Source organism: Gorilla gorilla, chromosome 17 (genome assembly GCF_029281585.2).
Source record: "Gorilla gorilla gorilla isolate KB3781 chromosome 17, NHGRI_mGorGor1-v2.1_pri, whole genome shotgun sequence".
NCBI lineage: Eukaryota > Metazoa > Chordata > Mammalia > Primates > Hominidae > Gorilla > Gorilla gorilla.
Window position 1 is genome coordinate 86,634,655 of NC_073241.2, and position 61,217 is coordinate 86,695,871.

General features: G+C 42.1%; 1 protein-coding gene across 1 annotated transcript; it reads left to right on the top strand.

Annotated features, from left to right (window-relative positions):
* Positions 1–43,471: 43,471 nt before the first annotated feature.
* On the top strand, positions 43,472–51,995 carry ST8SIA3 (ST8 alpha-N-acetyl-neuraminide alpha-2,8-sialyltransferase 3). Its single transcript, XM_004059463.5, has 4 exons — positions 43,472–44,081; positions 45,452–45,574; positions 47,981–48,538; positions 51,061–51,995. Exons 1-4 carry the CDS (start codon positions 43,903–43,905, stop codon positions 51,341–51,343), a joined length of 1,143 nt encoding a protein of 380 aa, XP_004059511.1. The 5' UTR covers positions 43,472–43,902; the 3' UTR covers positions 51,344–51,995.
* The last annotated feature ends 9,222 nt before the right edge of the window (positions 51,996–61,217 follow it).

Genomic DNA, 61,217 nt, shown 5'->3' on the forward strand with positions numbered 1-61,217 from the left:
CTAAAAAAAGTTGAACTCATAGAAGCAAACAGTAGAATGGTGGTTACTAGGGCTGGTGGGGGGAATTGGGGAGATGTTTTTCAAAGGATACAAAATTTCAGTTAGACAGGATGAATAAGTTCAAGACATTTATTGCACAACGTTGACTAGCTAAAACAATGTATTGTATACTTGAAAATTGCTAAGAGTTTAATTGTTCTCACAACAAATAAATAAGTATGTGAGGTAATGTATATATTCATTAGCTTTATTTCACTATTCTACAATATATACATATTTCAAAATATGCTGTACACACTAAATAAATATAATTTTTATTTTTCAATTAAAAAACAAATAATAAACAGAAAAAATAATTTCTACTACTTATTAAGCATTAATATGTGACAGTCATATTATATTACTGAATCTACCAGCAAGTCAATGATGAAAGAACCTCCATTTTGGAGATTCTGTATTCATTTGGCAGATGATTGTTGAACAACTACTATGTCCCAGGCATTGTCCCAGGTGCTAGAAATAAGCAGTGAGCAAAACTATATTTAAACTTCTCCCCTCATTAAGCTTACATGCTATTTGGGGAGAGAGACAATAAGAAAAATATATAGAATATCAAATAACAATAGGCCCAATGGAAAAAATTAAGCAAGTTAGCAATCATAGCTAGGGTGGTAAGGAAAGTTCTCGCTGAGAGGAAGGTGGGGGCAAGCCATACAGATATCTGGGGGAAGAGCATTTCAGACATAGGAAATAGTGAGGGCAAAGGTCCTGAGGCGAGAATGTTCTCTTCATGTTTGGGGAAGAGCAAGGAACTCTGTGGCTAGAGAGAAATGAACAAGTGGATATGTGAAAAGAGATAAGGTCAGAGGCATAACAGGAAGTAAAAATGCAAATCACATAGGGCCTTGAATGTAAGACTTTGGCTTTTACTCTAAGATGGAAATCTATTTGAAGATTTTGAGCAGAGAACTAACAGAATCTGAAGTGCATTTTGAAAGGACCATCTGACTGCCATGCAAAATAGGGAGGGTAGTAAGAGGGAAGCACAAAGTCCAGGAAATGGTTGAGTCCTGGATATACTGCTATGGAGAGCCAACAGGATCTGCTGATCAATTGGACATGAAGTGTGAAAGAAAGAAAGAACTGACTCAAAAGTTTTGGCCTGGGCACCTGGAAGGATGCAACTGGGATCCAGAAGCTGAGATGGGGGAGTTTGGAGGTGAAGATCAGAAGTTGAGTTTCAATGATGGTGAGTAGAGCCATTAAGTTGACTGTTGGATCTGACTCTGGAGTTTGGGATGAGAACCAGTGTAGAAATAGAAACTGGTGAGTCATCAGCATATTGAAAGCTAGGAACTTAGCTAAGATGATCAAGGGAGTAAGGGAAGAGAGAAAAGATAGGAGGTCCAAGGACTGAGCCTGTGGCTCATGCCAACATTTGGAAGTTGGCGAGATGGGGCAGATAGCAGGATTCTAAGGCATGAAGTGGGACAGAAGCCAGAAGGGTGTAGTGTCCAAGACATCAAGTGAAGAAAGTATGTCAAAGAGAAAAGAAGGAGAAACTGAATAAACTGCAGGTGTTGTGGTAAATAAAATGAGGACTGAGGGTGGATTGTTGGTGTTAGTAACATGGAAGTCATCAGTGACCTTGACAAGAGCAAGACCTTTGGATTGTTGGAGGGTAAAAGCCTTATTATCCTGGATTCAAGAGAGAATGGAGGAAAGTGATTAGATAGCAAGTGCAGTCACTTTTTGGTGTCCATGAGATATTGTTCTAGGGCCCCCTACAGATACCAAAATCCACAAATGCTCAAGTACCTTGTATAAAATGACATAATATTTGCATGTAACTATGCACATCCTCCAAAAAGTCATCTCTAGAATACTTATAATGCCTAATATGAGGCCTACATATCACGTCACTCATATGGATTCAGCACAGTACTCAGCACAGGGGAAATTGAAGTTTTGCTTTTTGGAAATTTGTGAATTTTTTTTCTGAATATTTTTGATCCATAGTTGGTTGAATCCATGGATGTGGAACCCATGGATACAGAGGGCCAACTTGTATAGACAACATTTCAGATGTTTTGCTGGAAAGGAGAGCAAAAACATGAGGCAATGGCTAGAGGTGGGCAAGTGAGTTTTGTGTTTTATTAAGGATATAAGAAATTACATGTTGACATGATGATAGGACTAGCCCAGCAGGGAGGGAAAAAATTGATAATGCAGGAAAGAGAAAGACAATCTCCAGAACCATGTTCTTGAAAAAGGATGAAATCCAACGCACAAATTGAGTTTTTGGACCACAAAGGAAAAGAGATTGCTCATCCCAGGTAAGATGAGGGAAGGCAGTACTTTCTCGGCACTGATGCGTAGGTGATTGAATTTGGTGATGGAAATGTGTGCAAGTTTCTCTTCTGCTGGCTTCTACCTTCTCAGTGAAATAGCAAGCCCAGGTCATCAACTGAGAGAGGAGATGGGGAAATTTGAGAAGAGAGAGTAGAAAATAGTGAAATATGAAATGGTCGGAATGAGTGAACCCTGAAGATGTAGAAAGACTGCTTCCTGGAAGTTACTGGTCATGAATTCAAGCTGAAACTAGTCAGTGTGGTTGCATGTATTTCTCCTATCCTGTTCAGCTGTGTAGTTGTGAAGCAAGGAGACAGCTGGATTTCATCAGGATTGGGCTTTTGAGAGAGAGTAGCTAACAAGATGAGGATGTCTGTAAGGATGTAAATAGAATGATGGGTCATGAAAATTTAAGGTGGGTGAGGAAGGGAATGAGGACATGGTGGGGGAGGTGAAGGACAGTAAGAAAGTGGTAGGCTCAGCCTGTTGTAGTGTTAAATCAAGTTTAGCCTAAAGCTGCCTCCTTGCATATTTTAAGTCCAGCCTAAAGGTTTCTCTATACATCACGAACTATAACCTAAATAGAATTGTAAACAGACTATAGCCTATTCTTGTGCCAATCACTGAGTTTTGGTCAATCAGTGGTGGCCAACTGTTCAAACTGTGTTCAAATAAGGCAAATGCCATCTGTAACCAATCCGGCTGTTGCTGTACCTCACTTCCATTTTCTTTCCATAAATCTTCTTCCATCACATGGCTGCGCTGGAGTCTCTGAGCCTACTTTGGCTCCCGAGGCCGTCTGATTCATGAATCATTCTTTACTCAATTAAACGCCTTTAAATTTAATTTGGCTAAGGTTTTTCTTTTCATAGTAGGTACTGGGCAAGGAAGCATTATCAAATTTGGGGAACAGAGAGAATGAACTGACAGATGTGATATGGTGGTCACAGAGTGAGATGACTAGAACTGAAAGACTGATGATAATGACAGCCAGAGGTATGACTTGGGAGGACTGTAGGCAGGAGAGTGAGATGAATCAGATGTAGGGAGATTAAGGATCAGGTAGGCTAAGGTAAGAGAGGATCGTCTAGTAGGAATTATGGCAGGAATATTATTGGAGAGAGTAACAGCAAGCTGGGAGGTAAAGCCTTCAAGGAACAAAGGGGATGACTGTGGGGTTCGTGAGTGGCTGCAACATTGAAAGGAAGTGGATGGTAGTGTAGGGTGACATGAGATTGGAACCAGGATTTTAGAGAGGCAACAAGCGTAAGATTGAAGAGCACAGACTGGAGCCAGTCTGCCTGAGTTGGCATGCCAGGTCTGGCATTGATTAGCTCTATAATCTCTCTGAGTTTCACTTTCCTAGTCTGTAAACTGAGGACAATAACAGGACCAAACCATAGAACGTTGTGAGGACTGAGTGAGTGCAGGACACTCTCAGTACATGGTGAATGTCATCCAATGTTTGTTGCTTTTGTTACTAAGGAAGAAGACAGAGGATGTGGAAACTGAGGTGCCCAGCAATACTTTAATAAGCTATACAAGGTCTCTCATCTGGTAGGTTGTTCTGAGACCTCAAACTCATTTCCATTCAGCTCTGAAGTCCATTCTGAACCTCTGGGCTCCACAACTCCGATTGGTAATGAAAGATAGTTGCAGTCACAGCACGGCCAACATATGTGACCCCTGGCCCCCAGACTGAACAAACTGTGTGGTATATGGGAGAGTCCTTTGCTCCCTCTCCCCTCTCCCTCTTTAGTGGCCTGCTGCCCCTCCACTCTGCCCACCTTCCCCTCCAGGCCCTGGTGGTCTCCCTCCTAAAGCCCTCCTCTCAGGAACACATCTGATGTTTATTCATGCCGAGATATAAAGACTTGAAATAAGATGGCTCATTCCCCCACACCTTAGCTTTGAAACAAAAGGAATCAAGTACAAATAATGGATTTCCTTGATGAGAAGGAGGCCTCTCAGAATGCAGCTGGGCCTTCTGGGATCCCCTAAAAACCCTGCCCTACTTTTCCTCAGTGTGTTCCCCTCATGACTGACAACATTGACCTGCTGAGCAGCTGCTGACAGACAGATGGGAGTGTGGCACCGTGACCTCTGGAGTGGACCCTGGAGGGCCAAGAAGTGGGGGTCAGCCATGAGAATTGAAGTTAAGTGCCCTCACAGGAAATCACCTGGGCTCAGAGACACACAGCCATTTGCTGGGATCACACAGCTGCTTACTGGAACCAGAGTCATCTGATGTCCAGCCCTGAACTCTATACCCTGTCCCACACAGAGGGACAGACTCAGGAACTGACAGCCAGACAAAAGATAAGGGTTTTGTTATCCACACTTAAAACACCTTTTTCATGAACAGAAATGAAGCTGAGCCTTCCCCCTCCCTTTGCTACACAGAGTTTTGTCAGTGCACCATATGCTGTGAGGACCAAGTATAGTTTTTTTGTGAGAAAAATAACATGGTCATTAGAAACTGTGAAGGAAACAATCAAAAAGCTGAGTTAGAGGCAGAGCAGAGGAACTAAATTGTCCTTCTCCTCTCTGCAGCATTTCTGGGCCACCTACCCAAGCTGGGAGGAGCAGCAGTGCTGCGGTGCTCCTTTGCCTGTGCCCTGCTCCCAGGTACAGCTGGCCTGGGGTGGGGAGAGGTCTAGGTAGATCATGCAGATAGAAGAATGTTATGGGGAAGGAAGGAGGAAAGGGGGGAGAAAGAAGGGGAGGGGGAAGGGGGAAGGAGAAGGTAGGGGAGTGGAGGGGAGAAGGAGGAGAAGGAGAAGAAAGGAGAGCAGGAGAAGGAAGGGGAGGAGAACAGAAGGAAGAGAGGAGGAAGGGGAGGAGGAAATGAGGAGGAGAAGGAAGGGGTAGAAGACAGGAGGAGGAAGAGGAGGAAGGGGAGGAGGAGAGGAGGAAGAAGAGAGGAGGAAGAGAAGGCAGGGAGGAGGAGGAGGGGGAAGACATGATGATAATAAGTGCTTATATTACCATGCAGAGTGCCAGGCACTCTCCACTCTCCACAGCACTTTGAGGCAGCTGTTATTATTGTCCCCACTTTACAGATACAGAAATTGAAGCAAAGGGATGTTAACAAAATGGGAAATAAATCTTTCCTGGCCTGGGAAGAATGTGGAAGCTTTGTCATTCACTTCCATTTCCCAGTCCCTCCTTGCTGGTGCTTGACTTTAGCACAGAAACATTACTGGGTATATACCCAAAGGATTATAAATCATGCTACTATGAAGACACAAGCACATATATGTTTATTGCAGCACTATTCACAATAGCAAAGACTTGGAACCAACCCAAATGTCCATCAATGATAGACTGGATAAAGAAAATGTGGCACATATACACCATGGAATACTATGCAGCCATAAAAAAGGATGAGTTCATGCCCTTTGCAGGGACATGAATGAAGCTGGAAACTAACATTCTCAGCAAACTAACACAGGAACAGAAAACCAAACACCACATGTTCCCACTCATAAGTGGGAGTTGAACAATGAGAACACATGGACACAGGGAGGGGAACATCACACACCTGGGTCTGTTGTGGGGTTGGGGGCTAGTGGAGGGATAGCATTAGGAGAAATACCTAATGTAAATGATGGGTTGATGGGTGCAGCAAACCACCATGGCACGCATAATACCTATGAAACAAACCTGCACATTCTGCACATGTATCCCACAACTTAAAGTATAATTAAAAAGAGAGAGAGAGAGACACAGAGAGAGAGAGAGAGAAACGTAAACTCGCTATCTTTGCTTTCTCAACTCGAGGCAGCTTCCATCCCTCCCAATGCACCCTTAAAATGACTTCAAGTGAACTAGTACTAGTGGACCCAGGGTTCCCTCCTCACCCCTCTTGCTCTCTGTCACCCTTGCTGTTTTTCTTTTTCGTTTTCTTTCTTTTTTTTTCTTTTTTTTTTTTTTTGAGACAGAATTTAGCCCTTGTAACCCAGGCTGGAACGTAATGGTGCCATCTTGGCTCACTGCAACCTCCATCTCCCGGGTTCAAGCAATTCTCATGCCTCAGCTTCCCAAGTAGCTGGGATTACAGGTGCCCATCACCACTCCTGGCTAATTTTTGTATTTTTAGTAGAGACAGGGTTTTTTCATGTTGGCCAGACTGGTCTTGAACTCCTGATCTCAGGTGATCCGCCCACCTCGGCCTGCCAAAGTGCTGGGATTACAGGTGACACTCGCTCTTTTGTTCTCTCCTTGAGACACCCCTGAACAGCCCCTCCTGTACCACCACTTGGGATGTCCTCTTCCTTCATTATCAGTAATTCCAAGGTTTCCTACCTCCTTGAAACTCTGCCTCGGCCACTTTCACTAGTTCCTCTTCCTATGCCTACCTCAAAAGTTAGCCCTTCCCAAAAGTTTTGAGAAGGTTTTAAGGGCACAAAGATTTTGGTGTCAATAGATTCTGTTGAAGTCCCAGCTCTGTCTTTAGTTAGTTGTGTGATCTTGGTTAACCTACTACTACAAGGGTTAGCCTGCTACCACAAGTTGCACTCCCTGTAGGAGTTCCTTATATATTTCGGATATTAACTCTGTGTCAGATATATGGTGTGCAACTATTTTCTTCCATTCTGAAGGTTGCCTTTTCATTTTTTGATAATTTTCATTGCTGTTCAGAATCTTTTTTTTGTTTGATGTCATCCCGCTGGTCTATCTTTTGCTTTTGTTGCCTGTGTTTTTGGTGTCACATCCAAGGGATCATTGTCAAGACCGACATCAAGAAGTTTTTTTCTATGATTTCTTCCAGGAATTTTGCAGTTTCAGATCTGAGGTTTAAGTATTTAACCCAATTTGCTACACAGATACCATTTATTGCAGATTCTATCCCCATCGTTTATCCTTGGTACCCTTGTTGAATATCATCAGTTGACCATATATGCATGGATTTATTTATGGGCTCTCTATTCTGCTTCATTGGTTTATATGTCTATTTTTATGCCAGTAGAATATTGTTTTGATTATTGGAGACTTGCAATATAATTTTTCATATTTTTAACCTTTTTTATTTAAAGATCTTTTTTTCATTTCTCTATCAGGCCACTGTTCTTGATGATTATTATGTATTCTTTTCTCATTTTTTAACTTATTTTTTAATCAATACATTGTAATTGTATATATTTATGGGCAACAATTTGTTTCAATGTGATATCATTTAAAATCAGAAAGTGTGATGCCTTCAGTTTTGTTCTTGATCAAAATTACTTTGGCTATTTGCGGTGTTTTGTGGTTCCATATGAATATTTAAATTATTTTTTCTATTTTTATAAAAACTGCCATTGAGATTTTTTTGGGGATTGCATTGACTCTATAGATTACTTTGAGTAGTGTGGATGTTTTAATGTTATAGATACTTCCAATTCTTCAACACATGATGGCTTTACATTCATTCGTGTCTGCTTTACTTTTCTCACCAATGTTTTACAGTTTTCAGTTTACAAGTCTTTCACCTCTTTGGTTTAATTTATTCCTAAGTATTCTATTCTTATTGATGATGTTATAAATGGAATGATTTTCTTAATTTCCTTTTTAGAGAATTTGTTGTTAGTGTATAGAAATGCAGCTGATTTTTGTACATTGATTTTTGTGTCCTACAATTTTGCTGAATTCATTTATTAGTTCTAACAGTTTTTTGGTGGAGTCTTCAGGGTTTTCTGCATATAAGATCATGTCCTCTGCAAACAAATAATTTTACTTCTTTTTCTCTTATCTGGTTGCCATTTATTTCTTTCTCTTGTCTCATTGCTCTAGCTAGGACTTGCATTACTTTTGGGAATAGAACTAGTGAGAGTGGGCATCCTTGCCTTGTTCCAGGTCTCAGAGGAAAAGTTCTTAGTTTTTCACCACTGAGTATGATGTCAGCTGTGGGTTTTTAAATATATGGCCTTTATTGCATTGAGGTAAGTTCCTTTATATCTAATTTGTTGAGAGTTTTTATCATAAAAGGGTGTTGAATACTACAAAATGCTTTTTCTGCAAAACTCTGTTGAGATGACCATGTGATTTTTATCGTTCATACTGTTAATGTGGTATATCACATTGATGGATTTGCATATGTTGAACCATCCTTGCATCCCAGGGATAAATCCCATTTGGTCATGTTGTATGATCCTTTTAATGTGCTGTGTAATTTGGTTTGCTAATATTTTATTGAGGATTTTTACATCCATGTTATCAGAAATATTGACCTGTAGTTTTCTTTTGATATCTTTATCTGACTTTGGTATCAGGGTGATGCTGGCCTCAGAAAAAGTTTGAAAGTCTTCCCATTTCTAATTTTTGGAAGAGTTTAAGAATGATTCTATTAATTCTCCTTTAAATGTTAGGTAGAATTCACCTGTGAAGTGTCTTATCCTGGGTTTTTCTTTATTGGAAGGTTTTTGATTACTGATTCAGTCTGTTCATTTGTTATTGGTCTGTTCAGGCTTTCTGTTTCTTCTTGATTCAGTCTTGGTAGGTTGCATGCTTCTAAGAATTTAGCCATTTCTTCTAGGTTGTCCAGTTTGTTGGGGTATAATTGTTAGTAATAGTTTCTTAGGATCTTTTTATTTCTGTGGCTTCAGTTATAATATCTCCTATTCCATTTCTGATTTTATTTGTTTGAGTTTTCTCTTTTTTTCTTAGTCTTGCTAAGGTTTTGTCAATTTTGTTTATATTTTCAAGGAACTGACTCTTAGTTTTGTTGACTTTTTTCTATTGTTTTTTCATGCTTAACTTCATTATTTATACTCTAATCTTTATTAATTTTTTCCTTCTGCTAATTCCGGGGTGAGTTTAATCTTTTTTTCTAGTTTCTTAAGGTGTAATGTTAGGGTATTTATTTGATATCTTTCTTCTTTTTTAGTGTAGGTATTAATCACTATAAACTTCTCTCTTAATACTGCTTCTTTTATATCCCATAGGTTTGTTATGTTATTTTTTCATTTTTGTTAGTCTCAAGATATTTTCTAATTTCCTTTTTAATATCTCCTTTGACCCAATGGCTGTTCTAATTTCCACATATTTGTGATTTTGTTCATTTTCCTTTTGTTATTGATTGTTAGTTTCATTTCATTGTGGTCACAAAAGACACTTTGAATGATTTTAATCTTAAATTTGTTAAGACTTGTTTTGTGACCTAACATGTTATCTGTCTTGGAGAATGTTTGGTGTATGCTTGAGAAGAATGTGTGTTTGGCTGCTGTTAGGTGGAATGTTCTGCACATGTCTGTTAAGTCCATTTGGTCTGTAGTATTATTTAAATCTGCTGTTTCCTTATTGATTTTTTTTTTGTCTGGATGATCTGCTCATTATTGTACTTGGGGTATTGAAGTATCCTATTATTGTATTGTTATCTATTTCTCCCTTCAGATCTGTTGATGTTTGTTTTGTATATTTAAGTGCTCTGATGTTGAGTGCATGTATATTTATAATTATTATGTCTTCCTATCGGATTGACCCTCTTATCATTATGCAATGACCTTCTTTGTCTCTTGTGACAATTTTTGACCTAAAGTCTATTTTGTCTGATATAAATATAGCCGCCTCTGCTCTCTTTTTATTACCATTTGCATGGGATATCTTTTCTCATCCATTCATTTTCTCCCTATGTGTGTTCTTAAGTTCAAAGTGAGTCTCTTGTAGCTAAGAGATAATTGAATCTTGTTGTTTTTATCCATTCAATGACTATGTCTTTTGATTGGTGAGTTTAATCCATCTTATATTTAATGTAATTATTAATAAGTAAGAGCTTACTATTGCCATTTTGTTCATCGTTTTCCGTCTGTTTTGTAAATCTTTTGTTTCTTTCTTTCTCTCTTGTTTTCTTTTGTGATTTGATGGAGTTTTTGGTAGTGATATACTTTGATTATTTTCTCCTTATCTTTTTTGTATCTGCTATGGGTTTTTTGGGGGTTGCCATGAGGTTTGCACAAAACTTCTCATTGTTGTAACAGTCTATTTTGAGATGATAACAATTTAATTTCAATTGCATACAGTAATTCTACACGTTCACTCTTTTGCCTTCACATTTTGTTATTAATGTCAGAATTTACTTTTTTATGTTGCTTATTCTGTAACCAATTTTTGTGGCTACAGATATTCTTAATACTTTTGTCTTTTCACTTTTATACTAGAGTTTAAAGTGATTTCAGGCCTCAAGGTCTTTATAGGTATCACTGAGGACTCCAAGTAAAGATATTGATAAATTATTTGGCACACTGCAGCTGGTCAACATATGGAAGCCAATTATCAACTACTCTTTCTGTATTGTCTCATTTCTTCCCACAGCATTGGCTTCTGATTTCCCACTGTTGACTCCCCACTGTTCTTTCCATCCCTCCACATCCTTCTGGCCTCCAGACCTACATTTCCAATCATCTACTACTAGTCTTCTCCACCTAAATATCCTGCAAGTTTACCAAAGTCGATTAGATTAATTACACCTCCCAGCACACTTCAACACTGCACTCACCAGGCTTCAAACCAGACCTTCCTCCTATACTCCTACCTTGGTTAATATTGTCAGCATACACCCAGCCACCCAAGTAGGAAACCATCCTCTAATCAGCTCTCCACATCCAAGTGGCCATTAGGCCATCGTGGGTCTCCATTAAAAATGTATCTTGGATTTAGCCCCTCTTTCTGTTTCATCCTTTATATATGAGGAGACTCAAAAGGCTCAAAATCATACTTCCCTATATACTGACAGTTATCTGAAATGCCTCCAGTAGGACTTTGTTCCTTTAAGCATCGAATGCAAATACCCATAAAAGATAGTGAGAATACTAGGTCCCTGGAGTAGACAAAATACCTTATTGAAGAAAAAGGCCACAAACACTAGCTTATTCATGATACTATCTCCAGATGACCTTAAAGAGATCCAATAACTCCAAAACCATGAACTTTAGAGGCTCTGATGCAACTATCTCCATATTTTCAAATCAAAGAACAAGAAGAAATCTATCCATCCTCTATCTATCAATCTTTTTTCATTCATTCATGCATCCCTCCATACATTATAACAGGTGACGAACAATGGGCACAAGCCACCATCTCTGGAATCATAAAAAACTATTCCGAATTACAGAAATAGAGAGAGATGCAGAGATCATTACATTTCTTTATATTTTACATGTATAGGCTGCTTTTCACTTATTGGGAGTCCTCTGTGTATTGAGTGCTATCGTAAGCATTGAGGATACAATGATGACTATACCCAGCCATGGTCTTTGCTGCTGTGGAGCTACTCAGAGGGATGGGGCAGAATATCAGGACATGGCTGAAACTGCCCTTAATTCACACTTTCCATTCCTGTCTTCTGATACCAGTTTTCTCAGTTATGAGGTAAGGTAGGGGTGTGAAGGAAAGAACATGTCATTGGAATATATAACTAGAGGCTCAATTAGGCTAAAATGGAGATTTATCACTAGCACAGGTGGAACAGTTCACTCCTGTCTCAACACACTTTTCAATCCACCTCTACTCAGTGCTAGGAGCCCCAAAACAGAACGAGAGTGGAAGGCTCCTGGGGCAAGTGGTATTAGGACAGGGAGGAAAGGAGACTTGACTCAACAGCTCTGTTTTCCCCGACAGGGCTATGTTGAGATGCAACTGGGAACCACAGACAAGTTCAACAAGAATCAGGAGAGAAGACCCCTCTGCATCAGAGCAATTAGAAGAAGCGGCTGGCCCCTTGCAGCACCTAATGGGATTCTAGTGTACTCCCACCCATGCTTTTGACAAGGGAATTTTATCTTTCTCCTAAAAAGAGATGTTTACCAAGGGATTCACACATATTGGCCATTACATGCCCTATTGTGCTTGGACTTTGCTCTCCAACCTTGTCCCAGGGGAAGCCTGGACCCTGTAGGGCAACACCACGCAGCTCCTGGGAAAGTGAGAAATCCAACTGTCTCCATGGACCACATAACTCAAACAGCTATTTTACAGGATCACTGGACTAAGCAGTGTGGGAGATAAATCCAAATAGCAGCCTAGTGGCTCAGCCCCAGTGTGACGGCCTCAAGGCAAAGCATAAAGCTTTTTCCTCTAGCCAAATATAGTCATGTGTCACTTAATAACTGGAGTATGCTCTAAGAAATGCATAATTAAGTGATTTCATCATTGTGTGGACATCGTAGAGTGTACTACACAAAGATGATACAGCCTTTTACATGCCTAAGCTACACAGTATTACGTATTGCTTTTAGGCTACAAACCTGTACAGTATGTGACTGTACTGAATGCTATAGCCAATTGTAACACAATGGTAAGTATTGGTATATCCAAATATATCTAAACATAGAAAAAGTACAATAAAAATACAGCATAAAAGATAATAAATGGTATACCTGTATAGAGCACTTGCCATGGATGGCGTTTGCAGGACTGGAAGTTGCTCTGGGTGAGTCCATGAGTGACTGGTGAGTGAACATGAGGCCTTGAACATTACTGTTCACTACTGTAGACTTTATAAACACCATACACTCAGACTACATTAAACTTATTTAAAAATATTTATCTTTCTTCAATTCCAAATTACTCTTAGCATACCTTAGCTTTTTTACTCTATACATTTTTGAAATTTTTAACTTTTCTATTCTTTTGTGGTAACACTTGGTTTAAAACACAATATATTGTAGAGCTGTACAAAAATACTTTCTTTACTTCTTTATTGTATAAGCATTTTTTCTATTTTTAAATCTTTTTTTTAACTTTTTAAACTTTTTTGTTAAAAACTAAGACACAAACACACACATCAGCCTAGGTCTACACAGAGTCAGGATCATCGAGATGGCACAGGTGATAGGAATTTTTCAGCTTCGTTTTAGTCTTATGGGACCACTATATAGGCAGTCCATTGTTGACTAAAATGTCATTATATAGTGCATAACAGTACTTGACTCCTAGTGGACCTTCAACTCTGTAGATTACTCAACAGACTGACTCTTAATTGAAGCTTTATTGTTTTTAATTTAGTTTGGCTTTAGACACATGGTTCAACTTGGCCTAGTTAGGTCTGCGTTTTACTGGTGCCTCTCATTCATTTCATCATGTTGATTACCACTGGCTTTTTCCAAATTCTGTTCTTCATAGTAATATGTGGCTCTACTTTGGTTCTCCCATTTCCTTTGATGACGTGTTAATATTGAAGGGCAAATGGAAGCCCTAGTTCTGAATGTTATGATCCATGATTGCCCCTCTGTCATATCCAGTGCTGGTAGGCTGTGAAGATGGGCCGGGGGAGATGTTGTCAGCAATCAGGGGTAGGCATGGCAAGGACTGTGGAAACAGACCTGGCTGAGGGTCTGTCTCCAGGATATAAGTGAGCCAACCAATGGCCAGGAGCCAAGAGGCATGGCCAAGTGGTCTCCTTGCAGGTCTGAGAAGTCTCAATCTGGTTGGTGGAGGCTGTTTACAGAGCTGAATCCACAAGGAGATTGGATGAGATTGAGTGCAAGGTTATAGGCTCAATATGGAACAGGAGGTTCAGGTGGGGAAACTGAGGCAGAGTCCAGTGGTATGGGCTAGGTTAATATGGGAAAGAAGGGGGCAAAACTGTTTATGTGAGATCTGTTCCATCCTTGGCAGCTAACCTAATTCTGCCCTTCTAGGCTGATGTGCCAGGTTTGCCTCAGTCAGGATGGTCTGTTGTCTGGATCAGGGCTGAGCACGTGGATAGCCATGGCTCTTGCTCAGAAGTGCAATGGAAGAAGTGGCTAATAGGAGCAATTTGGGGAGCCCATTATGTGAGCATCAGACCTTCCCCAGATACCCCCACCTCACTGGTGGTGAGGAGCTCCCCATATGTTGCCAGAGGAGTCTGGCGGGGACTCTAACAGTGATGGTCCTTTATTACCTGCAGTTTGGCAGGGAAGGAACAGGCAGGAATAGACGAAGGTTCCTATAAAGATACAAATACATCACCTCAAATACTGACCCATTAAACGATTGTAACTTCTAACATCTTAGTCTAATCCAGCTTCACACATTAACAGCTTACTCTCATCAAGTCCCCAAAAAGAATGGAAGCCAGGACAGATGAGTTTGATAAAGATGGCAATGGTTCTCAGCCCTGGTGAGACATTAGAATCATGCGCCCCAGTCCCAAAGTTCTGAATTAATTCATCTTGTGGGGGACCCGGTGTATATTTTTAAAGTCTCCTGGGCAATTCTAATGTGTAGTTGGAGTAGCAATCCTCTGATTTAGGGCACTGTGCACTTCCAGGGGGAGGGAGGGAGTATGGAACAAAGGAGCCCAGAGTGAAAGGAGGTCATGGGAGGCTAGGAAAGCCTCCTCCCACCCAAAGAGTTTGCCCAGTGTCTGTCCTGCTTTTGGGTCTTTAGGCCACTTCTAAATCTTTTCACTTCTAATTATTCCCCAGCAAATCCCACCTCCTTCCCCAGGTCAAAGCAGACTGCTATAAAGGAAAAAGGAGTGGAGTGGACCAATGTCTCTTTGTTAAGAAAGTTCCACAAGCTTTGTTTTACTGCTTTATTTGGAGTCTGATTTTTTAATAAGACCGGGCAAAAATGGGCATTAGTATTTGTATTAGTCCATTTTTATGCTGCTGATAAAGACATACTCAAGATGGAGCAATTTACAAAAGAAAGGTTTAGTGGACTCACAGTGCCACATGGATGGGGAGGCCTGCCAATCATTGTGGAAGGTGAAAGGTACATCTCACATGGCAGGAGACAAGAGAAGAGAACTTGTGCAGGGAAATTCCCCTTTATAAAACCATCAGATCTTGTGAGACTTAGTCACTATCATGAGCATAGCATGGAAAAGACCCACCCCCATTATTCAATTACCCTCCACTGGGTCCCTCCCACAACACATGAGAATCATGGGAGCTACAATTCAAGGTAAGATTTGGGTGGGGACACAGCCAACCCATATCAGTATTCCACACATCCACAGAGGTACCACTGGTATTCAAGGAAAAACAGCACAAAGCAACAGACCACTCACATTAGGATTATATTGGATGCTTTTTTTCACCCCTAACAGTGTTTTTGTAATTGAAATCATTAAATGGGAGCATTAAAAGGGCCCTTCAAGGCCATCTGGTTCAACCCATGCACCCCATGAGGAATCAGCAGGGTTGCATTCAGGAGCACTCAGGAATTTACCTTTACCCCAACCTGAGTTTCAATCCCAGCTTGGCCACTTGCTATCTGAGCCACCTTGGGCATGTAACTTATGTTAAGGTTCCTCAGTTTACTTGTCCATAAAATGGGACTCATGATACCTACCTCCACAATACCACAGAGTGGTTGTGAAGAAAAAATGAGTCAATGACAAATATTAATCCACTTCCCTTATTAGAATTTTGAATACCGAATGTGATATTTGATCCTCCCACCATCACCACACACAGCAGCATTTTAGCACCATCAATTTCTGTCATTAGCATTTGGGATGTTCTGTGGTGTCAACCTCATTTGATGAAGTTAACTAATGGGCTACCTAGGTAGAAGCAGAAAATATCTTCTCCTAGCAGTTTGCCACAGTGACAGGAAATTCATCATTATTGCTATGCCTTAACTAGAAAGCAGTACTGTTTAAAAAAAAAAATGGAAGGGGGCCCACATTCAGAGTCAAAAGAATTAGGCTCTGATCCCAGTTCCACGAATGTGTAGCTGTGTGATCTTGGGCAAACAACTTAAACTTTCTAAGCCTCAGTTTTCTCATATGATAAAACTTGCTCTGCCCACCTAGATATGATAAGGGCCAAATGAAATTGTATATGGCAGCAGTTCCCAGTCAGTAGCAATTCTGCCTCCACCCGACCCGAGGTACATTTGACAATATCTGGAGACACTTTTGATTGTCACAACTAGTGAGTAGAAGGAAGGGATGCTGCTAAACAAACATCCTACATTGCAGAGGACAGCCTCCCACAAAGAGTTATCCTGTCCAAAATGTCAATAGTCCTGTGGTTGAGAAAGGGCTTTGTAACTTTGAGAGGCTCAGGTGTCATTCTTAAACAACAAGTACCTATGAGGAGGTTCACAGTGGCTTTCAGAGTCATTGCCACCTTCATTCAGCTAATTTCTCAGACCCCTTTCCAACAGGACACAGAACTATGCAGAGGGCACACCCCTCTAAGAAGCCTTGCTCAGGGCAAAAGTGCAGGGCTTAGCAGGCTGGCCCCTGTGGAGGGCAGGTCTCCTGCCAGCCAGGGACACTTAGAAGAACAACCCAAGACAACAAGGGTTGTGAGCATGGGGAGGTTTAACCCAGCATCTTCATGTAGGTTTTTCAAAGATGCCTCAAACCCAACATGACTCATATCAAATTCATGTTCATCCCACATTCACTCCTTCTCCATGGTTCTCTGCATCAGCAAATGCTACCACCCTTTATCCATGAGTTTGCTCAGGCCAGAAATCCAAATATCTATGGATTCCATCCACTTCTCTACATCACCTATTCTCTCTCTCTCTCTCTCTGTGTCACACACACACACACACACACACACACACACACACACACACACACACACACACTGCTTAAAAGCCATTCAAAAGCTTTTCCGATAAAGACCAAAATTTTTAACACAGCCTGGCCCCTGGCCTGACTCTCCAAATTTATTTATTACCATTCTCCTCACCCCTGATGCTAGCCAATCAGTTGTGGCTTATTTTAGCTCTTTGAAACCACCATGCCACAGGGCCTTTGCACATTCTTACCTTATTCTTAGACACTCTCCCATTTTCTTGCCCTAATTAACTCCTATGCTTCCTGCAGATTTCAGCTTCCAGCTTCAGCTTCCAGTCATTACATTTTCAGGGAACTGTTTTCTGACCTCCTTGACAAGCCAGTTCCCTCTGTTATCCCTCTTGTGACCACCACCTCTCCTCCATAACCCCTACCCTGCTGGTAGTTTACATTTGTAAAAGTCTTGGATCAAAGTGTATCTCCCTCACTAAAGAAAACATTCCACCAGATTTGCTAACTATCATATTCACCACATAGCACACAGTGCCTGCCACATAGCAAGAAATGTATAAATATTTGTTGAATATGTGAATATGGATACCAAAGGCAAATTTGAGGCCAACTATAAAACAAACAAACAAAAGGCAGAAAAAACACTCTTAGGTTCATTTTAATTTTTGAACCCCTTTTGTGCCAAGACTAGCTTTTGGCCTAATGGAATATTTTTATGCTAAAATGTCTGAAATGCTGTCTGATGCCTCTGAGCACACTTAGGCAAACATTTCTGGTACAAAGAGAGATTATCAGGCAATCTGCCTTCCCTAGCACCAAATACTGTTTTCCTTGGGCACATCCCAGCAGCTGCTGATAAATCTGCAGACAGTCCTTCTCAATGATCTTTTTCTCCCAGCTTTATCAAGGCAGCTTCTAGGAACAATGCTCCTATTCAGCTATCAGGCTGGTCCTACATAGGGGTCCATTTTGGAGACTCTCCTTAAAGTTATCTGACTGAACTGCGCTTTCCTCATCTGTGAAATCCATAACTAGCAACAAGGCAGGAACCAGGCTCTGCCCACCAAGGCCCACAGGGGTGGCTCTGCAGGTGAGGGGATGATTCTTCCATCTCCTGTGTGGTGGAGCCCCCAAAGGGAGCCCAGGCCTTCTCTCTGCGTTCTACTCCAAAGGGCAGTTTTCAGATATAGCAACTGTAAGTGATATATTTTTATTTTCCCGGAAAAACACTGAGCTGCTGTTCAAATGAGATTTAAGCCAACATGAAAGATGGAATGTGCTATTTTTTTTCTTTCCTAAGGTCCTCGATGTCACATCCAGCAAAAGCAGGTTGCCCATATCGTGGTAATTATTGTGTAAGCTCTTATTTTGAACAAAAGGAAAGTGCGTGTGTGTGTGTGTGTGTGAGAGAGAGAGAGAGAGAGAGAGAGAGAGAAAGAGAGCAAGAGAGAGAGAGAGATTGACCTGGGGAAGGAGAGGCAAGGAGGGAGAAAGGAAGGAAATAGGAAGAAGAGAGAGACAGCAGAGACAGAAAGAAGAGGAATGATGAAGGGAAAGAAAAGGGAGTTCATTCCAGGGAATTTTTTTTTATTAAATTCCAACACGAGGAAGCTCTGTGTACATGGGCTCCCCGTTTTCTCCTTCTGAAGCCTGAAGGCAAACCAGGATGCTGTGTCAATTACAGAAAAAAATCAATGAAGATACTGTTCAGGAGTCCTTTTCACCATTCAGTGCGGATGGTATCCTTCACTTTCTAGCACTGATTCATTTACTTTCAGCCTCTCTGGGGGCTGCTGACATATTGCTATCTCTGAAGAATCTGAAGCAAAATCACCTTTGTTTCCTACTGCAACTTGTTCCTCCGTGCAGTTCGTTAGAGGGGCCACCACATGACCTCCCTCGGCTCGTAGGACTGAAGGGCAAGACCTTGCTGGGCTCGCCATGGGCTTTGGTGCCTCCCTCCATCAACCTGCCATCTCCCCCTGAGGCACCCAGGGCCCAGTCAGGCCTCCTGACTGCAGGCTGAGAGCCTCATGAATTTTCAAACACTGTTTCCTCTACTGTGTCTATTCTGACTCTAAAACAAATTCCTGCTCCAGTACTAGTACCCTCCTAGCTCAATAGCGTTGTAGAAGACATCTTCTAAAGAAATAAAACCTATTCCAAAGCAATGGCATTGATGAAGGAAGCCCAGGCATTAAGACACAGAACATCCCTGGAGCAGGCACTGGAAGTGAGGTATGGAGCCATCTGCACAACTGGATTTCCACTATGACAGTGCCATTCATTTGAGTTAAGTAATGCCCTTCTCTTTTGGACCGATTTTAGATTTTGAACATTTCTAGAGAGGTTAAGCCTTCAGTCCTTGTACTAGTTTCTTATTGCTGCTGTCACAAATTATCACAGTCTTACAGCTTAAAACAACAAAAACTTATTCTCTCTCACAGTTCTAGAGTTCAGAAGTCCAAAATGGGTCAGCAGGACTTCATTCTTTCTGGAGGCTCTAGGAAAGGATTCATTTCCTTGCTTTTTCTAGCTTCTAGAGGCCACCTGCATTCCTTGACTCATGGTCTTCTCTCTCCATTTTGAAGGCCAGCACATAGCATCTTCCAACATAGTGCTCTCTCTCTTGCTCTCTCTCTCTCTCTCTCTCTGTCATCACATCACCTTTTCTGGCTGTTTCCTTTGTCACATCTCCTTCTCTACCTTTACCTTCTTATGAGGATCATGTGATTACATCAGGCCCACCCAGATAATCCAGGATAATTTTCCCAACTCAAAATCCTTCAATAAATCATACCTGCGAAGTCCCTTCTGCCTATAAGGTAGTGTGTTCACAAGTTCTAGGAATTAAGACATGGACATTCGGGAAAGGTATTATTCTGTCTGCTGCACTCCCTGACTTTTTAGTATAAGCAAATAAGGCCACCCAATTTCTTCCCAGTTGGTGACAGAGATCAGTGGAGAGACACAGGAGTCAGGTAAGAGGGGAATGGTGTGCACTAAAAAGGGGGCAAAGAGTACAGAGTTGAGAGGTAGAGGTGGTATAGCATTGATTTCATTGATTTTTTTTTCCTGACTTTATGAGTCATGTAGAAGGATTGTCAGCTAAAATGGTGCTGTAAATTTATGGTGTGCATTCTCTCCACCCCACCTCTATTCAAACACAACGATGACAGAAAAAGTGAAATCTAATTTAAAAAATTTAAAAGACACAAAACATCCCCACGGACCAGGAACAGAAAAAAACAGAAACATGGTTAAAGCACCAGGCTTGCTGGGCCTTGAGTTCGAAAGGATGTACTCGTTACCAAGCAACCAATGAGCTGACAGCTGCCTGACGTGAAGCCAATACCATGGCATCAGTTTTTGAGCAAAGAAAAGCTTTATTGCAAGTCAACTGGCAGTGGACAGAAGGAAATGCTCAAATCTGTCTCCCTGAGCTGGGAGCTGGGACTGGTATTACAAGCATAGCATAATGAGATGTGATCTGATTGGATCTTATAATGAGATGATACCAGGGCTCCATCTGATTGGATCCTGAATCCTGTCATTCAGTGTCTCCTTCTTAATTCAGTTCTTGCACCTCCATCTTAACACTTAGGTTCTGCCCATGGTTTCATACTTAGTTCATCTGGGCATGTTCCAGTTACATGAGCTTCAACGTGGAGGTCTGTGGCAACTGCAAAACAATTCACAGCTTTGTCACATAAAAGTTTAACTAGATTGGTCTGGTATGGCTACATATTCAGTCAACTAAGAGGGTGGTCCCTGTGGAGATAAAGGGGCCCAAAGTTCCACGAGGTGAGGCTGACCCTGAAACCAGAGATGGGTTGGGGGTTCCCTGCTTGTGAAAGGGATACAAAAAAGCTTTCTAGCTACCCCGGCCAGGGGCTGATGCTGAGTTGAAGCTGTGCACACCTAGGGAGGCAGAGAGAAGCAGGCACAGCTTCACAACCAAGACCTGGGCCAAGCCACCCACTGGCTCGATGAACACTTTTGAGATATTGGCAATATTATTGTGGGCTGGGATTCTCAAGCCAACAATTATTTAGTTCTGATAGGGTGTTCCAAAGGTCCAAACTGCTAGACAGAACGATCATTCTGGTTATTACTGTTGCATAGCAAATCACCCAACAATTCTGTAGGGTAAAACAAGTCATTTTACTTTGCTAATTTATTCTGTAGCTTAGGAATGCAGACAGGGCATAGCAAGAATGTCTAGAGCCTCTGTTGGAGGTGACTCAATGGCTGGAGTCATCACCTGGAGGCACGTTTGCTCACATATCTGGAGGTTCATGCTAATTCAGGACGTTAGCTGAGCTGTTGGTTGCCCTCTACATGTGTTCTCTCCATGAGGGCTACTTTGGCCTTCCTGATAGCATGGTGGCTGTGTGCCAAAAGTGAGAGTGAGCAACCCAAGAGAGCAACGTGGAAGTGTATGGCATTTCTTTTCTTTTTTCTTTCTTTTTTTTTTTTTTTTTTTGAGGTGGAGTCTCGCTCTGTCGCCCAGGCTGGAGTGCAGTGGCACAATCTCGGCTCATTGCAACTTCTGCCTCCTGGGTTTCAGGTGATTCTCCTGCCTCAGCCTCCTGAGTAGCTTGCATTACAGGCACCTGCCACCACGCCCGGCTAATTTTTGTATTTTTAGTAGAGACGGGGTTTCACCATGTTGGTCAGGCTGGTCTTGAACCCCTGACCTCAAGTGATCCATCAGCCTCCGCCTCCCAAAGTGCTGGGATTATAGGCGTGAGCCACCGTGCCCAGCCAGTGCATGGCATTTCTATGGTCTTGACTCAGAAGTCACAGTGTCACCTCATCATAATCTATTGATTGAGGCAGTCACAAAGGTTGGTTTAGGATCAACGCGAGTGGACATAGACCCCATCGCTTGTGAGGACCATTAGTCAGATTCCAACACAAGCATGTAAGATGGGAAGTATTTTTTGCCTAATAACTTGCTGAGAAGTTTTGAGATATCAGAAATATTATTGTGGGTTGGAATCCCCAAGCCAACACTCCAACACTTAGTTCTGATTGAGATACCCCAGGAGGCAAGTAGAGATACCTACTAAAGTATTAGATAGAGTTAGCCATAGAGGATGGGAGGGAAAACTTCCGCCTCACTCAAAATGAGTCTGCAAACTAATAGTCCAAAATCCGAAATGTAAATAATCTAAGAAAGCTAACCAGAAAAATCAACAACTGAGAGATGAAATCACTTCACAAAAAACTAAAATAATTGAGCAATAAGAAAATGGTTTTTTATTAAATATTTCTGTGATAATATCCTGAAACAATGAAAGAAATAGTATCTTTAAAAGTAATAAGAGATTATCAAATTAGAAAGCAGAATTAATCAAAACAGGTGATTATAAAAGGTAACTGTAGAAATCTTGAAAAATAAACCACAATGGATGAGATAGCTCTAAACTTGATATGGTGAAAAAGATAATTAGAAAATTTAAATATAGGACAAAATAATTTGCTCATAATATACAACAGAGAAAGAAAAGGATGAAGACATTTAAAAATGGTTAAGGGGACAGTTTCAGTTGTGGTAATAGTATTGTAGCTTGTTTCAGACTAACTCTCTCACACATAACAATTATAAACTCTGTAAAAAATATTAAAACAAACACTTGAAGACACTGAAGAACAACCAAAAGCGGCAAAATCTGAAAGAGATATGTCCCTTGAAAGGCGGAAGCCATGTTGGATGACATATAGCCATTTTCAGTTGAGAGCAGACTCCAGTCCATACAGTGAAGAGTCACTAGATCTCAAGCAGAAAGCTGCGGTCTTAATGACTTCAGGTGTCAGAGGATAGAGTTCCAGGGCAGCTGGAAATTAGAGAAGGAAATCCTGGAAAGGAGGGAGCCATGGCATGAGGTGCCAAAAATCTGCATACAAACTCCCCTTAAATTATTGGCTCACCCCTAAAATGCATATTCACAATAAGGATTCTAAAAAGACAAGCAAAAATCAAGTTGAAATGGTAAAATAACTAAGCAGAGATATCGGATGCCCACCCCAAGAGAGTGAGACCTATCAAGTTGGGAAGTCTTGCTAAACACCTTGAGCTTTATACAGACACTCCCTCTTACTAAAGGCAAAACCATGCCTCCACATGTTCAAAGTGATCAGTCAGTGATTTAACTCCATGTTAGAATTCTTCAGAGGAGGGTCACAGAATTCAGAGTCACCACAACATATCATCGCAGTGTCCAACATGCTATCAAAAATCATTAAGCATGTGAAGACACAGGAAATGTGACTAATAGTCAAAAAAAAAAAAAAGTCAATAGAACAGACTCTCCCTCCAACCCCCAGCCCCCACGATTCAGGAAATTTGATTAAACAAATTTTGATATTTTTCTACAATAAAGTTCTACTCAGGAAAAGGAAAAAAATGGACTACTAATACATGCAACAACATGGTTGAATCTCAAAAACACTTCAAATGAAATAGACCAAACACAAAGATATATGCTTCATGATTCCATTTATACAAAGTTTTTTTTTAAATTTTATTATTATTATACTTTAAGTTTTAGGGTACATGTGCACAACGTGCAGGTTTGTTACATATGTATACCTGTGCCATGTTGGTGTGCTGCACCCCATTTATACAAAGTTTGAGAAGAGGAAAAAACTACCCTATGATGAAAAAAATCAGAACAGTTGTCTATGAGAAATGAGAATTGACTAAAAGGAAGCATAAGAAAATGTTATTGAAGATGGAAATGTTCTTAATTTTGATTGGGATTGTGGTTTCACAGGTACGAATTTTACCTCACAGTACGAATTTTCACAGTGTATGAATTTTACCTCAATTTCACAGTGTACGAATTTTACCTCAATTTAAAAGGTAAAAGAATAGTTGGGAAACAGAGGATAGATTGAAAAATTTGAAAACACATGTAATCAGAATTCTAGAAGAACTGAAGAACTGATGGCAAGACAACATTCAAAGAGGAAATGGCTAAGAATTGTTGAGAGATGTTGACTCCTCAGACTGAAAGTGTACACCAAGTGCCAAGCACAATAAACAAAGATAAACCCCACTTAGACATAGCATCGTGAAACTGCAGAACATTAAAGATAACATCATAAAAGCTATGAGAAACAGGGAGAAAGAAAAGATTTTCCACAAAGACATGCTCATTAAACTGACCTCAATCTTTTCATCAGCAGCATGGATGCCAGAATACAAGTGAACAATATCTTCAAAGTGTTGTAGGAAAATGTAATAAAAGCCATATACCTTGCTAAGTACCATATACCTTCTAGAGTCAGGGCAAAATAAAGACTTGTTAAATATAAAAAACTAATAGTTTTTTTAACCACTCACATGCTTCCTGAATAAACTACTAAAGGACATTTTCCAACAAAAAGAAAAGCCAAATTAGAGGCAAGGTGTGGGGCTAACCAGAAAACTCAGAAATAGCAGAACATATTGGCAACCACCACTAACTAGTAACTACAGTCAGTCAAAGACAATTTTAGTATTTTAAGAGGTAATTAATGTAAAAGTAATATAATGAATGTTCATTGTAGAAAATTTAAAAAGTACAGAAAATTATTATAAAGAAAGTATAAAAACCACCCAAAGTCCAGCACTCAGAGATCACATTGCTGTTTCCACTAGCCATGTACCCATAACTGAGAACCTGTACCAGTGCATGTTCTTTTCAAGAAGATATTTAATGATATACATTATTACATTAGATGATTGTTCCACAATGGATATAAACAATCTGCCTTTCGATTTGTCCCTGTATTTACTATTTTCCATAATGTTGCTATAAAAATCTTTGTGCATACATTTTTGTATGAGTTACTTTCCTAGATCCCTAGCAAAGGCAGTTCTGTAAATTCTGTCCATTGAAGAAAGACCTGGCCTTATTGGAGCAGATGGAGCGTTCAGTTCCTCTCAAATGAAAGGCATCTGGGGAGTATAAACAACCCTGTACTGAGAAGCCAAGATGGGATTTTGAATCTATCCTTTCGCTGACCAGGCCAATCAATTGCTTCTCTGGGCTCCAGGATCCTCATATGTAACAACGAAGTTGGGTAGAGCGTTTGGCAGGTCCCTTCCTGCTGTAACCTTCTACACCACACAGGCAGATATCCTGCTCAAACTGCCAATAATAAGGCCTGATCATGTCCAAAAGAGCCCCCCTTTCCCCAGAAAAAGGTCTGGCTCTACAACAATGGAAAACTTCTCCCTAGTCCCAGCTCCCAGGGCAAGTGACACCATGAGGCAAGAGCTGCTTGCAGAGAGAGGGGAAGCTGAAACCGCACCCCTGGGTGGGATCAGATTTCCCCAGTAAAGACTGACCTCGACACCCAGAATGTGCTCCTGGCCCAGGGTGCTGTGCTGGAGGCCAAGTCGGCTTCTCTGACATGCTTGCCGGGGCTAGAGTTGGCCTGTCTCCTCGGCCTGTGGCCCTTCAGGCTGAACAGACCCACAAGCAATGTTCTGGTGCAGCGCTTCCCACAAGCAGAAGATAGAAGACAAATCCCTGAGGTCTGAAAATCATGCATAAAAAGACCTACAGCAAAAGAGAAAAATCTGTTTTTCACTTTAAAATGCATGTGCTTTTTCTACCTTATTCCATAAAGTTTCTGTATTTATTTTAGTGTAGAAAACATTTCCCCCACTCTTCAAGTAAAATTGATATCCCCCAGAAGATGAACCACATTCACTGTGTGGCTTAAAATAACCCCAGCACACACAACATCCCCGACCAGTGGAAAGCGCAAGTAGCTGGGTTAGAGAAGCAGGACTCTCCTCTGCCCCCCACCCTCTGTGCTTGCTGTCAGTAGCCTGGCTGTCCTCAACCTCAGCACTGTTTCCAGTCCTCAGCCTGGGGGCTACTCAATTTGTCTCTCCTGTTTTTTTCAGTGGTCACATTTTGAAGATGCTAGATGTATTATTCTGAAAACCAGCTGTCCCTAAATGAGCTATGCCTCAAAGTAACTCCATAGTTGGTGATAGGATGTTTCATGGTATAGGAGTATTCCACATAAGTGAAAAAAAATAGATTATCATCATCTTGCAACCCTCTAATGAATTAAAAGATCTGGGTCATGATCATTAATGGCAGCTCACACCAAAAGGGAGACAACAAGACACCTTGGGACTTCTGACACAGCACCGCCTATAAAGTACGCCAGGCAAACAACAAAAAACAAGCCTGAATCTGAAGAAGTTTTGCAATCCAACTACCAGTTTGCAGGAAATACAGAGGAATATGTTAAATGACATCAGTGCAGTCAGTGAGATCCACAGCAAAACATCCAATTTCCTCAATAGTAAATTGTAAAGGGGGGGAAAAGAGAAAAAGGGAAATCTATGAACTAAAAAGAGATATCAAGCACATGCAATCTATGAGTCTTACATGTTCTGATACAAACAAACTCACTATTTAAAAATCACTGGCTGGGTGCGGTGGCTCATGCCTACAGTCCCAACACTTTGGGAGGCCGAGGCAGGTGGATCACCTGAAGTCAGGAGTTCGAGACCAACCTGGCCAACATGGCAAAACCTCATTTCTACTAAAAATACAAAAATTAGCCGGGCGTGGTGGCGGGCATCCCTAGTCCCAGCTACTCAGGAGGCTGAAGCAAGAGAATCGCTTGAACTTGAGAGGCGGAGATTGCAATGAGCTGAGATCGTGCCACTGCACTCCAGCCTGGGTGACAGACTCTGTCTCCAAGAAAAAAAAAAATGATGCGTTCAGTGGGTACAGAGTTTCAGTTTGGGATAATGAAAAAAAGCTCTGGAGATAGATGGTGGTGATGGTTGCACAACAATGCAAATGTAGTCAATGGTATTGATCTGTACACTTAAAAATGGGTAAAACGGTATATTTCATGTTTTGTATAATTTACTACAGAAAAAAATTGTTTTTCATTTTTTAAATGATTTATTTTTCTAACTACATGCTACTATGTAAAAAAAAGTTTATGAAACTACTAGGAAAATTTGAACACTGACTAGATATTTGATGATAGTAATGAATTACTAGGGCTGTATTTTATGTGTCTTTATCTTTAAGAGATACATATAAAGGTATTTATGGATTAAATGATATGATGGCTGTGATCTGCTGCAGATTAATCCAATGCTGGTGGAGGGGGTGGTATAAGTTATATGAGAGTGGCCAGGAATTGGTGACTGTTGTAGCTGATGATGGATACAGGGGTTTATTGTATATTTGAAATGTTCCCTAGTACAAAGTTTTTAAAAGAAGACTCTGGCCTTGTATAGTTTACATTTGTCTGTGAGAAAATAAATAAAATATTTAGAATATCAGCTAGTGATAAGTGTTAAGAAGAAAATGTAAGTCAGGAATATATGAGGAGGTGCAGGCTGGAAATATAAGTTTGGAAATTTTCAGCATGTATAAATGCTTAAAGTCCTGAGCTTTGAATGAGCCATGGTTACATTCATCTAGGGAATGAGTATAAATAGAAAATAGACTGAATTCTGAACTCTGGGGTCCTCAGACCTCTGGCTGAGAGGTTGGAGAAATGAGGACAATTCAAAAAATAATTCTGAAAAGTCAGTGAGGGAGCAGGAAAGCCCATAGTAGCAGGAAATCCCTAAATCCAGAGACAAACTCATTTCAAAGAGGGAGTGATCACAAATGTCCATTTATGCTCACAGCCCAGTAAATTCAGTACTGAAGATGGGCCATTAGATTTAGCATCTAAATATCTGACCTCATGCTACTCCCGGCTTCTGATCTCCAGCTGGAGTCTTGCATGATTGAATCCAGTCTAGAGCCAGAGGGCAAGGAAGCCCACAGAGGCAGTCCAGAATGGAGAGGGCCTATGGGAGAGCACCCAGGAGACAGCTGTCACAGGAATCTCGCCTCCTTCAATCCCCATCCTTTTGGAGCATAGAGTTCAGAATTGTAGGGACTGTGTTTCATTAGAGCCAGAGTAAAGCTATCATCACCATCTTCATCTTCTTCATTTTCATCATCATTCTTGTTTACCCAAAAGGAATCTTAATCATTCAAGGTGCCTTGTTTCATTGTGGCAGAGCCAGGATAACATCCCAAGCCTTTGGACTCCTGGTTCAGTAAATTGCACCATCTTCCCCGACATCTCCCCAGTCACCCTGCTCCTGTGACCACATGGATGATTTACCTTTATTCATCAGCTAACCCATTCTCATGGCTGGAAGTTTACAATAAGGACCCTTGCACAGAAATCCCCCAAGTCTGCACACTCTGTAGCTGTTTGTTCTTTCTTTTTTTTTCTTTTTTTCTTTTTTCTTTCTTTCTTTCTTTGTGTGTGTGTTTTTTTTTTTTTTTTTTTTTGACAGAGTCTCACTCTGTCGCCCAGGCTGGAGTGCAGTGGGGCAATCTCGGCTCACTGCAAGCTCCCTCCCAGGTTCACACCATTCTCCCGCCTCAGCCTCCTGAGTAGCTGGGATTACAGGCACCCGCCACCACGCCCGGCTAATTTTGTTTTTGTATTTTTAGTAGAGACGGAGTTTCACCATGTTAGCCAGGATGGTCTCAATCTCCTGACCTCGTGATCTGCCTGCCTTGGCCTCCCAAAGTGCTGGGATTACAGGCATGAGCCACCAGGCCGGGCCCGTTCTTTCTTATTTGTACCACATGTGGCATCATCCTAAAGTCACTGGAAACTAGGAGCACAAGGGCCACACTAGGTCCTGAAGAAATCCCGAGGTGAGTGGGAACTGTCATTACCAATAAAGAGCTACCTCATTTAAGTGGTCTCTCCTTTCAGCAGAGCACAGTGTGCTGCTGCCATGGCTGCTGCCAGCAAAGGCTGACTTCCAGATCGGCTCCTTTCTGGACATGTGCAAGGAAATGTCCTGGGCAGGCAAAGTTTCCATTGGTTTTCAGATGAAGGGGCTGTTTTCCAGGGGTTGATCCCAGGAAACATAAAAGTGGAGACCATCTGGGGCTTCAGTCCACCCTGTGATGTTATTCTTGAAGATTAAAATAATTTAGGAAGAGTAATAAAAAATATGAGCTAATATTTGTTGTGTGTTTGTTATGTCAGGCACTGTTCTAAGCACTTTGTATGTGTATTCTGGCTGAATCATTGGAACAGCTTTTGGAGGGACATGCAGGTATTACCCTGACAGTCCAGTCACTCCACTGCCCCACTCATCTGGATGACTGTGTCACTCCTCCTCTCTCCCAAAGCTGCAGGGGTACCACCTTCCTTATTCTTGCTCTCATCTGATGACTCCACTGAGAAAGTACAAGCAACCAGAACAGAACTTCCTCAGCTGCACGTCTTCTACCACCAGAGAGTCTGTGTCAACATGACTCCCCTCCTGCTGCCATGGAAGATGGCCAGCCCTTGTGCATGCGCAATGGACCCTATCTGCTCTTGCCTACTCTAGGGCATCGCATCAGTGGTTCTCCTCTCCCCCATCATCATGTTGTTACTCTCTGCTAGTTCACTCCCTACAGCCTACCAACATGCTTTAATTTTTCCCATGTTAAAAAAATTCCACTCTTGACTCCGTATACTCCTCCAGTTACCACCTTGGTTTTCAGCCCCCATTTACAGCAAAAATCCTTGAAAGAGTTATTTATTCTTGATCTCTCCAATTCTCCCCCAAATCTATCCTACTGGGGCTTTTGCCTACACCCTTCCATAGAACCCAGTCCTGCCAAGATTACCAGTGACTTACCTAAGGGGCCTTGTACCCTGGGATGCTGTGGGGAGCTTCTGTCCTTTGCTAAGATTGAGTGGGGGAGGGAACTGCCTAGAGCTGCCTCACTCTCTCATCTTCTTCCCCTATTCCCTCCACCTTCCCTTCTCTCTCCCCAGCGGTCTCTACCTCCTACTCTCCCCACCCCCTCTCTATTTCCCTTTCCCCTTCTTCTTCCCTCCTCTCCCTACCTGCTCTCATCCCACCCCATTTCCACCCCATCCATAAGAGGTGGGCTGTGTGGAGCATGGGTCTCAGAGCCAGAGACACAGGCTTGCACCCTGGTTCTGCCACTCAGCAGCTGAGAGACATGGGTGAGTTGCTTGGCTCTCAGGGTTCAGTTCACTGCTCGGTGAGAGGAGAAACTAATGCCTCGTGGTATTCTCCAGAGGGATCGGGAGACCATGTTGGTGTCAGGTCAAATGCAACTCTTACTGTGTCATTTGCTCGTAGTTTTCCTCTCTGTGGCACTGTCTAAAGCTTCCAGAACAAATCACCACAAATTGGAGGACTTAAAAGGCAGAAATTTATTCTCTCACAGCTCTGGAAGCTAAAAGTCCAAAATCAAGGTGTTGGCAGCATTGGTTCCTTCTGGAGGCTCTGAGGGAGAATCTGTTCTGTGCCTCTCCCCTGGCTTCTGATGGTGGCTCACAGTTCTTGGGGTTCCTTGGCTTGTGACCACATTGCTCCAACCTCTGCCTCCATCATCACACGGCCTTCTTCTCTCCGTGCCTCTGTGTCCAAATTCCCCTCTTCCTATAAGGACACAGTCACTGGACGGGAGCCCACCCTAATCCAGTATGACCTCATCTTAACTTGACTACATCTGACCTTATTTCCAAATTAGGCCACATTCGCAGGTACTGGGGGTTAGAACATCATATATTTTGGGCAGGGACACAATTCAACCTACAACATTGTCCTGAAAGTTTGTGCCCATTGAACTGCAGGCAACACCTGGGAGGTGCTCACAGATTAAGCAGAGTGGAGCGCCATAGGGGTAGTCAAAGAAAAGGCTGTGCTGGGAAGGAGGCCTGAGCCTTAAGCCCTGCAGGAAACACATGAGTACAAGTGAGAACCTGGGCTTCAGGAGGAAGATGGAAGTGGGTTGAAGCCCAGCTCCCCCATTTGCTGCGGTGAGCCTTAAGCTTTTCAGGGAATCACAGATGCTCCCCCCTCAGAAAAGTACTCACATACACACACACACACACACACACACACACACACACACACACACACAACTGAGCTTATGATTTCAGGGGTTCATGGATCTCAAACACCTGAATCTCAGAAGAACTCCTGACTTCCACACTTTGTGACAGTAGACAAGTTATTTAGTCTCTCCGACCTTCAGTTTCTGCACTGATGACATGGGGATGTGGTCATTACCTGTAGGCTGTTAGGAAGATGTGTGAGAATTCAGTGTGGTGACACCTGCACATGGTGCAGGTCTGATCTCCAGGGGCCCCAGGGAATGGCAGTCATTGCTCCTGGTTCTCTTGCCACCCTTCTTTCCTCCCCACTGCCTGCTGCTCCTGCTCCCTGGGCGTGGACTCTCATTTCCCTCTCCCTCTCCCTCTCCCTTTCCCAGTTGGGCTGGAGATCTTCAGCCTATTGGGTTTGCAGAAGGTAGAAGCCGGGGCAGAGAAGAAGTGTAGGGTGATGAGGCGATGCCCTACTGCTCTCATCCATTACCATTAGAAATGTCTTTCTGCAAGATGTCCCAGCTGACATGGACTGGGAACCATATTTTTAAAAAATAAACATCAGACCTTAAACAACATATCATGGGCACTGTGTCAGAATGTCTCTGGCCAAATTAAACCCCAGCTCATCTGGTTTAAACAATATGGAATATTTGATTTTCCTTCACATAGCTAGAGGTTGTGGTGAATGGAAGCTGCAGGATCAGTTAGTTCCATGGCTCACGACATCCTCAAGGGCCCAGCTCCTTCTGCATTTTCACTGTATCATCCTCGGTGTTAGCTTTGTCCTCAGCTGTCTCCCCTCATGGTCACAAAATGGGTGCCATCGTTCCAGATCTCCCAACAAACACAATGTTCAGGGGAAGAAGAGGGACTGCTCTTCCTTGGGTCTTATTTTAAAACTGAGGTCATCTTTCTCAGAAAACCTCCCAGACACCTCCCTGCACATCTTGTCGGCCAGAAGGGGCTTGTGCTCCACTGAGAGACTATGTGGAAAGAATATGGAATTAGGATAGTGGGATTAGACTCACCAGAAATTAATCTTTTTTTTCTTTTTTTTTGAGACAGAGTCTCGTTCTGTTGCCCAGGCTGGAGTGCCATGGTATGATCTCAGCTCACTGCAACCTCCACCTCCCAGGTTCAAGTGATTCCCCTGCCTCAGCTTCCCAAGTAGCTGGTATTACAGGCATGCACCACCATGCCCAGGTAATTTTTGTATTTTTAGTACAGACAGTGTTTCACCATGTTGGCCAGGCTGGTCTTCAACTCCTGACCTCAAGTGATCCACCAGCCTCGGCCTCCCAAAGTGCTGGGATTACAGGTGTGAGCCACCGCACCCAGCCCCAGAAATTGATCTTAAGGGGAAGATGGGTGTTGGAGCATCCACTGACAGTGCCTGTTACAGGTACCAATCAGGAGGCTCAGTGTGTTCTGAGGTAATAGAAGATGCAGAACTTGTGGATGAGTCAAGCTTCAATGCAATGATCCAATTGTGAAACACAGTGTGCAAAAGACTGCTTAATCCTAAATTGTAAATTAAGGGGAAAATGTATCATTAATGAGAGCAGACAAGAGAAATGCCTAATTCTAACTCTTTATTGGAGAGTGGAGAATGAGGGCAGGAAACTGGGGATGGTTGCTTAGAGGAGACGCCAATAATAAAGTGAACACATCTTCAGCATTTAGTATATGCCCGACACAATGCTAAGTGCATCACATGCATTAAATCACTGAACCCCTTCAGTCGTCCCGTCATAGTTACTGCAAGTTCCCATTTGGTGGTGAGGCAGCTGACGCACAGAGAGGTTAAGTAACTTTTCCTAGGTCATTAACTTTGTTCACTGGTCCCTGAACTAACTTGATTCTGGTTGACTTCAGACCCATTCTGTTACTTAATCCCTGGCCATTCCTCCTCCCTAACCTCATAAAACAAAACTTTCTAAGAAGACAAATATGAGTTCCCCAGATGGTGAAGCTAGAGAAAGGAAGTTAGGAAGTTCAGGCAGAAGGGGCAGCAAATCAGGAGATAAGAAGGATCAAATACACCTCCTAGAAATGTATTAGCAGGTTTAGGCAGGAGGCAGTTAGGACCTCTGTTAGTTGGTCCAAAAATAAAGGAAGAGGCAAATTGAAAATAGGTATATACATTATTTTCAAAAGAGGAAATATTAGTATTAACGTTAATATAATTAATGATGGATGGGTGTTTCCAGAACTGAGTTTCATGTCATCAGCCTTAAGAAAAACTGAGTTTCTATAAAGGATTCTTGAGATTTGGAAATGAATCTAGAAAGCCATTCAGTGTCCAAGCGAGTTGGCTCACAGGCCATACTTGTAGTTCCTCCATATCTGCCAGTCAATATTCTCCATTCTCTGCCTCCATGTTCCAGAGGGAACTAGGAGTCTTCCTCTTGGTCACCACATAGGCTATTGATCAATGGGTGGGCGGACCACAGTCATGGGTGCACAGCCCAGCACTGCTTCCCACCAAGGGCCATAGGCAGGGCAGAATCAGCTAAATAGACCCTAACACAAGGCAGGATAACAAAGAAGGGAGAATCAAAGCTGACCCAAAGAACTGGGAAGATGAGGTTCCTGGAAGCAGCAAAGTGGATGGAGAACATTTAAAAGAACAAGTTTGTAGGAGGAAGGAAGGTGTTCAGTTTTGAATAGCTGGTTTTGAGAAGATGATGGTACATCCAAGAGATGGCATTAGAGGGGCAGAACTAGAATGCAGGGCAGGACTTTATACACAGAGATGAGATTCAGTCACATTGATGTGACCATTCATTCCATTATTGAGAGTGTATCTGGCACTGTCCTAGGTTCTAGAGCTGCAGCCATGATTAGAATAAAGCCTCTGCCCTTGTGCAGCATGCAATCGAATATCCAAGCCCTTGAAAAGAAATGATCCTCTGCACAACTCTCCATACTATTTTCTGTATCCTGTGTGACCATGCAAAGAAAAGGGTGAGGCTGAGTTGGGAAAACACAACCAAGATGGTGAACAAATAAAAACTGAAACAGGGAAAGCACCATCGGAGAACAGAGAATCGAGAAAGTGTCATTTTATGGAAGCCAAAAGAGGAATGAGTTTAAAGAAGAAATTAGTATCAAATGGCCCCAGGCTAGCAGCAAAGAAAAAGTCATGAAATTTGACATGAGGGTTGCCATTGGTAAGCTTCTAGCAATGGTTTTTGATCCTTACTGTGCATCAGAATCACCTGAGGAGCTTTGAAATACACAGATGCCTGGGAGCTAATTTCGAGATCCAGACTCAATTGGTCTGAAGTGAGACTTGGGCACCAGTATTATGTTTCAGTGACTCTGACGATGCTAAGAGGCAGGTAGAGTCAAGAAACACCGCTTTAAAGAAAGGGATTCCAGCAAATGTTCATTGGCTCCATTTAGCCTTTCCACAATGTGTACATATTTCAAAACATCAAGTTAAATGACAAGTTAATGGGTGCAGTGCACCAGCATGGCACATGTATACATACGTAACTAACCTGCACATTGTGCACATGTACCCTAAAACTTAAAGTATAATAATAATAATAAAACATCAAGTTGTACACCATAAATATATACAGGTGTGATTTGTCAATTTAAATAATTAATTAAGGGAGCTCTGACAAGGAAAATAAGGAAGTGATTCTTGTAGAGTGATAGCAGTAGAAGCTAAATTGCAGAGATTAAAAAGAAGGGTGTGTTTTTTTCATAGAGGGACTAGCAGTCTTAACATCAGACATGGATGTTTAGCCTCAGTCTCCTGCCTTACTGTGTGATTTAACCTCTTTGTGTCTTATCTGTGAAATCAGGATAGAAATACTTGCTGTGCCCAACTCACAGTTTCCTTGGGAGGTCAAGATGGGATAATAGATGTGAGAGTACTTTGAAAAAAGATTGAAGTGCTATAAAAAATGTAAGATTTGTATGGCTGTCAGATTTTTTTTCCCCAAAGATGGTCCTGAAGATAGTGATTATCAGCTGTAAAGACCTACATGGAACCAGCATCCCTTTCCACACTGAGCTCACAAAGTCAGCACCCTTTGATAAGTGCTCACAGCTACTATCCAAAGGTCTAATGCTGTTTGCAACTCTCACTTTTTCACAGCTAGCTTTGCACTGGATCTATAATAGATGCAGTTTCCATAGTCTTGCAAATTTTGCCTAAAATTGCTGAACAACACAGCCTTCTGGCATAACACTAGAGTTGAAGGATGCTGCTATAAAGGTTAAAAAGGAAGTTTACTGTGACATGATCCCCATTAGATTGTCAACGCTGTGGTTATAGAGAAAAGGGAAAGCAGAACAGATTGAGAGGCATCTGTGAGAGCAAGCAATGCTGCAGTATCTGAAGAGCCTGATTTCTCAGGCAGATGGGGAAGGATTGGCAAAGATCTGAGCCAAACCCAGCAGTTTTTTTCAGTGACCACCTTGAGGTCTATTTGAGTACTTGGATATGCCCACCTACATAATATATGCCATGCTGGGTCTCCAAGTAATGAAGCAATACTTCTCTCAATCTTCTGCAAACTCTGACTGCCCTAGGGGTAACACCTGTACCCAGGTGAGCAATGGAACTTCTTTGTGGTGACTAAGGTCCAGGAGAGAGGCTTTCTTCAATCATAGATGATCTTAGATGTGAAGAGTAGGATTACAAAGTGCTTTCTACTCACTTTCAGGCTGACATTTTCCTTAGGGGAAAATACCAAAAAAATACAATTCTTTGTCAAGGTAATAGCATACTTAATAGTTCAGCTTCTGTTTTCCAATTAGCAGCTTGAATTCAGAGCAAAAAGAAAATGAAGGACAAACTGCTAACTAGTAGTGAAGCCAGGTGTCAGATAACTGGAGAAAGCATCAGAGGTATCCCCGGGAAGATCAGTTACCTCCATCTCTCCTCTGAGCCTGCCCTGGCTCCTTCTACTCTGGTTGCAATTAGGACGAAGGTGCTAATTACATTCTCCACCAGCGGAAAGGCTCACTTCAAATCTGCCCTTCTCCAAACCGAAGTAGAGACACCAAAGCCAGCCACCCCCTCATCTTACACTGCCTCCAACAGGACTCAGAGCGTTTTTCACGTAAAACCACAGGACAAAATGGGATTTTGAAATGAAGATATAAGGTTGCTTCACAAGGGTACATGGATCTTCGCATCCTGTGAGAAGTCACTTTCCCTGTGCTCAAACATCCTTGTAAAAATCTTACCAGGAGGAGAAAGAGGCACAGAAGCCAATGGAAATACCAAGTCCATGGCTCCTTTCTTAATGACAAATAACTACTTTGAAGAAGGATCCTTCATGCCCCAGGGTACGGGAGCCTAAATCTCTGGCTTGGGAGGAAATGAGGAATAATACTGTAGTCATTCAGTCCTTTATTAAAATCTCATTGTTTAAAAAGCTGCTGTTATCTTGGCCAAGTTATTTAACCTCCCTGAGTATCTTTCTCCTATATTAATAGAAAAGAATAAAAATATTATCATACAGCATTATTGTGAGCATGATTTGAGATAGAACATGCAGGGCCATAATGTCAAACATGGTGTAACTCAATCTTTTTTTTTTTTTTTTTTTTGCTGCTACTGAGACTGAGTTTTTCAATATTAGAAAGTCCGGTGACCTCCTTACTATGTGAATTCCCTGTGAACACAAGACAAGAAATCTCAGCCTGGAGTATGTGCTTATAATTGGAGCAGGGGGCCCAGAGCCCAGGGAAGGGGGCGCTTAGCAGTTTATTCTTCAACAATTCCTATCGTTTCATCTGTGGAAGCAGTACTCATCAATAAATCAGCAAGTGACAGGACATTTTTCAAAACTGCATGGAAATGCTACCATTTTATACTGTTATAATCATACACAAACAAAAGAGTATTTTTCCCCTGCTCTCAAAGATACGTTGTTGACAATTACAGTTTCAGAAGCACAAGGCACAAAAACTGCCCCAAAACTCAAGATGAAGACTAAAATTAGATTTTTTTCAAACACCTCCCCTGACAGTACCTAGTAATGCTATTGTGGCTGTTGTAACTGTGGGTGATTGCCTATACACACAGTTGGTGCAATGAAGAGACACAACAGCTTAAAACTAAACTGTAAGATTATTTTTCAAGTAGCTTCTCCAAATATAATACCTCAGCTTCTAGAAAAAGTAATCGCTGCTAACATTTGAAAAGTCAAAATTCTATGCAAGGGTCTGGGAGATTAACACAATTGAGCATAATAGCTCCTTTCAAACCATTTCCTAGGGACTAGGCTGCAAAAAGCCTTAAGCTTGAAGATGGCTTTCCAAATATATTTTATTTATTCAATGAAGAAAAAGACTATGTGAAGTTTCCATATTCCTTTCACATACAGACACTTCACTGAGCTTTAAGAGAAGCATTCGTCTGTAGGCGCAAAATGAGTAATTCCCCAGCTTCTAGAAAAATGCAATCAGTGCAAACATCTGAAATGTTAAAATGTTGTGCAAAATGTCTTTTGTAGAGATATAGAAAAAAAAACCCCTGAAGTAAATATCATTTTAAACTGGTCTCAGCATTTATGTTTAAAAATGAATACATACTCATATGCTTAGTATCTGATGCATAGATCATCTCCGGACAGCAACAGCAGCTGCTTCTTGGGAGGGTAACTGAGGCCCTGAGAGATAACAGTGGGAGGGCGTTTGTTCACAGTGCATCCTTCCTTGGCTTTATATTTTGTACTGTGTGCATGTATTAATATTAATCTAACTTAATCTAACCACTTAATTTAATTAAACATGGCCTCTTCAATAAGCGAGTCAGCTCATCCATCCCGGTGGAACAGATCTTTCTCCACCATCAGTACTGGATGCTGACCTTCTCCCTGGCCTGGACCTCAGGGATGCCGTACAGCAAACTTCCCTGACTTCTTTTCACACTGAGCACTAGGTGGGTGCTGTGCTGGCACTAAAAGGATACAATGAACATAAGAGGTTGTCTCAAGGCCGTCTGCACAGGATTGCTAGCCCTCCCTTCCCAGGCTCCTGCCTTACTCAGCTTTCTCCAGGGACCACAGGAGGCCTCTGCATATCTTATGTACCGCTCTGGTCCTTTCCTTGTTGCCCCCAACCCCTCCACCATTGCCAAGGTGCACTCCCTTCCTCAGGAACTCTGAGACACAATGAGTAAGGGAGAAGGTGAAAGCCCCTCTTCCTCTGGGCTCTGGAGTACCAGTGAAACACACTGGGGCCAAATCCTCTTCTGGAACACACTAGCAATATGACCTCGATAAAGTCAACCTCACTGAGCCTGATTCTGAACTCTTGAAATGGTGGTGGTCATTATATCCTCAGGGGAATGGAATAGAGATTGAATGAGATCAGTTATGTAAAATGCCCAGTGTTACACTCAACACATAGCATGTGAGCAGTAAGTGTTGGATGATATCATCGTCATCATTGTCAGTAGAAGCAATGGTAGTTCTCACTGCCAAAACATGATTGTTTCAACCTCCGCAGGCCTGTACACATCTCCAGCTCTCTGTCCTGGGACTCACTTACACACAGTGTGGATTAGCGGAAAGGGTGGGCTTTCCAGCCAGAGGGGCTTTACCTTGAGCAAGTCCTTAACTTCTTTTAATGTCAATTTCTTTAACTATAAAGTGAGAATAATTTTATACCTTCCTCATAGGAGTGGGGCAAAGATTATAGATAATATCTACAATGCCCTAGCACCTAAGTGCCCTACATATCTTGGCTGTTTTGACTTTACTCCAAGGGGGCTGATCTATTTACTGGCTCCTGTCAAGCCTTGCCCTCTTCTGCCTCCACATCTTTGTTCAGTTCTGTTGCCCTACCTGCCCCGTCCTCTCTTTCCATCTCCATCTCTGGAAACTTTCATGCCTCTGTTTCATCTGAGAGATTTTATGACACTTTCTCTGACCACAGTGAATTTTCCCACAATTGAATTCATAGACTGCTTATCTTCTGTAGGGAAATATGAGGTGCAAATCCAGAAGACTCCAAGACCCTTCCTCTGAGTCCTCTGTTAGACTTATTAGAAATCAAGGTGTTAGGCAACAGCCGGCAGAAAGGACTCCAGTCACATGCAGCCAAAGAGCAGCTCCTCAGTGGACTCACCCTGAGTTCCCCACACGATGATCTCCGTGTTGTCCGGGAGGGGTCACTTGCCCTCCTGGAAGTCAACTCCCTGATGCCTTATTCAGGGGTGTCTCATAAAATAAAATGGCCAATTGGTTCATTGATAAATTAAGGCACACTGGGGCTTCTAGCACGTGGACAGGCTGGAGGGCCACGAGGCGCATCGGCTGACATCCGCAGGAGCAGCTGGTGTCTCACCTCCCCACGGGCCTGGCTCCAGCTGCTTTGACATCCATTCAGTGCAAATCACATTGAGTCACTCCTCTCTGTGAACTTTGGATGGTTCTGAGCAGTGCTGTGAGAGGATCCTGACCAAGTCCTCATCATGTCCCACAGGCCCATCCCGATCTGACTGTAGTCTTCTAGGCTTTTCTCTTGCAGCAGTCACCTCCTACCTCTTGCTCTTCCCCAAGCCCACCATAATCTTTCCTGCTTCTAGTCTTTCCTTTACTTGGAATGGCCTTTCTAAACTTCTGTACCTAACGAATCCTACTCATGCTTTAAAATCCAGCTCAAATGTTGTCCCCTATGAAGAACTTTGCTAACCTCCCAGACAAAGTGTGTTGCCCAGTTTTCTCAGCAGTCCTCTAGTGTGGAGCTTTTTGCGTAGTACCTCTGTTACGTTTACATCCTTCTCCCCAACAAGACCATAAGCATCGTGGGGTCAAGGATGATTTTATAACCCCTGAGTCTGCCAAGCATGGTGTCTGATAACCAACATATTTCATTGCATGAATAATTAAAGAAAACAGAAATAAATGAATGAATAAACAATGCTCTTTTTGTTTTGTTTTGTTTGAGACAGCCTCATTCTATCACCCAGGCTGGAGTGCAGTGGCGCAGTCTCGGCTCACTGCAAACTCTGCCTCCTGGGTTCAAGTGATTCTCCTTCTTCAGCCTCCTGAGTAGCTGGGATTACAGGGGCCCACCACTGCACTAGGCTAATTTTTGTATTTTTAGTAGAGACAGCGTTTCATCACGTTGGCCAGGCTGGTCTCAAACTCCTGACCTCAAGTGATCTGCCCGCCTCTGCCTCCCAAAGGAACAATGTTGTTTCTAACAAAATACACCACCTTTCCTGGCCTTCCCACCTAAATGGGTTCCTGGAAATTGTTCTTGGCCAGTATGGGTTGGTGAGGGGCTAGCCAGGGAGCAGAGTCATGTTCGCAAAAGGTGGGCACTCATGAGAGTGGAAGAAGGGAAGCAGGTTCCTATGTCTAGAATAACACTCTCCTAGAAAACATTACATCTGGGGGATTTTTCATTTCTGTGCTTCTTATTTTCACTCGCCTATACTCTTGCACAGCGCTGATTTCCAGTGAAATTTGATAAGTGATATTTTGTTAAAATGTCCTGATTTTTTTAAAATTATTAAATAGCTATAATCCCAGGCCTGAAAAATCCCCTATCCAGTAGCTACAGTTGTTTTTTGAAGCACCACCACCAAAATTATTCCCCTGGTAATTATTGAGCAATCCGTTTTCACCCATAAGCCTGGCACATGTAATAAGGATGCCTGCCTGCCTGTTTATTTTCTGGCTAATTTGGTCCCTTTACATCATGTGACCTTCAGTGGACCGTATGCAATATGAAAATCGTCCTCGTAGGACTTTCTTTAGAAGGTTCACAGAGGTGTGCTAAGCATAAGTAATACATCAGTTTTTAAATCCAGGCAGAGCGAACCCATATCAGATGTCTCAGGAAAGCCGGCAATGCCGTTTTATAAAGGGAACAGAAGAGTTTCTTGATCTTTGCTATTCTCTGCAAGAAAATATCTCATCTAAGTACATCCTTTCCTATGCACTCTGTAGCAGGACATTTACAGGGTCAGAGAAAAAGACACTAAAAACTTACCCAAGCTGTTAGCTCATATTTATTAACTGCTTAATATAAGCCAGGGTGCAAAGGCCTTTATATGCTTTGTTTAATCTTCCCCCAAACCCTGGGAGATTTTTATCCCAGTTCTGCAGATTAGGAGACTGAAACACAGAGAAGTTGTAACTTACCCAAGGTCACCTGGCTGTGGGTGCCAGAGTAAGCATTTATTTTAATTGATACATAATAATCATACATATATAGGTACATAGTGATATTTTGATACATACAATATATAGTGATCCCATCAGGGTAATTAGCATATTTGTCATTTCAAACTTGTATCATTTCTTTGTTTTGGGGCATTCAATATCTTCTCTTCTAGGTATATGAAAATATACAATACATTATTGTAGCTATAGTCATCCTATAGTGCTATAGAACACTAGAACTTATTCCTTCTATCCAGCTATAATTTTGTATCCTTTAATAAATATTTTATCCTCTCTCCCCCCTACACTTCCCAGCCTCTAGTATTCTCTGTTCTACTTTTTACTTCTTTGAGATCCGTTTTTTTAGCTTCTGTGTATGAGTGAGAACATGCGGTGTTTAACTTTCTGTTCCTGGCTTATTTCACTTAACATAATGTCCTCCAGGCTCATTCCTGCTGCTGAGAATGACAGAATTTCATTCTCACTTATGGATGAATGGGATTCCTTTATGTATATATACCACATTTTCCTTATCCATTCATCTGTTGCTGAATACTTGGGTTGATCCATATCTTGGCTATTGTGAACAATGTGGCAATAAACATGGTGGTAGATATCTCTTTGACATACTGATTTCCGTTCCTTTGCATAAACGCCCAGTAATGGGACTACTGGATCTTATAATAGTTCAGTTTGTAGTTTTTTTCAGGTACCTCTGTACTGTTCTCCATAGTGGCTGTACTAGAATGCATTCCCACCAACAGTGTATATGAGTTCCCTTTTCTCTGCATCCTTGCCAGCATTTGTTATTTTTTGTGTTTCTGATAATACCCAGAGTATGCTTTTGAAGCCAGGTCTTTCTGGCTCCACAGTCTGAAGGTGTAACACTACCCCAGGCTGCCTCTCCATAGCATGTTTCCTGATTTCTGGTTCAAGAAGAATTTTTCTAACAGGTGTCATTCCTAGATGGCTCTCTTAAGATCTTACTCCCTTTGGCATTTTACACCTTACTCATACAATCATTTTAAAAAAATAGCAATTAAAAAAAATACAGTTCAAGTGTTCATCATATCCAGGCATGCAAGCCTTTTCTAAATTTTTTTAAATAATAAAAAAGCCCCACAGAGGAAAGGAGGTTATTTGTGTCCTCCTGACACACACTTTTAGATTTTGGTTAAAAAGTCTCTAGTGGGTGCAAAGTGACCCCCTTTGTCATTGGAAACAAATAGGAGCATTCTTTGTACCACTGTCCACAACCACACAGATACGTTTCCCAAGGGAGCTCATCAGGTCTTCAAACATTTAGCAAGCATGACATGTGTAAGAGACAGTATTGGAGAAGTAAGACAAGCCTTGCTCTGCCGAAGCTTACAATCCAGGAGCTCACCCCTTCAAGGAATTTACAGCCTCCAGACAGATAATAACATTAGGTCCATGAAAGCCTACAAGGCAAGAAGTTCAGGAGAGAAAGAAGTCATAACCATCTTGGAAGAATCTCAACTTGTTTTATCAGAACTCAAACGCCAATTTCTCACCCCTAGCTTCCCTCATTAGTGCTTATTAACTAGTATTGGGAGGACCAAGCGAAGAGTAAAGCTAGGGTAGCAGAGGCCATAAGCTAATTGCAAACGACAGAGCTAAAGAAACATGCTAGTTTCCCCTGACCACCCAACTGCATGACTGAAAATGGATTAATTTGTATTTCTAATGGATATACAAGAAACATATGAATAGCTAAAATAAATTTAAGGTCAAGCAATGCAAAGTGTTAGTGCGTTTGCCTTCCACTCTCAGAGGCAGACTCTCTTATTTGGTTCTTGGGCTGCTTCATAAAAAGTTCTGTGTTTTTTAATGGCCTCAGCTTTTGGGAGGCTCAGGCCACCTAGCCCATCAGGAGACCAGGCCCGAGGGATGGATCTGAAGAGTGGGCAACGGAGAGTTAAACCAGGGCTGACTTCAACAGGCCCAGTCAAGGCAGGGGCAAGCACATTGTCCATCCACTGGAAGACGGAAAGGGGAGAGGAAGGCAGGCCCTCCCGACTCACAGGTCACCTCGCAATTTTGCTAGGCACTACCCACCCTTTAGGGATAAGTGAAGTATGTGGTGGGCATAAAAGGCGCACAGGGGAGTCATTCTGGCAAATTCCAAGAAGGTTTTAAGGGCTCCCGAGGCAGGCAGGCCCAGTTGCTGTTTGGAGCTTCCTTTGGGGTGGGAGGATGGGGGGGGGGCGGGGGGCCAGGGCGGTGCCTTAACGAGGGGAGATGCTTTTAAATAGCTGCCTTCCAAAAACCATTCTCCCTGCTTCTTTGAGAAGCACCCAGCTGTTGTTTACCCTCCAGGACAGCAAATCCGGTTATTTGTCTCTCTATTCCGTGATATTATAAAGTAATGAAAGGTCTATTAAACTAAGTTTGGAATCCCGTCTCCCCACAGCCACCTCCTCGCCGGCACCCTCAGCCGGGGAGGCCGTAGGCTCGGGCTGCAGCCTGGCAGCCTCAGTCCCCCTCCCTCCACCATTTCCCCCTACTCCCTCCCTCTCCTGCACCCCCTCCCCCCGGTTATTTGGGAGATTAGAGTTCATTAATTAAATCCTGTGCTTAGATCGAACTGTAACATTATTCCAATCACATTTATCTTGCAGGCGGCGGCGGAGATGGCAGCCTCGCTGGAAACGCGCGGGGGAGCCTGAGCCGGCGGCCGGGGACGCACGGCGCTGCACGCTCCTTCGCCACGCCGCCGCGCAGCCCCTCCATCTTCCTGCTCTGCACCGGGCCCCGCGCGCCCCTGCCTACGGGGTCCCGCTGCTCTCCGGGGCTCCTGCCGGCCCCAACCCCCGGCCCCTGTGGCCTCCCCCCACCCCCGCCCGGGTCCCTCTCCTCCGCCACACGCGCGCGCGCTCACACACACACACACACACACACACACACACACATATATACACGCCAGCGAGCTGCTGGCCGCTCAATGGACCGATTTCCCCGGTTTCCCTGAACCCAGCCCAGCCCGGGATGAGAAACTGCAAAATGGCCCGGGTCGCCAGTGTGCTGGGGCTGGTCATGCTCAGCGTCGCCCTGCTGATTTTATCGCTCATCAGCTACGTGTCCCTGAAAAAGGAGAACATCTTCACCACTCCCAAGTACGCCAGCCCGGGGGCGCCCCGAATGTACATGTTCCACGCGGGATTCCGGTGAGTGCGGGCCTCTGTGTTAGTGCCCTCGGGAATTTGGTTGATGGGGTGTCTGGGGAAGGGAAGGCGTGGGGGAGGGGTGTTTTGGCCTCTCCGAGACTCTTTGGGCCAGATAACTGCGCGGTCCTTCCACTCCTCTCTCTAATTCTCCCTTCCCCCTCCGTTATTTTTTTTAACCCAAAGCCCCTAGAAGCCGTTGTCCAAATCGATGTGATTGCATTTCTCGTATTCTTCCTCAGCATCCCTTCCCTCATTTCAGAAATGGGGGTTGGGGGAGGCTTTCAGGAGGGTGAGGGTGGAGGGAAAGACGGTGTGTTTGTTCGGGAGGGGGCGGCGAGCAGAGATGGACAGGCGTGAGGGGAGCGCCCTCCCCGCGCCCTGTCCGCAGACTCCGCGGGCCGGGCCCGGGGCGGTGCGGGCGGTTTAATGGCGCAGGCGCCGGACTCCCCTCGCGCCCTCCTCCTTTCCTCCCCCACGCCTATCAAAGGGCACGCGGGTTTATTCTCAGGAAGCCCCTGGGGCGTTCTCCCTCGACCCTTTCCCCCGCTGCCACCGCCCCCCCAGCTTTCCGGGATTTCTGCAATTCCCCCGCCCCCTGCGGGAAGCAAGCCTCGGAAGGGCCGCCCACCATCGCCAGGTCGGAGTCACAGCTCCACGCTGGGCCGGACTGTGAAGGCTCCAGGCGCAGCTTGACGCCGCTCTGCGAGAGCCCCCGCCCCGCTCTGTGACCCCGGGAACTCTCCCAGCGGGGCCTCCTGACGGGCAGGTGGCAACTACAAAGTGCCACTTGTGGTCCAAGCTGGGACCGAGGCGAGGAACCCAGAGGAGCCCCGCCTGGACCGAGGAGCGGAGTTGGCCGGCGGCCCCTGGGGGTCCCCAGCCAAGTTATAGGAAGTGAAATCGGACGTGGGCTTGGGAAGGAAGAGGTTAAGGCAGGAACCACCCCCAGACTTTCCCTGGGTCTCCGGTTTCCTCTGCCCTTTCTCCAAAAACAATTCTATGGGGCTGCAAAGGCGTAACGGGTCAGGCTGGCGGGGCGGCCGCTGTCCGCGGTGCTGATTCCCTGGTCCTCGCAGCCCCGCCGGCTCCAGCCCTGCGCCCGGCGTGCGCCCTGCTCTCCGCATGACGGCCATTTTATGGTCTCTCTGGCACCCGGAGGGATGGACAATGCAGATGGGGTTCCCTAGTTTTCTTTTTTTCTCTCGGGTGTGTGTAGGAGCAGAGGGTGGACCAAATGAGAGGGGCTCCGGGACGGAACGGAGACCGCACGCGTACCAGCCGCCCTCGCCCCAGCCGCTGGACTTTAATGGCTACCTCGGCTTCCCCGAGCTGAGGCCAGCACGCTTGTCTGTGCTCATGCTCCTCTCCAGGTCACAATTTGCGCTGAAGTTTCTAGACCCGTCATTCGTGCCCATTACGAATTCTCTCACCCAGGAACTCCAAGAGAAACCTTCTAAGTGGACATTTAATCGGACAGCGTTTTTACATCAAAGGTAGGATAGGAGGAAAAGATCCAAAAGGTGCTTTTAAGAATTCAAGAGCTCAAAACAAAACAAAAACAAGCAAACAAAAACATCTAAAACAACAAACATCTATACGCCCCACCCTCACCATCAGGTGTGTCTGCATTGTTTTCTTGGCATGACTGCACAAAGCAATGATCAGGAACCTTCTCCTGTGTGTGTAGTGTCCTCTCATAAAAAGGACACATCAGGACCAATTTGAATAGCAAAAAAAAAAAAAAAAGTATTCTACTTGGGCTTGATTGAGCACCATGATTTACAGCTAACAAGTCTGGCAAGTACTGCCAAAGCCATCTATTTAAAAAAAAAAAACAGACAAAAGGTTAGTTGCAAAAAGACCACCCAATGCATTTTCATTTCCTCACTGAAAAAAACTTGAAAAATAGAATAAAGTGGTATTGTTTCATTGAAACACACGGAAAATGCCATAATCTGTCTCCATCAAATTACTCGTGAAAATGCTGGCCCAAATGTATGTAGATATTTAACTATGGTTTTGTTTTGGTTTTGCCTGTTTTCATTGTCTTTACAGCTTTTAACTTACTGTAAAGGTACCTAACTTAATTCCTACTAATTGTAGCGGTTTCATTTTATACACATAAGATGGTTTTGAGGTTTTGTTTTTTTAGGTGGAAGAAGGATGAGATTTGTTCAAATGTATTTATTCTGCTCAGTGATTCTGGTCTACTCTTAGCAAACCACGATAACTCATTACTCCTTCCTTCATGGTGGGATTATTTTACTGCTAAATGGGATGTGAGCCATCTAGCGTATTCATTAGAAGTGTGAATACTTATTTTACAAGCCACTCTATTTAGGGAGTTGTGTTTTGGTCTTAGCATTTCTAGTTATTGCTCTCTCTCTCTTTTAAAAGTTTAATCTATGGGCAGAATTAAAACAAATTCAGTGGGTATTCATGGTCTCATGAAAATACTGTTCAGATGAAAAGTCAGCATACAGTCATATGATTAAGATTAACATTTTAAAAACACTTATGTTTAATTATAAATTAGTTCATGAAAATTGATCAATTCTAAAACTCTAGAAGTGTTTTTTTTTAATAATTGGAAGGGTTTTAATTCAATATTAATTTTATGGACAACCCAGAACATTTTCATGGGTAGAACACATTCTAGCTTTCCCCAAAACATGTTTCTAACTCAATAAAAAATATTCTTCCCACACTAGGCCATGTGACCCAAATGACCAGTCAGAAGAATATTTCCTTCTCAAAACTTCGCTCATTTTAATTAATTAGATTAATGAAAGATTTTTCATTAAATTTTTACCAGTAGCATTTTAAATCTGCCTTACCTTTTTAACAACTTGTAAGAGTGGTACTGGTAACTTGGGGAGTTTCAAAGATTTCAGCTGCTGTTGCCTCTATTTTGAAGAATGAAGTCATTTTTAAATTAAAATTCCAAGCAACGTGATGATATGCAAAGCATTTCATTTCATTCCTGCTACATTTAGGCAAAAGTTATAAGAAATTCAATGGGTTTACTTAACATCGGAGAATCTAGCAGCAGTAGCATGTTACCAGTCTCTCTTGAATATTTTAAATAGTTAAACTTCAAGAAGAGATACTTAATTTTACTTAAAGCTCAATATGAAAGCAACGTGAAATTAGTTCTAAGTATCAGTCTTGCCTTGTTTATGTACTGAATTGTTAGAATATGGAAATATTTTCAGGATTTATAATAGCCATGTTTTCTAAGGATTAGATTTATTCAACTAAATTGTGTTTCTATATAATCAAGTAGAAAAAACTCCCTGTTTCATTATTCAAAGGACCTTAATGAGATTATCGTCTCATTTCTATTAAATATTCAGCTACACCCACTGCTATTACCATCTTCATATTTTAATAATAGATAGTGCTGTACTGACTCATATCTATTTGGCTCTTATTTGGACACCAGTGATATTTGATATTCTTTGAGCACTTCAGTCCAGTGGCAAACAAGTAGACCCTAGTTACAAACTATGTGTTACTAATGTTTGTGCATTAATGTGAGCTCTTTCAGGCCTGTGTAAATTGTCTCCCTGTATTTTCTGACACAATTTGCCCTATACCTCCCTGCTGATCAAATAAGATACACTCTTCATGTAGAGCAGAAAACCAAGGTATGGCAGCTAAAACTGTAAGTTGCATTTACAAGCCTCAAAGAATACACCCAGAAATTGACTGAAAGATTAGAATATGCGGAGATTCTGAAGCAGTCCTCCATTCAAGGACCACAATTATGTATGTATAATCTTTTTTGGATTCAATGAGCCTAAGATTCCCTCTGAATGAAATGTCAGCATAAGTCATAGGATGGAAAATCAATTCTTCTGAATGGAATGCTTTTCATGAATTTCTTTTTATTTTAGGCAAGAAATTCTTCAGCATGTCGATGTAATAAAAAATTTTTCTTTGACCAAGAATAGTGTTCGGATTGGACAACTGATGCACTATGATTATTCCAGCCATAAATATGTTTTCTCTATTAGCAATAACTTCCGGTCACTTCTTCCAGATGTGTCACCCATTACGAACAAGCATTATAATATTTGTGCTGTGGTTGGAAATAGTGGGATCCTGACAGGGAGCCAGTGTGGACAAGAAATAGATAAATCAGATTTTGTTTTCCGTTGCAATTTCGCCCCTACGGAGGCTTTCCAAAGAGATGTTGGAAGAAAAACCAATCTTACCACCTTCAACCCCAGCATCCTGGAAAAATATTACAACAATCTCTTGACTATTCAGGACCGTAACAACTTTTTCCTCAGTTTAAAAAAGCTTGACGGGGCCATTCTTTGGATCCCTGCATTTTTCTTCCACACTTCAGCAACTGTGACCAGGACATTAGTTGACTTTTTTGTTGAACACAGAGGTCAGTTGAAAGTCCAACTGGCTTGGCCGGGAAATATAATGCAACATGTCAACAGGTGTGTATATTTTATTACATTTTACTCATACTCCACCAGATGGCAAATCAATGTTGTAATCTCTTGGGGGTGGGAGCCATCCAATTCATTCGTTGTTGTGGTGAGTTTAGTAGTAATTAGAAGAAACTCATATGTTTTGTAATGAGCGAATGAATGAATCATTCTAGCTAAGAAGTTCCATCTACCCACGGCTGGTAACCAAGTGTCAGATGGAAGGATTGGGGCTTCATCAGTCTCCCATCTCTATTCTCTGTCCTCTTCCTTGGTAGTAAGGCTATGGAGCAGTCATGGAAATCACCACAAATCAAGAATTTTCTTTAAATAGATAGCTATATTCCAAGAATGCCAATGGCTAAATTAGAGACAAATCAAGTGGTTTTTCTTTTTAGAAACGACGCAGTTGACTTAAATTTATGTTTTGTAGATGTCCAAGGTTAGCAAAACACCTAGATAAATCATAAATTGCACAATCTGCCTTTATAATCTGATATTTGAGTGCAAAAACATGAAGAAAGTATTTTATGAGCATGTTGTTATCTCTTGGAATTTGATAGACAGATCAGCCAGAGATGCAATATTTTCATCTAGTCTGGTGATTTTCAACTCTGGTTGTATATTAGAATCACTTGAGAGCTTTAAAAATACTATTGTCTAGGCTCTGCCTCAAGAGATCCTAATGTAATTTATCTGGTGGGCAGGGAGGTGGAGGCCAGGTACTTGGTATTTTTTAACAACTTTCCTGATGATTCCAATATGCAGTCAGAATTGAGAACCACTAGTCCAGGGCATTTTATAAAACAAGATTAATTGTTGATTTTTTTTTCTCTTAAATCATCTGGAGAAAATTATCTCAACTTCAGTTTCCCCTATGTAAGTAGCCTCAGTGTCCTAACATAGCCCTAAATATTATTATAAGTTGGGGTGGGTTCTGGAGACCTGGTAAACAGGGAATTCTGAAGATCTTTATTCCACAATAGATTTTTCCCATCCTGTAGCCTCTTAAGATGTAAGATCTGTTTAGTTGACCTCTCATAGGAGGAGGAATTACAGCCTAATAAACTGGTCTGTATCTCAATGGTAGAGTGATGCCATAATTTACAGTCCAAACTGGAACTTTTTCTTTGAGAGAAAGAGGGTGCTATTAATAATTACAACACAGATAACTGACAAACTGGGACTGTCCCAGTTCCCCAGGATATATGGTCACCTTTTTAAGTGGTGATGTAGCCCAACTCCTAAGTTTAAAGATGAATCAACTGAGGTACAAGGAGCAGAAGTTATTTACCCAAAGTCACTGCCCTAAATGAGCAAGACTAGAGTTAGAAGTCAGGTCTCCTGCCAACCTGTCCCATGGTCTTTTGATCTCCTCATTTTGCTCCCCTTTTGTTCAGTTTAAGTTTGACTATACCGAAAGGGTTGTCAGAGTCATTCTAGTTCCTTAGACAGGAATAGTAAAACCAAGACTGAACTTTTAAATTTCATTTGGAAGGGGAAAGGTTCACCTTTGAAATCCTCAAGTAGTGAAGAAGAAACTACATGTGCTTAGAAACTTCTAGAAACTATCCTGTGTGGCTGCCTGCCACAGAAGTGGAGTTAATCATAATGTTTCATAGCCACTCGGGCCTCAAAAAAATACATGGGTTCAATGAAAACTGGAAGGAAATACAGTCCACAGAAACCTGACTAATGCACAGTTTCATTCTGCCTGCATCTCCAATGATAAATACACACACCACATAGAAGCCTCAAATATTTGGCGGTGTCAGCAGGAAGGCTTCAGAGTATTAATATTATTTAAATATGGAAGGACTAATAACTATAATTTATTATTTACACTTAATGTATCTTACACACTTTCTGAATTTAAAAAATTTAGCATGCCAGATTGTGGCATGCTGAAGATGGGCTTGGGAACCCCTAGTTAGAAGACAAAGAAGCAAGGAATACAAGTATTTGCAAGAGAGAAGAAAAATAAGGCTCCACAATCTTTCTAAACCCCGAATGAAGGGTTTATTTCTAGGTTTGAGAAAGGAAGAGACGGAGGAGTTTCCCTTAGATTAAATGACCTCCTTCACCCTATCCAAGAACCCTTTATGTAAGAAAAGCACAGTCATTCTTTTTGGTGGCCTTCTGTTGTGTCACCGCTGGGTCAGAGCCACACCACTCTTTAGAAAAACCCAGGGGCAGCTTCAAAGGCCAGCTTCAAAGGTGTGCAAACAGTGTGATCCCAGGAAATCCCATGCTCAGAAGGGCCCAACACTTGGTTTAATACTTTGCTCTTGCACTCGAAATTTTCAATACTTTTTGAACCAAGAGTCCACATTTTTATTTCTTACTGGATCTCACAAATTATGTAACCAGTTGTGCCCAGAAGTTGTTTTTGGTCGCCTAAAATATAATTTCAAAACCAGCACTATTTAAGTTACATTAACAAATCCACTGCCCAGCCCAGTCAGATAGACCTTGCTGATCGAAACCTTCAACGCTGACCTCTGAATCCACATGTACTTATTGTTCCACAGGTACTGGAAAAACAAACATTTGTCACCTAAACGGCTGAGCACAGGTATTCTTATGTACACCCTTGCATCAGCAATATGTGAAGAGATCCACTTGTATGGATTTTGGCCTTTTGGATTTGACCCCAACACAAGGGAAGATCTTCCATACCATTACTATGACAAAAAAGGAACCAAATTTACCACCAAGTGGCAGGAGTCCCACCAGCTGCCTGCTGAGTTTCAGCTGCTGTACCGAATGCATGGGGAAGGGCTCACCAAGCTGACTCTGTCACACTGTGCCTAAGAACTCCGAACGGAAAGTGCCAAATGGCTGTTTAAAAAGTGCCCCAAATCAAATTGAATAGTCTTCAGAATAGAACCCTAGAGAATGTCTTATAAGGATTGTCTGCCATTTAAAAGGAAAGATGTCTTTTCTCTTTTGCACTGCTCTTTTAAGAGTTTTAGCAGATTTAGCAGGACAGATGCATTGAAGCCACATGGTTTAGACTTGATTGATAAAGGAAATATTGCATTTGGGACTATGCTGCTAACGAAATGGTTTGAAGTATCTTCATGTTTGGATTTTAATAATAAACTGCCTCTCATTTTTATGAGGACTAGAGCTATAGTTTCTGCAGCTCTGCTCAGATAGTCCTCATAATCAGAGGCCTCTGGCCAACTGGGGCAAGACCTGCTTTGCTGGTGGGATCAGATTCTGAAAAATTGAAACGTAAAAAACTGGTTTGCATATCTCATCTTCTATCTATCTCCCTATCTCTATCTCTATCACCATCTCACTCCCTCCCTCTGCAACTACTCCCTGCACTACCACCGTGGAGTTTAATAATTTGCTAGGAATCCTACTGAATTCGCTTTGCTTGTATATGTTGCATTTGTACTTGATGTGTTTAAGGTTCTGGGTAACTTTGATGCTTCATGACAAAATAAGCAAATCACGATGGACTCCCTTGTGATTCCTTTTTTAAAGAAATGCCTCTGATGCAGTCCTCACCAGTCCGTTCAGTCATTCTACAGCAGGATGGTCCCTCTGTGGTGAGTGGGATATAAGGCAGTGCATCTTTCGTGATCACAAAGAAAGCCTATGTTGTGGATAGCATTGCGTCTCTTGATGTAGGCATTGTTATGGCAAATAATAGCACTGTGGCCACATCTGTAAGGCCATTCCAGCCTAAATTTAGTGTCTGCCATAATCCCAACCCATGCACTGGGCTGGGTGTTCTCTCAGAATATAGAGGCAATGAATCAGCTTAAGACCCTGGGACACACAAAGGAAGAGGAAGAAGAATATTTAGAAGTTGTTATGGAATCCTGTGTACCCTAAAGTGTGGTAACCATGTTACCCATTCTAGCTGGGTTAAAGTGGAGGAGGATCTTGGCCAGGCCAGGCGCCCAGGTGACTAGTGCTGAGGTGCGATCGTTTTCCATATCATTGTGTGCACCACCACCAATCCAGAACCATTTGTTCTCTTTGAGAACACTGTAGCACTGGATATTCCCTCTTTCCACTGAAGTCAGATCTATACAACTACAAATTAAGCATTTCAAAAGAAAAAGCCATTGTGTGGTGGCAAGAGTTGGAATCCAAGATTATGTAGACCTGCGATGAGGGAAGTAGCTGGCCATTCTCATTTTCTTTATTTCAGCCATATGAGTAGAAATCAAATCATTCCCATCCCTGGCTTTTTACTGAGCAGCACTTTGTTCTTCCAATTCAGCCCAAAGTCTGGCCAAGTTGATGTTAAATTTTAATAAGAGTTTCTTTCTTCTTTCCAAATGCCAGTCAAGCATATTTGTTATGCATTTGAGTGGGGTAGCTCATTCTTTTCCTGAAATCTCATCTAGATTGCTTGCAATGCGACAAATAACTCTTAAAAAATGTGCTGTAGTTCAGTGATGAGCTCATTGCCCCTCTTTAGGAAGGTAAGATCATGCCTAAAATTAAACCAAATATGGTAAGGAAAGACGCTATCGTTATGCTCACGTTCTGCCTGGTCCTAAACCTGCCTTATTATTCTTTTCAGAAAGCAATCTAATTAAAGCAGCTTGCGTAGATCTAGATTATAACTAATGAAAGAAACACCAAGTTCAAATGTGTTACCAATTATGACACACATTACAATATAATTATAAGGGGAGACATTAAAAACATTTTGTAATTCAGTGGTATAATTTGATGGGTATCACAACCACACCGTGTTTGTTCCCTGTCCCTTTGAAGAGGACTATACTACCATCCTCACACTGTGCTCTGTTGGGATCACTGAGAGATTGACAACTGACAGAAGTGTTTAGTTGGCTGTTCCTGAGCACTTAGTTCATTTGGTTATAGCTAAGTGATATTAATGCCAATATTACTTGGGCCAGATTCTGACTCTGGAGTTTTAATCCCAATGTGCCCATTCATTTTCACTAAATATAAGTGCATAGACACTTTAAACCCAGAAGATTAAAAAAGGAAAAGACCAGAATCTCTAAAAAACAGTTTACTGTTCTGTAGTGGACAATTTAAATTTTATCTCATCATAATGCCAAGGATTTTTGTTTGTTTTTTAAGTTCAGGGAGATTTTTAAAATCTCCTTGCAGTCTTGGCTCCATCTTAACCTTAGAGTGGGAGGACTTTCCCATCCCCCACCACCGTGTTATCTATCACTTTAATGAAAACTCAAAATAGTGAGGAAATGGACTTTTCTTCAGAACTTGAGGGGTTTAGAGATCAGGCTCATCTCTGCTTATAAGGAGGACTTCCTGGAGATGATCCCAATAGATCACCCTTCACTTTTGAAGAATAGCAGCTTCTAGCTGACCATGCAAAATCTGTTTGTTTTTAAAGACTGTTTCAAAGATTAAATCTATACAACCACTTTTATGACCAAAAAAGTTGTTGTGTCCCAAGTGTCCTAATTAGAAAGGCAGCTGGCTCTCCTGCAGCTCCCAGGCTTGTGTAGTCAAGTGCAGTGAACTGGGCAGTAATCAGCTCAGGACCATTGGCTCTTTCCTCCTCTTTCAGCTACAGACACATGCCCTGGCTTTTGCATTGACCTTGCTTTGTTAGTTCTAGACTAATTTATCCTTTTGTCAGACACTTTCCCTTTTTTAGGATACTCACAACAGAGTCCACTTTCAGCTATTGGAACACATTTTACCATAAAGCCCCCAAGGCTTTCTACCCATAACACCAACACAAAAAACCAATTAAGTTGCAGAGGGGGGAAATAGTCACAAACTTTTGGCAACCTGCTTAATGCTAGACCCTCTGTTTTCACCGGTTATTCTGAGTGTCATATGCAGATGCAGATCCAAGGGAGACAGGGCTAAATGGTGGTGTCAAGAATTCCTCCCACACCCCAAAAATTCTTTCCAATATTTGATTATTAAAATGTCTATCATTTCTCCACCTTGTGTCTGTGTCTTAAGTGTCTGTGAATATTGTAAAAGTGCTGTATGTTTAGTAGTGTTGTGTGCCTGGCAGTGCTGACTATGACTACTGTGCCATCTGTCTGTGACCTTGATGTCAGGTACCTGGCCATGGGGCTACCAGCAAGGATGTGCAAAGGAAGAACCGCTGCCCCTGCCCTCAGCTTCCTTATGCCCGAGCCACTACTTATCCATGAATGTGAGTGCCAAGAGAAACCTAATTTGGTGGGGAAGCCAAGGAATGGGAGAACGTTTTTTCTGATTTGAGTCAAGGCACTAATTATTAGACACTCTCAGACAACAAAGCGGTATTGACCTGAGATCAAAGGAAGCAGGGACAATATTGTAGAATGCTAGGACACTGGAAATGAAGAGGCCTTCAGTTTCGCCAGTCTTGATTCTTGACTTTACAAATGAGAAAATGGAGAAACAGGGAGGCTAGGTGATTTGCCCCAGATGACACTGTCAATTAGTGGAGAAATTATGATTCCTCCTCTAGTACTTCTTGGTCTTACCAGCATCAAATGAAGCTGGGCTCACAGGGAAAGTGGTTTTTGGTCTGGGATCTGCAGAGCACATAAAATAAGTTAGAAAGTCTATAAAAGAGGAAAAAAGGTTCTCCTCTCCCTCCCAAAAATGACTTCCCAACACAGAACAATAAAGGAAATGCTTGTGTGGGTATGCAACTGTCCACCAATTATCACCTACCTTCTCCCTGAGATGAAACAAAACACCCTTGGTAAATCATGATTTGATAAATAACAATTAAGTTACTGGTGGTTCATGCTTGACAGCTGCAATCTTACCCAATAAGCTATTCATCTTAGTAAAACCTTGTTTTAGTAATATACGTGCATAATTTAGAAGTTGAAGGCTGAAAATTGTTGTGTACTTCTCCATATATATACAACTTTCATCGTGGTCCCTTGAGTTAAGAAATGCCTTCTATTTTATAGGTAATCTCAACAGCAGACTTTGAAAGATTGTGTTTGGTTCAATATGCTAAGAAGATACACAAATAATAATAACTCCGTGAGTCTTCATGTGCAAAATGACAAACTGAGCAATTTTCTGTATAATTCTAGATTCTTAAAACCTTTTTTCCCATAATTGTTTGAATGCACTAGGCACAAGTTTCTGTTTAAGCCTCTGCTTCTCCCTGAATGTGTAGAACTGTCATTTTGCTTACAAAGGGGCTGTGTGTTTGTGGGTGGCAGCCCAGATAGAGCACTCTGGGTGCTGGGGATTGAGGGCACCTTGGCCAGCTGATTGACCTGTCTGGACTCTGTGGCCCAATTAATCGAGGCCACAGATCAGTTGGTACTAAGCATCAAAATGATTCATTATGCCTCTCTCATACTCCGATTGCTTTGCCACATAGATAACAGCATTTGAAATGGGAAACACTTTAGAATGTCATTATTGTATTATATATTGTCATCTTATGCAGTATTTCTGAAAATTTATTTTTATTGTGTTGACTGATTGAAGACATATGTGTATGAATAGATGTTCCTCAGTGAAGCCTATTCTCTTGTTGTTGATGACAGTGGCATCAGAGTGAAGAGTTGTTGCAGAGTAACTGACTTCATTTTAAGGTTACCCTGGGGTTCTGGGGTTAGGACCCGGATTATGCAGCTGATCTCCCAGCAAACACAGCTGTATGAAATAAGCAACTCTTCAAAATACAATTCTTGCCACTCATTCTGGACCTTTGATTCATAATGTCCTGGGATAAGTCCAACTTACAAAGATTCCCATGTGATTCGTGTGACCACCATTTGGAAACCGTAATATATACATCCGGAGTCATATATACCATTTTGAACAAAGTAGCTAAATGCTTATCTCTCCTTGTGTGATTAGTTTCACATGTTCCTTGAGGTTATCATGTTAAATGGCAATATAGACACAGTCTTAGTGATTCAACAATTCAGCTGTTTCAGCCGAATTGACCAGTTGCTAATTTATAAGCAAATAGTAACTGATCAATTTAGAATGGATGCAAGCCCAAAGACAAGGTGGAGAGCAAGCTTTAATATACACTTTATCTCCAGGCCAGCTCTTCATATTTCCCTCTTTATATTTCAAACTAAGAGGCAGATCTCAGGTCACTCATCTTTAGAATTGGTGAGAATGAGAAACAGGGAACTTAAGTGATTCATTCAGATTCAATTTGGAAGTCATTCCCAGAGCCTAAAATATTTATCTAAGGGGTCTGATTTATCAACCTCAGGTAGTCTCCAAAACACAAAGGTATTCAGGCTAAAATGAAACCAATCAAAAAAGGAAATTCAAGAGGCTCCAGTTCTAAGACTAACCCAGTATAACAAGGGTGATCAGTTATTACCTGTGGCCTTGTACCACCTCTGTTGGATAATGTGCCACCGTCCTAATGAAGCTTTGGCCAGACTTCTTTCTATAGCTGTGCACATAGAAAGGCTTTAGACAACAGTGATACCAAAGGGTTCCTTTGATTTTCCTTCTGTGTGATTCTCAGACAGTTTTAGCTCTTTGGTGTGCTGCCAAATGTTTAACAACTGGCTCTGGAAAACAGTGGAACCCAGATTTTTAGCACCTACCAATTTCTATGGTGTAAATACTCTCATCTCAGCCAATTTCAGGCTACAAACTTAATGTCAACCAGCTGAAAACACAACAATATGTTTTCAAGAGCCAGTATAAGTTGGCTCCAATACAGCATGAGCCAGCTCCAGCATAGCACTGCCTGAACAATTTTTAAGTCAGTGAGTACCAAATAGGAGAGGCTAGCAGAGGCTTTGGAGGGACTTTTAAATGTCACCTCCACCAAGGGAAGCATTTCCATGTTGGTTAGTTTTACTGATTTTTAGTAAAAGAGCATATTATTGGATCCCAAGGTGTTCAAATATTCCACGTGACTCTTAGGAACCTCTCAACAGACTCCCCAGTATCTTGGGAGATTACCAACTGTGGCTTTTCTAATTTCTAAGGGTGACCCTCCAGGAAAACATTCTTTAATTTAACTACCAGTTAAAACCATGTTTGGCTGATCTTTTTTAAAAAATCTATACCTATAGTTCATCACTTGTTTCCCCAACTTTGTCATTTTCCCTATCCACTTGCCCCTCATCCTTCTGACACAATAAAAAAAATACAGGTACCCACAAAACAGTGCCTGCAAAGGAGCAGGGGAAGAACAAGGCACCCAGTAATCTCACTTGGCTCTACATATCTGGAAAGGCACTGAGGTTCCAAGGTCTCTACCCCACCAGGGGACACCCAGTAAACATCACACTGAGAGTTTAAGTTGCACTCAACTGGAGTTGATTTGCCCTCAGAAAAGTTTCCAACAGTGAAGAAATACCACTGGGTAGGAATATCTCTGGGCAACTTCATTGCTGACTGGGCAAACTTTGCAGGATAAGGTGTCATGTGATGTAAGGCTGGACCATGAAAAACAAAAATCTACTAATACACATTTGGCCCCTGCAGTCCCCTGGCATTGAGCAATAGAGCAACTGTCCTTTCTCACCACTAGTTGTGAGTGTACTTCCAAATGAGTGTTTAGAAATCAGGTAATCTGGTAATCCACAGAACAAGCTTTGTTTGCAAATTGCAAATTTTTCTGGTAGAAGTCATTCTTAGGTGGGCTTCATTAAACCTTTGGAGAAGCAATGCTGGGAAAAAATATGCCTAATTCCTAGGACACAGTGAGTGGCCGTAAGTTGTTATCTGCATGTACTAAATCAAAATTAGATCATGAAGGACCAAATCTACTTCCGTTGCTATAATAAAATACCCTACAGGTTCTGTAAGGCATTTCTAAACTGTAAATGCTTGAAATGCAAGTTGGACATTTTCTATACTATGTGTAAAATGCCAGGTTATACCTCTATTTTCTTTCTTCCTAATGGTCATTGAAATGAGCTTGTTTCTCTACATTGAGCAAACTACGTTTTATTTTAAATGAGTCAGGCGCATGTTCAGATGTCTATATTCCCAATACATTGCATGCAGCCTGAGCACAAGTATGCCTTCACCCTCTGGCTCTTTTCCTGACACCAAACAGAGAAGTCCACAGCTACAAGCACAAGGGGCTTGACAGGTAGGCCATGTTTTATTATGAACAAATTCGCCAGAAAACCATTCTTGAGGAAACAGCCACTCCCATAGCATTTTTAGTCTTAGGGAAGAAAATTGGTAGGGAAGAAAAATTGGCAGACAATGGGAAATAGGTTTGGTCAACCTGCATAAGTGGAATAAAGTCATTGAAGTACTTGCAAAAAGAAGAGGGAGGTTTCCCTCTGAAGGAATCTAGACCATTTTTTGGAGAATAACTGTACCCCATGTTAGAAGTGCTCTTTAGCCATATTTCAAGATCCAGATCTGAACCCATACTGTGCAGAAAAACACAAGAGCCCTTACAGCCAAGAGCCCTGGGAGGAGTTGAGTAACAGGCTGAGATCTGGTCACCAAGCATCGTTAGTTAGCACTGAAATTCTCCCAGGACACAAAACAAATGTATTGAAACATCACAATACACTATCATTTACTCACATGGGACAACCACCTAAGTCCATAGCAAAACTTTGCAGATCTAGATGTTATCTCAAGTCAGGATTCCAGATCAACATCCTCCATGTGGAGATGAGACAACTGAGGTTCAGAAAGTTGGAGTGACTTATTTTCCCAGCTAGCTAACTGGAATTAGAGTCTGGGTCTCCCAACCACTGATTCTGCTACACCACACTGTGCTGCTTCCATTAGTTAGATGGACATTGACAATTAATTGTGAAAGCATTAATTAGAAGTCAAGACAGAAGAATGTTTGTGATATCTTCTCTCGCTTAACATACTTTGATTTCACCATTGCATTTCAGCATTTTAAAGATTAGTGTATCAGTATAGAAGGAGGAGCAAAGCTCTTTAAGAGTAATGATGAAACCAAAAGGTCAAAAAGTAGAAGAATAGCGAATGTAAGTTATTAAATAAATGAGCAAGAAGTATGTGTCAGGGAAAATAAATGCTTCTTATATTGTTAATACCGTGATTCCCTGCCCGCTCACCCCCTCACTCAACACTTGATGCATTTGTTTTGGAAAGTGCCATTTTATGCTGAGATACTGGTATTAAAAACTTCCTTCTTTCCCAACTCTGTCAGAAGTTCTCTTTCTCTTTGGAAGAAGCCGAGGGCCTTAACAAATCAGACTGACCTCCCTTGTGACAAGCAGCCTTGCCTGCCCTTGGAAACAAGCTGCCAGAATGTGAGCGCCACAGAGACCCAAGAGAAGCCAGCACTGCTAGACTGAGGAACTTGTAAATATCTTCTGCTTTCTTGGTGAACAAGGACAGAGGCAATTGCGTGTATATTGTGACTGTAGTTTGTGAAGAAAATGCAACCGTTTGCTTCGACAGCTCCTCAAATGTACTTGTTAAGTGTGAATGTGCCTGCCTCATTGCCTTGTGTTCCAAACACAGTACTGAATGCGTTGTTTTTAAATAAACCATTTCGTTTTGCTTTGGGAAACACTGCTGGTTGTCTGTCACATTCGGGAGAGCCCCCCCCACACACATACACACACATACATGTGCTAACACATACTCACATTTCATCCAGTGAAGAGATTGAATGCTTCCTCCTGTTTTATATTCTCAGTGTTTTGAGGTCCTTGGAAATTTGTAGGACCCCAGAAAGGGTGAGCTTGGCTGTCTACAGCCATGAACAAGCAGGAAATACTCAAAGTCGCTACACATAACTTTTCCATTGGTCCTTTAAATGCTAATCATGTGACAGGCCTTAACATTATTAATAATAATACATTACTCTTGAAAGTTACTATTACATACATCATTTTATTTAATGAATAATCAGGTGAGGGAGAGATGCTGAGGGAGTTGTCCCTGCTGTGCAGTTAAGTGACAAGTCAAAATGAGAACTCAGCCTGACTCCTTGTCCGGTTCTCCTTCCTCTGTACCTTTCACCCCATCCCAGGCTCTCTCTAGATCACCTCCTCATAGAACCTTCCCCAACTGCTACTGTCAGCCTCTATCCCCTTTCCCTGTGCTGGTTTTCTTCATATCATTTTTTAATGGTACTATTAACTTGTTTACTCATTGTTGATCTGTGTCATCCACTATATTATAAGCTCTACCTTCAACAAAGCAGGAAACGTTGCCTGTCTATTCCCATTACACCCCCGATGCCTAGAACAGTGCTATGAGCTAAGTAGACTCTCAATTGATATTTATAGGATGAATAGATGGATGAATGAATGGGCAGATGGGGGGAAGGAGAGATGGACAGATGGATAAATGGATGAACAGGTGCACCATGGAGTCTGTGTAACACTTCAACTGTTTCTCATCATCCTCCCCATCTTTGTACCCACACCACAGACACCAAAAGTCTTAGCTTTTCTCTGACTACTGCCTCAGACAGCATTGTGAACAAAACTCAGTAAGCATTTATGGACTCAAGGAATGAACGAATAGTCCTAGGAATTATTTTTCTCAATATCTGTGCTCCAATGTCAAAAATGTCTCAGCATATCAATGCACAAAAACACATCCTGTTCTTGTTCCTGGTTGATTTCAATTTCCAGCAAAAGGAGAAACTCAAGTTGGGTAAAAAAATACAGCATGACTGAAAGCATTCCACCTTCAGTAGACACCTGAGAGGGCCTGTGGGTCTTTAATTCAAACCTAAAATCCTTACTGTTCGCTGCACATAACACTGGGCAAGATATGAACAGGATACGAA

Excerpts from the sequence above, each read along its gene's own strand:
- ST8SIA3 (XM_004059463.5), top strand. The coding sequence starts at position 43,903 with ATGAGAAACTGCAAAATGGCCCGGGTCGCCAGTGTGCTGGGGCTGGTC. Across the intron at positions 44,082-45,451 it reads ATGTTCCACGCGGGATTCCG|GTCACAATTTGCGCTGAAGT; the intron begins GTGAGTGCGGGC and ends GCTCCTCTCCAG. Across the intron at positions 45,575-47,980 it reads ACAGCGTTTTTACATCAAAG|GCAAGAAATTCTTCAGCATG; the intron begins GTAGGATAGGAG and ends TTTTTATTTTAG.